A 72,089-nucleotide genomic window follows, 5' to 3' on the forward strand; every position below is an offset into this window, starting at 1 on the left:
AATTTTTCTAGCTTTTTGTGATCTCACCCACAGACTTTGCAACAGGAATGAATGGCAGATGGTAGAAAAAGACTCTCTGATTTTAAACAGCGTCACAATGGACAAGCCGTGAAACATAAAAAAAACAAATGTGAAATGTGATTTCTCAAACAATTAAAGTTTCTTGAACAGTAAAAGTCCCTCCAAATATCTTAAATCTTGCCAACATAACATTCAAACATTCAAAAGGGACATATTGGAAGCGCTGGATGAAGTCCTGTCTGCCTTTGACAGCTTTCTGATAAAGTATCACATTATCTGGGGACATATCAGCAAACTAAACCAGACTGTCCAGCACGTTATTGTGCAGAACTACAGAGGCCAAAATGACGAATGTTAAACACGTTCTCAGACTGCTACAGTGCATTCCTTTAGCTGAACCAGGGCAGACTAATGTCCCTTTTAATCAGTCTTAATTAACGCCCCACAGTCTGTCCCAACTTGTACACCATTGGTCTTTGGCCAGAAAGTCTAATTTCTTAATGATATACCTTAGTAGAGGAAGTCCTTTTAACAGAAAATTATCACGCTATTAAAAAAAATAGCAGATAAGTCTGTTCAATCCAGTGTTCAATTTCACAACTGTATCTCCTGACATGCCGGATGTTCTAAACCTCTGGTATTTAATGTTCTACCTTAGCTGCCAGTAATTAAAACGTCAAACAGTAACACAGTAATCAAATCAAATCTTCAAAGTAAACGGATGGAGAAAAATCAATGACATAGTGTATAACTTCAGATAAATCCACCTACTGAATTCTTGCTCTGCTAAACATTATTTGCATTAGTTTGAATTTATAGCTCTTTAACGTAGCTTCATTTCTCTCGTTTTAATTGCATGTCCTCAGTGACAGACTTATATACACAATCTGAGGTCTGGGCTGAACTCCTAACGTGCTGATAACACACGTTAACTCTCTAATTTTATCCCAGTAATGAATAAGTTAAAATAAAGATGTACACAGATACTGAGCTACTGTGGAAAAAGGGCAGATTTTAACTGCTGATGCTTTTACAGTTTACTCTTGAAGTCTCTAGTTTAAAGAGACAGCAATGCATGACAATCTGCATTGCTTAGAAAACACTGAGGAAAGCTTATTTTCTCCCATAGTGGGTTTGATTTTGTTTCTCTCTCTTTCGAGGGGGGACATTTGCAGATCATACACCAGGATCAGGATCCATTCTTTCAGTGATCCCAGAACAGTTATCTGAGTATTTCCATCCATACTTGCTGATGTACATAGCTATTTTAACAGAAAAAGAGAGGATTACATCGGATACAAGGATGAGATACAAGTGGAAAATAAAAGATAAGAAAAGGAAAATGGGATTCAGGGGAGCGATTAGATTGGCAAAGGGGCATCTATTGTGATGTGAGAGGGAAGCAGACAGCAACGTGAAGGGATCAGAGCGTAGGACCCTAGGGAGGTATCATTGAGGTCATTGATCTGTTCATCTAACACACATCTGCCTTCCTGTCACTCTTATTAGCATCATCAAAGCAGAGGGGATTACTCTTATGCCCTGTACCCAATTTGCATTACCTGGATGAATGAATTAAAGACCAACCAGTTGCATTTTGGTTTATCATTGGTGAAAAAGGGGTATTGCTTAGATTTCGTTGAAAATACAGCATAGCGTCTTGTAAAATAATTTATACTACTTAAACTATTTATAATGTTGCTACAACTGCAAACCTTAATGTCCATCTATCCGTCATCTATATCGTATCCATGGAGAGCTGTAGTGGGGCTGGTGCCTGTCTCCAGTGCTCATTGGGTGAGAGGTCCATCAATGGACAGCACAGAGACAGAAAAGAAAAACAACCATGCATAGACACTCTCATACCTAATGAGAGAACAATAAACCTAACAGTCATGCTTTTGAACTGTGGGGAGAAGCCAGAATATGTGTGGAACATCCAAACTCGATGAAGAAAAACCAGGCCGGGATCTGAACCCAAATCCTTGTTAATGCAAGACAACCATGCTGCCAAGCTGCCGTGCAACCCAAACTTTAATGGACATTTTTAGGCTAGGAAAGACATTATTTACATTGGAAATAACAATTATTTTCTACCTAGAAAACATAATGGTGATGTAAATGTGTATTAAACTGTATTTGTGTTTTTTTTTTTTTTTGTTAATACTGAAATTCTTTTAAAGAAATAGAAATCCAATGTGGAACTGACTACTAAATAGCTTGAGCTCCCAGGGAATGCTCATTTCTGTGTATCTAAATACAAAGTATTCAGAGAGCTTATAACTACAAAACAGATTCACGCTTAAAATCAAAATCTAAAGTTATCATAAACAGGTTTGGTCATGTTTAACGTTTCACTGGGGCCCAGCCAGAGGCCCGGCTTGAATCTGATAGAAAATCTGTGAAGGAAGAAAATAAAAATCTCTGCAGTGACAACGGTTGTTAGGACCGCTTGAGTCTGTTTCTTTATCCGTCCAGTAACCGTTCAGTCGCAGCACGAATAAATAAAAAAAAAAAAATCATCTGAAATTCCACTTTAACACCATTTCCTGCCTCTTTGTTGGCAAAATAGTGAGAAAATATGAAAGAAAACGAAAAGAAAGCTGCATTGTGATGCTGACATCCAAAGCTGAGAATAACAGACAAAAAAAAATGCCAGAGTGGGGGACAAAAGGAGAGAAAAAAATAATGAGCAGCAGGGGAACAAAAAACAGAGATGTCTGTGTACTGCCAATTTCATTTTTGTCAAATTCATTAGTTGACGCCCACTCAGCCGATTCCATTAGCCTGCTGTCATTAAGCTTACTCTGCAGGATCAAGCGCCCATAAAGATAAATACCTTGATATCAAAAGAAGGCCACTTCCGGTAATAAACCTGCTCTGTTTCCTATCGCAGGGAATGAGCGCATCATTTGAGCAAAACGTCGATTAGACGAGTCAATTCCTCATCCAAACAAACAACTAAAGGAATAATATTCAGCTCTGATATATATTTTTTTTCTTTTTTTTTTTGAAACCACGCAAGCAGTGCAGCTTGACATAAAATCTGGTGTTTTATGTAAAAATAGAAGCTCTCTCCTCTGTGGTGCGTTGTAACCAAGAGCAGTGAGGCGATGCCTGCTGAAAATCAAACGAAGAAAGTGGTGTTGTCTTGCAGCACGCTTTGGGACTGCGAAGGTCCCAGCCTTTAAAAAGAAGGTTAGCTGGTTGGAGTCTGACGACAGGGTGAAAAACCTGCTGACTGCACTGCAAGGCTAGCTGCTGACTCCAGACCTCTTTTACTGTGTTTGGTCCCATCTGTTTAGTTCAACCACATAAACACAGACATGTAGAAAAGAAAATTATATTCACAAATTGCATTTTTTTTTGTAGGTGTTATAAATCTGTGTCATAATTATGGGTACATTACATTTATAATGGCTAATATGAGCCTTTTGGAAACCTTTACAGTCTTTAGTGATGAATAATTGCGTTGGTGGTAACTGTTATGATAATAAAGGATTCTTAACTTTTCAAAAGATTTCATATCCCTTTAACCTTTTTTCACATTTTGGCAGCCACAAGCTTCATTGTCTTTTACTTGGATATGTAAAAGACAATGATGTCATATGTCAGACCAAGGCAATGTACTTACTGTATAATTGTGAAGTGGATTGAAAATGAGACATGGTTTTTGAAAGGAACATCTAAAAATAAATGTAGTGTGCACATGTTTTCAGCCGCACTGAGTCAATATTTAAACAGTTTTTTGTGGTATGTGCAGCTTTGTAAAACTGTAGATCAAAATTTGTCCTGATTCCTGCTCACAACAAAAAGCTCACACTCAGGTAGAAGAAACGAAAACAGTCCGTGATCATCAACTTTCAAGACTTGTCACGTTAAGTTTTGGCGGTATGTTTAGGGTCGTTGTCCTGTTGGAAAGTGAGCCTTAACTCCAATCTGAAGTCTTTTGCAGCATTATTCTATCAGGATTGTCCAATATTTAGCTCAGGGGTGTCAAACTCATTTTGGTTGAGGGGCCGCATACAGCTTAATCTGATCTCAAGAGGGCCACACTAGTAAACTCATTGCAAGATTAAATAGAACTAATAAATGTGGACTTGTTGATTTTTATATTAAATTAATTTCACTTTTACACAATATATTATGAATAACCTCAGCGTTTTTAAGAAAAGTATGTGCAATTTCAACAATACTTTTACTCAGTTAAACATTTACTTAAGTGCATTATGCATAAGAACTGATCACAGTGATTATACAATGTTAAAAAACATTTATTCACATTTTTTGGAACTTAAAAACACTGTTCTGCATGACAAAATACATCAAACAGATAAAAATTAAGAAATTATTAAAATTTTTCCACACCTGAAGCTTAATCTGCTAATTAAAACACAGAACTGCATATTTTCAATTAAACAAAATACATGTTTTTTTTTCAATAATTGTTTTATCAGTCCCTTCCTTTTATCTTGTCCACTTGTGAAAGTCAAATCGGATGAGCTCTTTGTGGCATCTTATTGCCACATTGCCAGACACTGGCATCACAAAATGCATTATCATTTTTTATAATGATAATGCATTTAGCCACAGGGCTGGACTAAATTGTTCGGCGGGCCGAATTCGGCCCGCGGGCCGTATGTTTGACACCCCTGATTTAGCTTAATCCATCCCGCCTTGCCCCAACTGCAAAACATAATAAAAATAATCCCCTCAGCATGATGCTGCCACCCCCATGCTTTATCATCAGCATTGTCTGTTGACTGTCGATGTGCAGTGTCTGTCATTTTTAAATGCTCATAGCATATTTCCTGCTGTTGCAAGACACTAAAATAGCAGTCATAAACAGACAGTATCGGAATCCTTAAGGCTGTTGTCATCCTTGTGTTTTTTTAAATTTTATTCAATTGACAACCCTAACAACCCTAACGACTCCTTGTTACAGAGGAGTGGACCAGTTTTGGTTCAATCTGCTGGCTTAATGGCTTTAACGACCGCCCATTACTAAGGGGTGGACCTGGTTTGGTTGAACTTGCATGTTATCTAAGCCATTACAAGGCCTTTGTTTGGCAGTAGTATAAAGCTTGTTACTCCACATTACTCCAGACCTTTTGAATTGAGAAAGCTTCCTGGAGAGGAGGCGAAACGTCTTCAACTACTAAAAACAAGTCCAGTTGTTTTGTTTTTTTTACTTTTTTTTGGTATGACCATGACCTGGATGACTGAGAATCTTCCCCAGTTTATTCAATTGACTTGGTAATGTTAGCAAACAACATCCTGCAATAGTTGGGGTCACATGTTTCTAAGCGCTTTTGGATGAAAACAGGCATTTCTGATATACCTCAGCATCCAGGGCACCATTTCATCAGGGGGCAGCACAAATGATTGAATCCAGACTGAAACATTCTCTGGTGATTAAAGATCATTAGGCACGGGTTTGATCTTTGCAGCCTTGATTCTGTTTGTGAATAATGTGCATTCTTAGTTCTCAAAAAACATATTGTTAAAATTAGTTCTGTAAATACATTCTGTAATGTCTCTAATGTCAAATATCAAACATTTCCCTCCATTAGACTTTACTGAGATATCCAACAGAAACCCTAGCCCACTATATGTATTTTTATATTTGCAATTAATTGCATTTTCATTATTGTTTTCCACTCGGACTTTCAACACTGGCACAGTTGTAGTTTGACATTCACCATATTTTTTATCGAGTACAGACGCTAATATGGATCTGATTACGGCGGTTCCTTCCTGTCTGAGTACTGGCAATAATTTAATATTTAATCATGCAAACTGAGTTGGGGTGTGATTTTACAAATGGAAAGCAACGCATCAGTCTTAAAAAAGTATGAAATGTTTTAGTCAGCGAGCGAGAGCAAAACATACACAGGAACACGAACAGAAGAACAGGATTTTTTTTTTTTTTTTTTTACCTTGGCAGGTGAAGCAGTGAACGTGGAAGTGAGTGTTCTTGACGCGCACCACCTCCCCACGACAAGCCTCCCTACAGCGCTCACACATGATTGGTGAACTTCCTCTGCTGGAGACAGGAGAGCTGCTGCTGTTGTGGTTTCCTCCATAGAGGCCCGACTGGTACTTAACTGAGGGAGATAAGAAGAGAGGGAAGGACTGAAAACATGCAGCTCGCTGTCATTGTCAGGCTGTTCCTTTCCTCTGTTTTCCGCTCTAACTGATCTCAAAGACTTCAAAGCGTGACAAAATAATGCAGAGCTTAAAAACACAGGTTGTCTAGCACTTTTTTTTTCTTTTTTTTTAAATTTAAGGCAGATGTTTGATGACAGAAACATGTGGGTGCTAAAAAAAAAAGTGTTGCACTGAACCAGGAGCTTGTTCATCTGTTTCGTCTCCAAAGTCAAACTGCGAGGAACGGGATCTAAAAGTTGCTTATAAACGAAATCATTAAAACTGATCTTCTTTTCAACAATATCTGTTTAAAGTGACAAGATGGGAGAACTGCCGGGAGATCGGTAGGCTTAGCAAACCTGCCACCAAAATGACAAGAGAAAACAAGCTCCACAGAGCAACATGCAGCCATGCAATAATCCACTGCACTGCTGGCTGGATGGTTTGCAGAGAAAGGGTGAGCGGCTTTTCACTAACAGTGTCAGCTCACGAGTCTGTTACTGTAAACAGGAGATCCGCAGGACTCACAAGCTTGAATCACCGTGCAGCAAGCCTGACAGCTCAATTCTTTGTGGTGTCGGAGTGAACAATAAAAAGGCAATTGTGTTCAGCCCCCTCTGAATCAATCCTTTGGAGCACCGTGTTTCAATACAATTAAAGCCACAAGTCTTTTGGGGTACCATCACATCCAGAGACATGACTTCTTACAAATTCCTCTCAACAAAATAGCCTGAGCTCAATCTGAATTAATGCCATAGATTTCAATTAGTTCTGCAGGGAAGTCTTTTGCAGACTCTCACTGTCTTCCTTTTCAGTATTGCTCTACATTTAGTCCCTTCAGCATGTCCCAGCTGAAGAGGCGCAGCCCCACAGCATGATGACGCCACCTCCATGTTTCACAAAGATTGTTTATTTAGGGGGATGTGCAGTGAATTTTTTTTTCCCCCGCCACACACTTTGCTTTCGCATGTATCTCATCTGATCAGAGCACCGCCTTCCACCTTTTATTTTTAGTCCCCTTCAATGATATGGCAAACTGCGAATGGGACGTCTTGTAGCTTTCAGTCAACAACACCTCTCTTTCTGTCAAGCTTCCACAGAGGCCAGATTTGTGAAATGCACAATTAAGAGCTGTCCTGACAACAAATGTTCCCACCGGACATGTGGTTCCCGTCTGATTTTAGGTGGAAGAACACATCTTGGTAGGTTTGCAACTTTGCCATACTCTCTTCATTTTCTAATACTGGATTTGAACAGCGCTCCCCGTGACGTCTCAAGTTTGGGACATTGTTCTATACCCTGAACTATAAACTTCCTCTCAGCTTTATCCCTGATCTGCCTAATCATTAGGCCCTAATGTGTTTCTTGATCCCCATAATGCTGTTTGTTCACGGATGTTCTGGCCTAACACTCTGAGGCCTTCGCAGACCACTAATAGGGGATTTTGAGTGATTGCATTTGATTTTATTCAGGGGTATCAGAGTAAAAGGTGGCTGCAGAGCAGTGCAGTTGGTAGAACTGTGGTCTTGCAGCAAGAAGGTTCTGGATATGAGGACAAATCTCTGCAAAAAAGATGGATGTCTGCGGTTGCAAAGTGACAAAAAGTTAGAGTTGTAGCACACCCGCACACTTGAAGTTGTGTGCAATGCACCGTGCAAAAAAAAAAGTCTGAGCTAAAAATTAAGCTCCATTCAATTTCATTACAGTGAACGCTGCTGCATTACGCAATCGCAGTAAACACAACATGCTGGCAGGTTAAGCTGATGACAGCAGGAAAAGGGGTGCACAGAGCACAAGCTGTGGGTGTGTACATGTTTATGAGAAGGGAGAGAAAAAAAAAGAGGTAAAAGTAGGACAAAAATGTTTCCTCCAGAATGTCTGGGGCTGTGAGAGTGTATCACAGACGCTGGCTTTGGTTCTGTAGCCAGATGGTAGCACGAGGGTTGGAACAACAGACAGAGAAAGATCTGAGCCACCTGTGAATGGCTGAAAAAGGAAGGTGGTATTTTTATGTGTGTATTATTAGTAGCTTTAAATGTAGTTCTAGTATCAGGCACGGATAAATGTGAACACGTATGCACAGTAGAAGTGGCTCCACTGTTCTTTGATTTGTCTGGATTCTGGTTCCCATTCAATCCCCTCCGCTCTCTGTTAAATGGCTTCAATGTCACGCAAGGTTGTTGGTTGTCCATCTTGTGATAGCATCACTCTGACATTTGACCTTGTGAAAACCTGAAAAGAAACCAATGAGCTCCGTCGTGGTGTTAAAGCCCGTCAGCCAAAAAAAACAAAACAATCAGTGTTTTCTGTAGGAGATTTAATGGGTTCCAGTTTTGGATCAAGAACCTATTTGCTATCCTGGCAAGGCTGCAGCTGAAGCAATAGATCCCTCTAATGTGGAAGATGTTAAGTTAAAAGATAGCTGCTTCTCTGTGATCCCTGACAGCTGTAGCTTCCATTACAGCTAGACTTGTTGAAGGTGCAACTAATAGCTGCTCAGTCAACAGATTGTTCCACCAGAGCCGTGGGTCACTGCAGCTCCCCCAGAGCCACCACGAGCTTCTTACTTGCTTCTCGGCTCGGTGCTCTCTTTGTCCTGCCTGTCAGTTAATAGGATGTCTATTTCTACGTTGGTTAGCTGTATTTACTGTTAAATTACACATAAGCAGATTGTATTTAGTGATTCGGTGACTATATTGTTGCATAAGACGGTGAAAAGGGCCGAATAGTTACTTTTTATTCCACTTCACTAACGTGGTACTTTGTATTGCTCTATCACATAAAATTCTCATAGGCCTATAACACATTTACGTTTTGTCAAAGGGTTTTCTACCAGAGCCTTATGATGCACAATCTTCTCGTGTCGAGTGAATTTAAAATTTTCAGTAAACATATTTTGGGATTTTTAAATATTGGTGAGAGTAGAGACCTGCATTTGGACACTAAGCAATTTCAACATGCTCTGACCACAGATTTTGTCTTTGGACTATTTCAGACTCTTTCTCTGGAAATGATCTGATGAGCAGTCAGGCAATTCTGATTCTGCTCCAGATTTTCGTACACAGCCATTCCCCGACCAAACACAGAGGATCAGCTAATAAAATTAAATTGTAATCAGTTAATTGAGCCAAAAAATATTTCCGCTCTCCAGCCTATCTGTCAATCAATAGTTCAAGCAATATTTATGGTCTGCCACTAAGCCACACACATCACGAAGCAGTTTCTAACCATTGAACATCGCTGCCAATCTTTGCCATAAATCACACAGAGAATATTTCTGCTATGAGATTAACAGATTTCTGCTATGAGATTATTACCCATTGCTCACCTTTCGTTGGCCCGCTCATCGTGCCAAGAGGAATCCCAGCAGCCTGCCTGCCAACTACAGTAGGTCCATATGACCACACGCTCTTGGTCCGCGTCCGACTTAACCTGCGGTTCCTCCCCTCTCACTCCGCTTCAGCCAGGAGAGAGATCTCCCCCCCTCTGCTCCTCCCCGGCAAGCGGATTAGCGTCAGGCGGCAGAGCGCACCTCTCCCGCCTGCGTAAAGACAGCAAATGAAATGGAAACTGACGGTTCGCTCCTCATCGCGCCCTCAGCCCCAGCACCTCCCAACCAGACAAACTCCAGCAGCTTTCGGCTGAGCCGAGGCGTCCATCCCGCTCTGTCCGGTCAACGCGCCTCTGCCGCCGCTCTGCGTGCGTGCCAGAGCGTGCGCTCCTGCAGCCAGACTCAGCTGGATGCTGGTGACTCGCAGCGAGGCTTGGGAGCTTCCAAAGAGTCCGGCCGGGTGAGGAGCCTCCATCTCTGTGGTGCCGGAGCGCCGCGCAGCGTCGGAAAAACAAACTGCGAAGCCTGTCGTTACTGTGTGAGATTTTATTTCACTTAGTCGCATTTTATTTCATGCTCAGTCGTGTTTGGTTGCGCAAAGATTAGAACCAAATGTTAGAAATAATTCACAAATAGGTCAACAAACGAAGGAATCAACGTCAATGAATGAAAGGTTTGATTGAAAGAATGAAGACATGACATTAATTAAATTACTGATTGAACACACGTTTTAACAGACGACAAAATATCAAAAAATAAATAAGCAAATGGATGAAGAAATATTGGAAGGAATAAACTGGATGTAAATAAATAGATAAATAAATGTGCGAATAAATAGATCAAAGAAAAAGTAATGATTACTGTACATAAATGAATGAGTGAGGGTTGCATCGTGGATCAGTGGTCAGCACTGTTACCTTGCAGCAACAAGGTTCTGGGTTTGAATCTTCATGGTGTTTCATGTTCTCCCTCTGCATGCGGGGGGTTCTCTCTGGTTACTCCGGCTTCCTCACACAGTCCAAAAATCTGCATTTAAGGTTCAGTGATCTCCGAAATAGCTCTTAGGAGAAATACCGTGCATACAAGTAGTGTTTTTTTTTAAACCCTTCCCTCCTAAATAGACTTACATGGGTACATTAACACATACTCAATCCAATTTTGCCAGGAATATGTTAGTAAACTGTTAAATTCAAATGTATCACTGAAAATGTATTGTTTAATAGAATCAAAATAAGCAGGAGCTAAATTAAAATTTCACAGATGGTACATACTGTTCAGTCTGACAAATCCTGTGCCCGCACAGCATTTTGCTTTGTTTATCAAAAGCAGTGCCATGCAGTTTCTGTCACAAAATGAATAAATAAGATTTCGACAGACCAATGGCAGTTTTACTATATATATATAACATTTCATAACAATTTCTGATGCAAAAAGAGCCTTATATTTAGAGGGGTTTCTCATTAAAAAGGTCGAACATCTTTAACTCCTACAGGCTAAAAGTTTGGATCATATCTTATTACTGCAATGTTTCTTCAAGGAAAATCGACCCAGCATGTGACTATTATAATTGAAATGTAGAAATTATTGTAACATTCAGAGTTATATACTAACACCTGCTTCCCAGAGGGGAAAGGACATCAATTACAAAACCTATCAGTTATTTGATTATGCTAGTCCCATCTGGGGTTTTATGAAATAAATAATAAAATAAATAAAAGACTTTAGCAGATTTGTGGTTGAAACCTGTGAGTCAATCATCAAAATAGATGCTTTTGAACATGAGAGCTATAGATAAGTATCAAGACATTTTGTTAGGGACGGAGCCAGACAAGCATGAGGACACAGTGGGGATTTTGAAGAAAAATGGGTTTTATTTCCCAAAAGTAACAAAATTCCAAACAATAATTACAGGGCCCTTAAAAGAGGTCAAATGAAGAAACTAACTTAAGGCAAAAAAAAAATATCAAGGTTGAACAAAACCTCAAACTAACTGCTCAAACAAACAAAACTGACCTTACACACAACAAACAAATACTGGCTGATCAGACCAGACTGACACAGTGAGGAGGAGGGAAAGGGAACATCTACACAACTTCAACCAAATTAACTAAACAGTTATCTTAAGGATTAAACTTAAATGACTAATAACTAAACGAAATTAACAAAATATGCAAATCGCAAAAGCAAAAGAAAGATTATGCAAAAAAGTTAGAAAGAAGACTCTGTGGTCTTCCCCCCCTAGTGGAACTCCAGATGGTACCACCCAATCAATCAGTCAATCTGGGATTGGAGAGTGCCAGCCAGAGTCCTCTGCTTCAGCCCAGTTGAAGGTACTCCCCTCAACACCAGAAAAGGAAGCACAAAAAATATTAAGTATTTGACAAAATGAAACAAAATACAAAAGTTTACCAAATGTGGGGGCTACAATTGGAACTAATGTCTTTCAATATTGTCACAATAAAAATAAACAAACCAAGCACCCCTCGCGATCCCAACAGGCATAAAGCGTGTAGGGAAATGGATGGATGTATTTATGCTGCAGTATATGTGTGTGAAAACTTAAAGTGGAAAAGTAGTTGTTTGTGGGGTTACCAACTGTGTGGTAAGGTGTAGCCATCACACATTTTTACAAAGGAAATTACACGTGCCCGGGTGGATTTTAAAGTTCCTTAAAAACTCAACCAATTGACTATAAGATGATGAGCCATTTTCGGTTTACTAATATGATGATGGCTAAACCGAATTGCCACGATACCCAAAGTACAGGCACCTTCAGTTAGTATTGGTATATGTACAATGACACACTTTACATTGGAATATGATTGAAATGTATTTATTTTACTTTCAGAGCACACATTTATCATGTATGTATTTTTCCATCTCAGTTATTCCCTTTGTTTGGTGATCATGACAAATGATTGTTTCTTTTACCAGGTTTTTTTTATTTTCCATGATCCCAGACAAAAGATGATGGCTCAGAGCATCTAAATACAGGGGATGTTTGGAGTGTACCACCAGCTCCTGCTGAAGAGTGAGGATTTGTATTTTCTTTCATTCAAATAGCTTTTTGTATTTTGCCAAATATTTGTATTTAAAGTTTAATATTTTTGATTTCCTTCCTTGGTGTTCAGTCTATCAAACTTGTGTAGATTCTTGTAGTAGTGGTTGTATTGAGTTCTGTATTGTGTTTATTTTATTTTTTTATTTTTATTTTTAAATTTAGCTTTTTTGACCTCTATTGTCAGCTCAGTATTACAAGTTTGTAAAAATGTGTTTTTTGGCTTAAAAATAAAAACCCTCTTTTTTTAATCCTCCTACTGCTCCTACTGCTTTTCAACTCGGTTTATCTCAAGTCCAAACGACTAAATTTCATACTTGTGTGCATAGGTCTCTGTTGCTGCATGCACCACTGTGTAGATAAGGTCAGGGACGATAAATGTGAAACATTTGGTGCAGAGATGAGTGGACAATAGGACAGGGATGGTAAATGCGAAGCATTTGAGTTGAAGTTTAAGTGCCTGAAACTGACAATTAGGAGGACTTATCTCTTTGTGAAAGTCATAAATATTGACATCTCTATAAAAACAAATTTCCAAAATGGAGTTATATTTAATTAGATAAATTGAAACGAAATGGATTAAAGTTCAGGAATATCAGACCAGGTGGCAGCACTACCTAGACCCACCAACAGAGGGTAGTATATGTTTAAAAACAGTCCAACACTTTCAGTCCAAAGCGTGACCATGGGTGTCTTGGTATTACAGTAAAAGTTCCCTCTATTGTACTTTTTCTTTCTTTTTTCTATGAATAGGTCTGACTGTGTTTTATTCAAAATAATAATTTACTGGATTTTTTTTTTTATATCTGACAACTGAAAATTCACATGCTCTTTCAGTTATCTATTTATTTATTTATTTATTTTTATTTGTATTTCAAAGGCAGAACCTTCGGTATGATTGTTCTTTCTTCGCATGCAACAGCCTCCAGCAACAAAACATGTTTATAGAGTCAACTTCTAGTCCATGCTGGCCCACTTCCCTGTAATTGAGAAACAATGTGCAGGACGCTTCCTGCAAACACTGGCACACTGACAGGTGATACTTTCCAACACCTCCTGCTGATGCCTATGTGGGACAAAATTAAACGTATGAATTCCTCCTCCGCAGGGGAAGAAAAACAAATCTCCCAATTTAAGGCTGCGTGAAAGCAGCAGCGTTTTGAACTCTGCCCTGAGCGTTGTGTGTCATAGATCTGACCTGCTTTTTCTGCAAACATCAGCTGCAGGAGGGTTGAATCCCTCTCAAAGATCCCTGTCATATCTCCGTGGCCTCTTTTTTCCCTCTGATAGAAACACAGAAGTGCAGAGTCGAAATTGTGAGTCCCGACTGAGGCATGCAATCCAAGGTCCATCGGTGTCAGAAAAACAATGTAACACAAGGCAAGTTTATTTGTATGGCACATTTCAGTGACAACACAATTCAAACAGAGTGAATCGAGAGTGTGCCATTTCATTTGTGATTAATTGTTTATTGTCAAGTCTGTCTACCTCTTTAAAAAAACTGACAAAAAAATAGCTAATTTTAGAAGGATTGTCTGCTAGCCAAACTGGACAACATTATGAGCTTTATACACAAAGCCTTGCTAAAGTACTTAAAATCATTGAAACAAAGTCACATTTAAAACCACAAACTTTAATGTTTTTATTTTGGATTTGTGGTTATGGAAGTCCATTGCATTCACCAAAGAAAAAAAATAGCCACCTTTTCTCATTATTATAGAGATTATGATCTTCTAATTAACGGAAAAGATGTCATAATTACGAGAAAGGATGTCATAATTATGAGATCGGTATCTTGTAATTAGGAGTTAACTGGAAAAAAGTGCCATTTACTGGCCACTGCTGAAAGATACCTGCACAATGTTGACATACTCATGTTGTGATGAGCAGGAAGTTCTGTGGCTCCTGCTGTGAACTTGATGAGTGATTGCACACATATGTGGAGAGGGAGATAAAAGGGAAACAGGAGCAGGGGCAAGGATAGCTCTTTTACTGCTGTTGTACGGCTGTGCACCAGAAAGGAGGGTGCCGTTTGCAGCGCCTGGAGCTGCCACTGTGATCGTCACAACACCGGTGGTGACGGTTCCTGTGAAAGGAGAAGAGACCCCCAGACAGAGTTGTAGAGCCAAGCACGCCACTTATCCAATGCTAATAATTACGAGATATGTGCTTATAATTATGAGATCTGGTCTCATAAATCTGAGATATGGTGTTGATTTTTCTTTTCTTTGGTGAATGCAATGTGCTTCCATGGTATTCAGTCCCAGTCTCAAGTCTTTCGCAGCCTCCAAAAGGTTTTCTTCCAGGATTTTCTCACCTGAGCTGTGGATCCCTGCAGATCTTCCAGAGTTACCATAGCCCTCTTGGCTTCTTCTCTAATTATTGCTGTCTTACCCTTGCCCACTGTATATATGTTTTTGATGTGTGACTTTTCTCCCAACTGAACTTCAGTCAACATTTTTAAACAGTTTTCATGTGGACTGTACTTTTACAGAGCAAAATGGTAGAAGGTTAATTTGAGAAAGATTAAGTAATGTTGTGGGTCAGGTATTCCAAACAAGGGGTAAATTAAACAGCCAGTGTTGGCAATAGTTTCTAGATTTGACACATAACTTTGGTTTTCAAAAAAAAAAAAAGAAAAGAAAACAGCTTGAAAAAAGAGAAAAAGACTACTGTTATGAAGCACATAAACCATTTGTCCAGCATGAAGTGAAACATTTTGTATACTTAGAACTAATAAAAGATGTGCAGATTAATACAATAGATCACACAAACATAGGAGGTGTTTTGCCTGAGCAGCGAGAAGCCACATCCTCTTGGAAAGGACATGGTAAAGGAAATCTGGCACAGCCCCAGGTTGTAAACACAACAGCAATGTGTCTGCCAAACACAAGGATCTATGGGATTTCTCCCTGCGGCTATCGCAAGATAACAGCATAATTCATCATGGTTGTATGAACAAACATAACCTTTTATTTAAAACAGGAAACGAGCTGTAAAATGGCAATTAACAGATGAAACAAACTGATAGTATTTGTCCAGCAAAGTTTGATAAACAGTCTCCAGGCATTTTATTTCAGGAATGTCATGATTAGTGCCTCCTGCCACGGTCACCTGCTCCTCTGTAATCAGCGTCATGCTTTGCACCTGTTACCTGCTCTATTTAAATGCTTAAAGTTTGTGTATGAACCTTACCTTTCCCTTAGATTCTGGACTGCTCTTTGCTTCTCTGTCAAGCCGCCACTGCAGTGTGTTAAACCCGCTGTCTCCCCTGCTACCTGTAGACATGGCATGTGTTGTGAGTTGGCGCTATAGAAAAATTTTTTTATTTAATTGCAGACGTTCCTTAAATTTCACTTGCTTTTCTTGTGTGAATAAACTTTTATAAATGCACTCAGTGTCTGGCTGGAATTTTGGGTACACAATATGTTTCCTGACAGGTAGATTGTAATAAAATTTCTGAGCAGAATTGATGCAAGTGTAAGAGCTAAAAGACCTTGAGGCAAATTATCTAAATTCTAATTAATTTTAGAATTTCATTTTACAGCAAAAGTAGTTCAGTTATGAATAATTATTAGGATTCATTTTCTTGGCTGGTTTGTCTTCCATGTTAAAAGTAAACAAAAGTAAGAATGTGTTGGTTGATGGCCTATAAAAATATGGTGGTGCTTAACATAATGCTATACTGGGTCACAGGATCTAAAATGACTAAAGTTAAGGGGCAGTTATTGGGAGAAATGTATTGCCCAAATGATGATGTCATGACTTTTCAAGCTTCTGAAACATATATGAATTAAATGGAAGTGTTGGGGATCCATCCCAGCCCCTTGAAGAACCAGAAATGAACTACACACAGAACAAAGAACTGCTAAAGAACTTATATACCTGAACCTGGCTGTCTGAGCTCTTTCAGAGAGATTCTGAGAGTGGATTCCAACAGATGTCATCTCAACAGATTTTTGAGAAGACAGTACCACATAAAATCAGTCAGTAAGTACAACGGTAATCACATATAAGGCGCACCATCAATTTTTGAGTGCGCTTTATAGTCAGAAAAATACGGTAATGTCTTCTTCCTTGCTGAGTGGCCTTTCAGTCCATGTCAGAGCAGGGCTAATTTCACTGTTAACAATGACATGCTCTTACCAGAGCCTTCATTTTCACATGTGGAGATTCACAGTTCTCTTACTGTTACATCTCTTGTTTCTTTTAAACTTTACCATGATGTCGCACAACAAAGTATACTGTTCAGAGTATTACACTCTCAAACTGCAAGCAATGTACACAGTGTCCGAAATTAACTTCCTCATTCACCGGCCAAGTTGGCCGGTATATGTAAAAATCATCCGGCCAAGCATATTTTTTTACCGTCCAACATAAGTCTAATTGACTCCTGCTAAATATCTCCACATAATCCCACTACGTAATTAGCCTGAGCTAAATGCTAGTTGTTAGCAAACAGAAATGACGTAGTTGCTGTCCTTATCACGACACATGTGGGAGTGTTTGTGCGCATTTGTTGTCATACGAGCAGCAGAGGAACATAAAGAAGCCTCCACCCAAATGATGGCCGAAAAACACAATTTCTTTGGTACAAACATTTACTTGCCATGTGGCAGCTAGCCCTATGAAATTGACTTGCCAAACGGTAAATTTACTCGCATTTGGCGTCTGGTAAATGTGTTAATTTCAGACCCTGTGTACACATACACAGACTAGATACAAGAAACACTCTAAAATACTAGAAGTTATTAACAAAAATGTTCAAATTCCAGCTAATATACTTCATTTAACCAAACAACTAAATAAAATGGGAAAAATAATAAGAAAACATATAAACAAAAGACTAATAATGATGAAAAACATTAAACATAAATAACCAATTAAACAATGCAGTGATATCACATTTCAGTGTGATCATGTATGTTTAAGGACCAAGGTTTGTTATGACAAATTGATAATGAGTCCAAATTAACTTTGAAGGGGCCTAGTCACGTACTGTGACTATAAAAAATGCAAAAACATATATTCATCTTCAAATAAAACATTTTACATCAATTGCTCCTCCCGATAGTGTTTACTGTCAAGTTTCGCTTAGTGGTAGGTGGAACTTTTTCAGACATGCACTCAGGAATAGCATGGTAACGTGGAACAGGGTTTATTAAATAACTAGAACAACAAAATTCACAGGCAGGCGAAAACAGGAATCAGGAACATGATAAGGAGAAGATCAGAGTGGGGGTAGCACAATGGAGGACCTGACAATGAGTGTGACTAAGCTGACTGAATAAACAGGGGAAGAGACAGCAGGGAAGACAGGTGAAGCAATTAGTAATAGTAGCAATAGTAGTAATAAGTAATTAGCACAGGTGAAAAGCGTAGAGGTAATCAAGCGGAGGGAGAGAGAGCAACGATCTGACAGAGACAGGAGGAGAGCAGACTCTAACAGGAATACATGATAAATTACCAAATAAGATCAAATAAACGAACTAACTAAACTGAGGACAAGCAGACAGGAAAATAGGGATTAAACAGAAATATGAAAAAAACTGTTAACATAATGATGATAAAACTAGCAACAGGAACCAAATCTACAAATAAACAATATTAAAAATGTGTAAGTACGACTTTGGTTAGCACTGAAGCCGCTCCACTCAATGGATATTCGGAGAATTACGGTACACTGTGTCACCACAGGATGGGACCCCTGAGCTGTCTACAAGACTGCCTGACTCTAATAAACAATAAACCAAGTAAGTTAATTCAGTATAAAAGTTATGTTTATTTTGGCTTAATGTTAGAAACAGGGCAGTGTAGTCCAACTACTCTGTCCTCCAAACAGAGACGGATAACTCTTCCTTCCAGGAGAGGGCTGTGGACAGGGAGGTGCTGAGTGATATTACACACTTGGGAAGAATGTTTAATGCGCCTTACAATCCTGTGCGTTTTATGTGTGGACAAAGACACATACACACGCTAATTCACAGTGCGCCTTATAATGCGGTGCACCTTAGGGTCCTAAAAATACAGTACTCCAAAAGCAATGTGAAAATGCAGATTACAGTTTGTTAAAGCATAACTGTAAAATCTTAATTTATGAAGAAATGGTTTGATAAAAACAAAACTCAACTATTTAGCTTTTGTGACAATAGCTGCAGTGAAAAAGGTGGAAGCTTGCAAACATGAAAACACAATTCCAACCGTAAAGTATGACGGTGGCCGCGTCATGCTGTGTTGGTGGACTGGTGCACTTTCCCAGAAAATATTCACATTTTGGAGAGACAATAACCAGAATAATAATGTTAGGGTGAAAATGAGCTTAGGCAAAACTATGGAGCAACTCATTTATTTCAGTAACTTGGTTCACTTAGTGAAGCAAATCATACAGGTTAATTACACACAGACTGATGTTTGCAAGCCTTTATTTCTGTTAGGAGATGAAGTTCTGCTTACAGCTAATAAAAACACACTTAAAATTATTAATATTACATAAAGCCAACAAAAGGTTTTTAGTACAGAAATAAGGGCTTATTGAAAGGTGTGTTTATGTATCAACCTGACCTTTCTCAGCTGGTCATCTCACACAAGCAGAAAAATGTCCTGCTAAAAAGTTTAATCAAAACGGTCGGGTAGGTTTGGTGCCATAAAAGAAATAGCTAATGTTAGAATTTTGCTATTGCATTTCACATTTGCAAACCAATACGCTTGATTCGAATTTGAAAAATATTTGTAGGCCAATATTTAGTACATCCACAATAACTTTTTACAATGAGGCATTCCATTATATTTTTAAATCTTAAGCCAGCCGAACTTCATGGCTCCTAATTTACTTCTTGATCCACTTGGTTCCACGGTGAGTCACTGACTGATGGCGTGTGTTCCTGAACTGACAGCTTCCAGAGGGAGCTCAAAGGTTTCCTGGTTAAAAAATGTTTGGAAACAGCCCCCATGACAGCAGCGAGGGCGAACCACAAACATTTAATGCTAACCAAAACAGACAGAGTGTACTTTGAGCAACCACGTTCTCGCCCCGTTATAATGCATTAATAATTACATAAACTGGAGCAACATAAATAAACTGAGCTTATAAATGAATTGAATTTACAAGTCTCTCTGATCTGATCCAACAGAAGAGGGGCATGAATAGGAAAAGGGTCCAGCAAGCTTTACTTTTAAAGTTTTATTGAGAAATTACCAGGAGTAACACGCTGTACCAGAGTGTCCTGTTGGAAGTTCTCGAGTTGCATTTGGGCTCAGGGGAGGTCAGAAAGTCATCTATATATTCTCGAGCTAGCCCTCTGCAAGACTTGACCTCATTCACCCCGCAGCCCCCTGTGCCAGGTCAGGAAGGGTGATGCTGTTTTTCAAAGGTTTCCCAACACATTCAGAGAGAACAAAGTCTCATTTAACTGCGGAGCATTTGTTCGTCCTGCCGTTGAAGTGTTGGGTAACGAAATCGCCGTTTACTGTATAATGCGGTGAATCTTTTTATCGGGGAGTTTTAAAAATGTCCTGGAGTTATTTAAGTTGTATTCTTCCTGTCAGGGAAAGATAAGGAGTCAAACTGTATATTCAACCTCTCATGTGTGCCTCTTATCTCTAGGCTGGCCTCACAGTTATGAATTTGTTATTCAAATGACTTCAGGAATGTTTTTCAGAGGAATTTTAGAAAACATAGGGCGATTTTTAGTTTTTAAGCAAAGTCTTCTGTTAATAGGAAATTTTGTGTCATCATTTAGGTTTTTGTTTGCTTTGTTTTGGACCTTTTTCGGACTTTTCTTGAATCAGCCACTATCCAATCAGCTCCGCCTCTGGTCAAGTCTGGTCCTGCTTGCTTGCCTCATCATCCACTACTCACCATTTCAATAAACCGTTTAAAAACGTAACTCTGTGTTGGTTGAATATCGGGTTCTTACTAACATTACATATTGCATACATAGGGTCCTACATTTACCCTTTTGAAGTTTAGATTCATCATTGTCATCATAATCTTCATCATCATCGCCATCATCAATATAACAATTAAAAAGTATTTACCCTATTTGCCCAATTGCATGTGACAAACTAATAGTGTTTTCAGAAAAAGAGCATCACACCTACAGTCAAACATGGTGGTAGCGATTTGGTGATCTAGGGTTAGATGAAATACCATATATGATGGTGAAGGAGAATCTCCTTCACCATTTTGTGGCCTTCAAATGAAGAGACCTTGGTAATGCCACAGAACAATCAAAGCCAACTCTGAATGGCAAAAAAAAATGAAGGTTCAGAAATGGCATTGCCAATGGTTATGTAAATATAATTGAGACATTGCAGCATGACCTTAAACAGGCTGTTCATGTTTGTAATCCCTCCAATGTTGCTGAATTACAACAATTCTGCAGAGAAGAGAGGCCCAAAATTTCAATTCCGTTGTGTAAAAGACTTATTGCTAGTAGTTTAAATGCATGACAGCAACCACTGTCAGCATAGTTGGTACAACCAGTAATTGGGTTTAAGAAGATTTTTTTTTTTTTAAATAGGAACAGGTTGCTTTGTGAAATTTTCCTCGTCTGGATGTTTTCCCACTCTTCTTGGCCAAAAATTGCATAACTGGTTTAAATTGGTGGGTGTCTTGGAACAGATGTGTCTTTTGAGCATAGACCACACATTTTTAATTCTGTTGAACTTTTGGCTTTGGGAAGGGCATTCCAAAAACTCATTGAGAGGCTACTTTATCTACTTCAAAACCACTGCTAATGTGTTTAAGAGACTATTGTCCTGTTGAAACACCCAATTACATCCAAGTTTCCACCATCAGCTACCGGTTTGAGATTAAGTTTTAAGATTTTGAGGTTGTCATCTGTTCTTTACTATTCTTTGCCATCCACCTTGTGCAATGCATCAGTAACACCAGGCGTAAAACAGCTCCACAGCATTCCACCACCTCGATTGCCTGCAAGCGTAATGTGTTTAGATTTGAATAAGTAATCCAAACAGACTTCTTGCCAGTGTGGTTTAATAGCTCAATCTTTGTCTAATCTGATGATAAACGCTTCTCTGGCTTCTAAACTTTGGTTGCCATGAATATACTGTATGCTCAGACCCAAAGTGTAAAGCGTGAATTAGAGCGAAATATTGGCTTCAGATCTTCTCAGTATAAGGTGATTCGATCTGAACATTGAAACTGGGGTACCAGCAGTTTCTTGTTCACGGCAGGCTTGAGCCTTGGGGGATTCCTGTCTTGTTCCTTGGACATTTTGACCTACCTGTTACCCTTCATCTGGCAGAGCCAGTTTGTTTTTCGAGGCAAAGGAGTGACTCATCCAAAAAACTTTTATTTATTTAAATTCTTTTGACTTTCTCAGATTCTGACGTGTTCATATATCCAAGGAATGCTGTCAAACAAAACTGTAGCCTGGCAAAAGGAAGGTACAATCAATCATGATCACTAACAAGAAGCTGTGGCTTTGTCCAGTCAAAGGACATCCCTATTCTTTAGCAATAAAATGTAGGTGAATGTAGCATGTGTCTATTGGATCCTGATGTATAATTTTGACTTTGTTGTGATAAGACAAAAACTACAACACTTTATTTGCTACAATTCTTTTTTTTTTTTAAACCACTGCAGTTGTATGTTTTGCAATCTTTCCGCCCTGACAAAAGAAAGGTACCGTTAGATCAAGAAAAGACCAATTTAATATGACATGACGGGCCTGTGGTAAGTGCATGTAAAGGTCTGAAAGTAAATGTGACTCTGATTATATTTTTAGCCCCAAGTCTTTGCCCGGTTGACAGACAAACTTTGGTCTTTCCAAAAGCCAAAAGGTCTTTAATACACATTGTGTGTGTTTGCATGTTTGTCAGTCAGGAAATGGGACAGGTTGAAGGTGAGGTCAGAGCTATTGTGTGCATGTCTGCGTGTGTCTGTGTTTGTGTAAATGTAATACCTGATCTGCCTCCACTTCCTATGATTTAAGGGTCATACGGGGGGGCCTTGGTGTCAGGGCCTCGTTGCTTTTCAGATAAAATTGTTGTTGATTAAAACAAATCCAGAGGTCAGAGGTGGTGGTGTACGCCCAGAAATCTTCAGATTTATGGATGTAGAAGATTCAAGTAGGACTGATAAATCAAAGCATAATCATCCTCTTTCTTTATATAGAAGACGGACCACACCTTACGTACGGTACATCCACAAAGAGTATCAGATAACCAAATCACCCCGTATTTGACCCGCACCTTGTTCCAGAATATCACAAAAATCCTGACATAACAGGTTTTTCCAGTAGTTTGTTGATCACCAAATCACAGCTAGATCTATTTCTAGTGCACACTGTCTTCCAGTAAGGCTATCTTTTTTTTTCTTTTCTTTTTTTTTTTACAGCAACAGCAATGTGAAGATTACAAAGCAACAGCCCTCTGCAAAGTCACAGGATACATGTAACCCAGTCCAGAGTTGCTCTAAGCTGTAGTTCTTACCACCCTTTGTGTTTTCTTAAGTCTGCACAGGCTTTGAGGCTTAAACATCTCCCCTGGCAGACCAGAGCCTCCCTCACATTGTTTGAACATTAGTATGGAGTCAGCCTTCCACAGCTTTGGTTCTTGTCCAAAGTAGCTGGAGCAGATATGTTTGGACAGTCAGGAATTCTCTGAGGCCTTTTGGTGAGCAGAGAACTTGCAGGAAAGCACTAAATGACGTCTATGAGTCGGTGCGCATCACCGAGAAACATTCAAACGCGTGGAGAGAAAAATGCCGGTACAGAATGAGATCATTCATATGGTTTGATGTACTCTCCGCGGTGTCATGTTTTGTGGAGGTTTGTACAGGACCAAAACCCAAATTAGAAGACAGAAGAAGCATAATTCATTTTAATCAAAGCTAAGAACAAAAACTTCGCTGCCCGGTTCTTGTACAAGAACAAGGCAGAATGCAGTGGAAGAAACAAGGAGTAAACAATAAAAAACCAGGGAGAAGTGCAGAGACGTGATGAATGACACAGAGACCAGGTGAGTCGAATCAGAGAATTATTGAACATTTTTGATATAGGACTGACTAGAGAGACTGAAGTGCGGAGGTCAAAAACACAGGGAGTCTAGCAAAATGATCAAGAAGGGAAAAAAGGCTGAAACCAACATGCTGAGACAAAAATGCACAGAGGAAAGAAACAAGAAATGAACAAGAAACTAAAACTAAGGTATTAATTATACAGAAAAACAACACTAACAAGCAACAAGGCATGCACAATGGCGCATTTATTAGCACTGTTGCCTTGCAGCAAGTAGGTCCTGGGTTCACATCCCTGCCTGGGGTCTTTTCTCATGGGAGTTAGCATTTTCTCTCTATGCATGTGTGAGTTCGCTGCAGGTCTGGGCTTTCCCTCACAGCCCAAAACCTTGACTGTTAGCTAGATCGGTTTCTTTCAGGTTGGAGAGTCTGTCAGCAGACTGTCAGTCAAGAACTTCAAAAGAAAGTGGCCCATATGGATGAGTGGAGAGCTAATGTTGACACAAAGTCATAAAAATTCCCATGTTTGCCACAAGGTCACCTAGGAAAGAAGGTACTCTGGTCAGATGAGAGCAGGATTGAAAATTAGCACTGCGCACCCATCTGTCACGTAACACACGGGGTTGGAACTGGTATGGTAATGCTTTCCTTCAGCAGAGATTAAGAAGTTTTTTTGATGGAAACAAATACGTCTTTTGGAGAAGAGACGAAACGTTTCAACTAAAAACCCATCAGGAGGACCTACTCAGTTTTCTTCTTGACTCCAGAAGTATGAATACTTTGAAAAAGCACTGTATGGACAGGTCTCTGCTGTATACTGGTATGACATACACTTTGCAAATGAAGAAGCATGATGTTCACCTTAAGGGTTTATGGATGAACGTATATGGATGTTTTTGTAACAGGAAATTATAATTTTTTGGGGATGAGAGGCGTCCATCGTATCTGTTGGAAAGAATTCTAAAACGAATAATGAACTCATAAGGTTACCCACAAGCGCTGAGAACAATATACCACTGTTTCCTTTTGGTGTGTTTCCAGGAATGACAGCTGGCACAAGAGGGACACTGGCGAAAAATCAGGACAGATGAAAGCTGAACGGCGTAGCATAAAATTTATGTCAGACAAAGCATTTAGTTAGTGCCAGTGATGAGAGAAAAGGCAGACTGGGATTTGTGAACAGGAAGGAAGAGGAGGTGAGAGTAATGAGGAAAAAGAACGAAAGCAGTTTGAGAGAGACGGAGGGGGAGAAAGAAAAGAGCACAGACTGCTAAGCTCCCTCGTCATACACATTTTCTGTTTTGGAGAATATTATGTAAACACAAAGCATGAAAATACAGAGCCCTGGATTCTGCGCCTGACTCAAGCTTGGGTGACCAAAGCCTGGTGGGGTTGGTAGCTTGTTGCCTCTGGTTCCTGCAGGGCCTCCACCCCATGGCCCTTTACACATTTTGAAAAGCTTAAAAAAATAATAAACTGCAATTTTAATGTGCTCAACAATAAAGTAAACATGCGGTGTAATAATAATAATAATTAATAGAATATAAAAAATCTCATATTTGTAGGAAACAGATGTATAAATGATCAAAGATCAAAACGCAAATTGGGGTTTGCACATTTATCTGGTCAAAAGTGTCCATGAAGAAATATTTTGGCGGTCGAATTTTATCCAAATAAGGATATGGGCCGACCTCTTTGGAAACGCTTTCTATATTTAGAAAAGTAAAATAAGTTAATTAAAAATATTGTGGGGGCACCAAAGCAACAGTCTCTGGTTATGTTGTCCTTTTTACTGTCATATTAAAATCAAAGAACACTTGGCGTTTTTTAAATGGCAGATACCTTTTGCTGTGTTTTTAGAATTTACCATTGCAAGAGGAAATCTCCACCTGCATCAACCTTCTGTACTGATTGGTCCGATTTGTACTCAAGTTGTAGTTTGGGGCCACACAAAATAAATATAGAGGCATAGAAATGGCCACACTAGAGATTCCTGATCTAAAGCAGTCAGTAAAAGTCAAATTTAAGGATCGTCTTTGTTTTTTTAAACTGGGAATGATTGCAGTTAAACTGGGAATGATTGCAGTTCCAATCTATTCATGCTCTTCTCCATAGGTCGTGTTGTGTCGCTGTAGTGGACCCAGATGCAGACACAAAGCAGGCAGGGTCATAATCAAGTGGATACTTAAAAACAACCTTAAAAAACAGACCTTCAAGCTGAAAATGAAGGAAATAAAAAACCAAAGGGCAGCAAATAAGGGAGAACTTACAGAATGAAATTTCAATGATTCATAAAAAAAAGGCATGGATGCAGTTAAAACACATATTTAGATGTGTGTTTTAACTGGGGGGGGGGGGGTTCCTAGAGTGTATGTAAATATCTGATTTCAATTGTAAATATGTTTTTTTTATTATTCATTTCAGTTTTCAAGTAAAGTGCATCTTAGGGGATTTTAGAAACAATTTTCCAATGATTGTCTCTGCTGCTCCCTCATTCAAAACCTTCAAGTATACATCTTGTATGATTTCATTTAAAACTGTTCTAAGAATTCTGATTGTTCTTTTCGCTCTTAGGAGGGTAAAGATCATAATAATAAAAACTACATCACCAGGCACAGCAGAAATTGCAGAAAAAAATATATCTACTGTCGTTTGCGACAATCTCTATAACAGTCATTACTGTAGCAGCAGCAGCAGCAGCTCCTGCAATCATGCACGGCAGCGTCTGCAGCTAAATAAATTCGCACTTAAACTAGGGACCTATAGACCAGAACCGTCTTCTGCAACTAAAGGACCGAGTTGTCAAAACAAAACTAACGCGCAGCCACAGTAACCTACTGCATATCTGCCAGCATTTATATGGCAGCTGTGTACAGACTGCTGCTTCAGCTGCTCCTGCAAACGGAGAAGTGAGGCAAGAACCGCCAAATGACCGTGGCTGATAAAAACGTTGAAAGGCTCCGGAGAAGCCCTGCAGCCGCTGTCAGCTCTTGGCATGGGAAAAAAAAGAAGATAGCGACACAGACTCGTTGCTGCATGGGACGTAGCAGCAGGAAACTGTTTAGCGTGGTCTCAGCGGCCCCTGTGTACGCTATATGCACAGGATGTATCTCACAGAACCGGCTTGTCTGAGAAGAACAAACAGACTGCACCTGAATCCCTTGTGGGGTTAAGAATGTGTTTGCTTTTGAACTTCCACTGGTCATCGTGACAGCGTGATATTCCTCCAGACGATTTCTTTGGACATTATGCATGTATTGTTTTCAGCTAAAGATGAATGGAATAATGTTGACGTGGTTTCGCCGATGACCTCATCTCCCCTGCCGCATGTTGCAGAGTCAGTGGCCTGTTTTTCTTTTTTTATTCTGAATGAATTATCTCACGGCGGCTGATAGACCAGTTGAAGGCACAATCTGAAACCACATACGTTAGTCAAGATAAATATTTTCGTTATGACAAAGTAGCCCGTATCTGATTAAAACGAACAAATATTCAACATTTTCATCCTTTGTGACATTAACCACAAACCTTGATGTATTTTGTTGGGATTTTATGTGATGGGCTACCACAAAGTGTTGCATAATTATAAGGGGGGCAAGTAATTGAAACATGGATTTCAAAATGTAGCCACTCCTCTACAATGATATGCCTAAACAAAATCCAGTGCAACCAATTGATTTCAGAATTCACCTAATTCAAGCCATCCTCCAAAAAAGGTGTGCATGGCCCAATTATAACCCTAACATGACATGGCCGTCCACTCAGACTGAGAAGTCGGGCAAACAGAGCATTAATCAGAGAAGCAACTAAGATGGCCCATAGCTCTTGATAGAACTAGAATCAGGTATGCAATGAAAAATGGCCTTTTTGGTTTATTGGCTGAAAGAAACCCTTAAAAAGTCACATTTTCTGTTTGCCTCAAGCCATGTGGTCGACATGTAAAACAAGGTGTTCCGGTCAGAAGATCAAAGCCTTTTCATGTGTTGCAATGACTTAGTCTATCTATCTATCTATCTATCTATCTATCTATCTATCTATCTATCTATCTATCTATCTATCTATCTATCTATCTATCTATCTATCTATCTATCTATCTATCTCAGTGGCCTGTTTTTCTTTTTTTATTCTGAATGATAGATAGATAGATAGATAGATAGATAGATAGATAGATAGATAGATAGATAGATAGATAGATAGATAGATAGATAGATAGATAGATAGATAGATAGATAGATAGATAGATAGATAGATAGATAGATAGATAGATAGATAGATAGATAGATAGATAGATAGATAGATAGATAGATAGATATCATGTATGACTGACCTTCCATTCGACTGAAGTATACTACCTTGTGTTGGTTTAAAGCATAAAATTCTAAAATGTTTGTAGTTTTAACATGACAGGAGATCAAAAAGTTTAAAAGGTGTGAATACTTTTGCAAACCATTGTAAACTTAAAGTCTTTGCTAACTTTAAGAGTGTCGGGGTTATAGAGTGGGGAGGTGAGGGTTAATGCAGCAGGGCTTTATTAGCACAGGGTACCTCCGGATTAGGTGTAGGTGCAGAGGGTGGAGTGAAGTATATGGAGGGATAAAGGAAGGGAAAACTCACGGACAGGAAGAGGCGCTGCGAGGAATGTGTTGGCCAGGAGGATATGGCCATACGTAATAACATATTTATTTATTTTCTTTCTCTCTCTAAAGAACACACAGTCGTGTGAACAGACAAACACAACAATAGAGATAGACAGAATTGGTGGTACTAAATTCATGATGATACAATCTGTGGGTTCCTCTGAAGGCGAAAGAAAAAAAAAAACCTTCAGATGAACTCTTTGTGGGCTTTTCAGCTGGTTGGCTGCAGAGTGTAGGCTCCCCTGCACAGAAAATGCAGAGTGGAGATCAGCTGGCAGAGCTGACCCACGCTCCAACAAATGAATCTTAGACTTCCTATGATCGAACACGTCCATGATCCGGTCTTTTTGCTCTATAGCTCTGGCCTGCTTGCCAAATATGCCAAAAAGAAGAAATAGCTGGTTACTGTAAAGACGTGAAAGAAAAAAGACCCGGTGTGAAGCTCGTTCTGCAAAATTTAAAGCGCTTCCTGTTTCCCTTGAGCAGCTCAGAGCACAAAACATGACAGAACGCTTAACCCACAAATCATCAGGCAGATGCTCGCCCTTATCCTGAGAAAATATAGTTTCCTCTCACCAACAAGCATCACCCTTTGTTTGCAAAATTAGACAACTTACATAAAAAAAAAAAAAAGAAAAACATAAAGGGGCTGGGAACGTTCATGAATGCTCCGTTTGTGTCGGCTTGTTTCTTTGCGGCTGCACTGCTGGCATCCTGCTCTGATGTCGGAGCGGCAGTCGGCCCACATGTGGTGTGTGTGTGGGAGGTAATTATTGAGGTTACTGTCACATTAGAACAGCCAGAACACAGTGTTTACTGATCAGACGGTCAGGTGGCTCAACCTGGGGATTTCGGTTAGTATGCTTTGTGACTCGTGGGTTCCGCTTTTTTCAAAGGTTCCCAGACCTCTTTCGTCTCAAGCCAATATTGCACATTTATAATGGGGTGTGTGTGTGTGTGTGTGTGTGTGTGTGTGTATGTGTGTGTGTGTGCATATATCTGTATTAAAACACATTAAAAATAATATATGATAGGTCACTAGTAAAGAGAGAAAGACCATAAATAGTAACAGGTAGCTAACAAATCATTTGCCCACACACAGCAACAGGAATGCAGCAACAGCCGTGACATCTTCTTGGTAAGTGCATACCAGTGAAAGTCCTGCAGCCACCACCGCAATTGCCATTCCTGCTGCCACAAGAAGAGCCAGTAGTTGGTGGAGGTGTCACAAGAAGTGCCAGGACTTGGTGGAGGTTCAGCTTTTATTGGAAATAATGCAATAAAAATATGATTATTTACAAGTAGCTATAGTGTAACAGACGTCTGTAACAAATAGTTTGCCTAAAAACAGAAACAGCAGTTCACAAAGAGCCGTGGTACCGCATGCCACAGCATGCCACACAGTATGCCACACAGCATGCCACACAGCATGCCACAGCATGCCACACCGCATGCTACAGCATGCCACAGGAAGTGCCACAGCATGCCACAAAGCATGCCACAAAGCATGCCACAGCATGCCACACAGCATGCCACACCGCATGCCACAGCATGCCACACCGCATGCCACGGTGTCAGATGCCGCTGCCACAAATTGAGCTCGGCCCTGCTGGAAAAATTACCTGTCAGTTAAAGCGGCTTGCAGAAATGATTTATTCACTTTGAACTTTTTCACATTTTGTGAGATTTTAAGCATGAAACTTTAATGTATTTTATTGTTGTGGATCCAAACAAAGCCATGCCTGACTTGGTACATAAACATGGTGTTAATGCTTTAGAAGTAAAAACCTTACAGGTGGGGCGTCCATTTATCCTTTCACCTGCAATAACATCTTTCACCTGTGTGTAAGTTGATCCGTGAAAAAATGCACCTGTCTGTCAAAGCTCTCATCGCTTTGTTAGAAAGTATTAGTTTCATTCTGGTTTCTCGTTGTTCACAGCTGGGTTCTTCCATGACACTGTCCGTCCACTCTGCCTCTGCTAGTTGACCTGCTCCTACTTCCCATTCTGGCTTCTCTTTCTTACTTTATTATTCAAAAACTCTCTTTTTGCCACAGCCCAGATTCCTGTACAAACCTCAACCTGACACAAAACATTTTACATTTGAGAATATATGGAAGAAGTTACTCCAGTCAGATTACACCAAAGTTGACCTTTTAGTTTTATGTTTACGTGAGTTTCACAGCATTAAGTACTTTCATTGTTTTGACTCTATTTACCTTTGCTGAGTTCCCCTACTGTTCTTCAGTTTGCATTCTTTGTTGTTAATTAAACTTTTAACCTTATGTTCTGTCTTTTTTCTCTTCATAGAAGGCACACCTGGCCTGGCGTAGCTGTGACACCATCCAGTGGGGCAGATCATCTGACATTACCATGTATATTCAATTGAATTTACCACGAGTCCACCAAATGTGCGAAATATATTGTGTTACTGTACTTAAATAGCATTCAGGGGTTCTCTGCAGTTGTTTATTGATAAAGGTTGTGCAATATGTTAACTAGTTTATATACTTTTATGTATCCAGCAGAAGATCTAAACTAGCTGGACCATTACAGCAATTACTAATATAAATTTAGCCTCATGATGGGCCATGACTCTTTTGGATCATTTAGCAGCTTAGAGTTTGGTTCTGTAAGCACTTTCCCCCTGATACGCCTACTTAGTGTTTTCTTTTTTACGTTTTTACCAGAAATTCCCTTTTCAAAACTATTCACATTTTTTTCCCCATATTCAGAAGTCAGTATCAACAAACGATCTTGCTTCCTCTGGGATTTTGAAAGAATCCTGTTTTTAACACTATCCTTATGGCTCTGCCTTATCTCTGTTTCTTCCAAACATTTCAGATGTGATTATGATTTGTACTCAGGCTAGCCCACATCAGGAAACAAACATTTTCTTTCTGTTACGCACTTCTGAAGAACATTTCAGAAACGCCTTTTTTTTTTTTTTTTACATCGTTGCCCTGTTGGAAGTATCAGTAATGCCAAGGATGTCGTTTTTCTGAAGACTGCTTGATGTTTTTCCCATGCCTTTCATTGTAACATTTGACCCAGGAGTATGTGATGATACCTCAGGGAAGGCAATGCATGCAATCACCACTGTCATGCAATGAATGTGACTATTGCTGCCACTCAAGGCAGAAACTAAGACATTGTACTATAATACTTTAGTGACGGCTACCAAGAACTGCTCCTCAGCTCTGTGACGGTCCATCGGTTCCTAAATCGCAAATGAAGTCAGCGCAACAGTGGATCAGAACCTACATAATCACAACCACTAATCGAGTGGCTAAAATAAGATAAGATAAGATAAGATAAGATAAGATAAGATAAGATAAGATAAGATAAGATAGGCTTTATTAATCTCACGTTGGAGAAATTCACTTGTCCCATCGGTTCAGTAGTCAATCAATAGTCAGAAGAAGGTGCCAAAAGTAGGAAAAGGTGCATCAGTTATTTTCAGTGTATCTTCATATATACAGTGGATCAAAAAGAAAATGAGAAAAAATAAGAATAAAAATACAAAAGAAATCGGACTAGGCAGATGATGTCATATGTACATTCTCGGTTATATACGTACATATATATATATATATATATATATATATATATATATATATATATATATATATATATATATATATATATGTGTGTGTATTGACATATATTCACCTGGTGATAGCAGCAGAAGTCACTTATTTCAGGATTATTGCACGGGTTATAGCACAGTGTATTAAATAGATTGTTGCACATTATTTATTGCACAATAACTAATGTGCAATAATTAGGTGCATTTGAGGCACTCAGCTATTTTAGAAAGCCTAGGACAAGGCAATCATCAATGAAAAGATTTAGGCCTCTCTTAAGCTTACTTTTCAGACACTAAAATAAGGAGCTGTTTTGTGCGATTGGAAGGATGGATGGATGGATGGATGGATATGATAACTTTAATAATTCAGATGGGGTTGCCCTGTTCTCTTTTATTTAAAATTCTATTAATATTTTAGATCTTATAATTATTGCAACTACATTCTAGAGTGTGGCCCAATTATTAATTCAACATTTTGTTTTACCATATTTGTTTGTATGTTAAACATATTTTATGTGTTTGTTCATATTTGACAGTGTTGTTCATGAACATGTTGAATGGTGAACGTTTTGTGTTCATCATTTAATGCAGTCAGTGATTTAAGTTTTTAAAAACATTATTTGTATTGAATCCATGTGTCCTAAATAATTTAAAGCAAGTTGTTTCCTTGAATACAACTAAGCTTTAGGCTCGCTCGATGTAAATGTAGAAATTAGAGCAATCACAAATGGGATATTTGTGTTAACAAAGATCATTTAACATTTCTTTGCAAATTCTCCATTATCCATGTCATGGCAACACCAGACAGGGTTAAATTGGAGTCAACAGGACTTTTGCTCAGTTTTCTGATCATTTCAGTCATTTAAGAGCATTTAAGTTGGAATAGATAATTCTCAGAAATTAAATGACTCCATGAAGTTGGATTCTCCTAATTGTATTCATATTAAAGTTAAACAATTTATATCCTTTTAACTCTGTTTAAAAGCTCATACAGCTGAAATGGGATATTTGTTTTCTTTTCAAATCAGGAGTTACATAGACTAAGACTATTATGGCTTAAAATAATGGAAAAGCACCGATAATGATGATATTTAGTCAGATACATTATTTTGTTAATCCTCAGAGTTGTTGTGGATGCTGTTGGTTGTGGCCAGCAAGGATCATCTCTAGAGGTCTGTCTTACCACGGTCCTGAAGATGCCTCTGATTGGAGACGCTCTGTTGACAGTCTGATTAAGGAGATGCTCAGGGCTGTCAGTAATATTCTTCATTTTCATATCCTGCTTTGCTAAGTGATCTCTAGAGGTTCCATCAGTCCGCAGAACAGACCTAGCTTTGTTTGTCAGCTTGTTTAGTTTTTTGAGTCACTAGTTCCTATGCTGCTGCCCCAACAGATGGTGGCGGAAGTCGTACTCCCCACAACAAACTTATAGCATCTTGCTGCAAACACTGAAAGGCCAGCAATTTCTCAAGAAATACAATCTGATCATCTTGTACAGGGTTTCACTCTCATCTGTTGTCCAGGTGAACACCAAGGTAGTTACACTCCTCCATCTCCTCTTCTCCCATAATGGAAATAGTGTTTATTTTCAGAAACCAACAGTAATCTCCTTTGTTTTGTTCACCTAATGATTAGATGATTGTGTCCACACCATGCCACAAACAGTCCAGAAGCTCTCTGTACTCAGCTTCTTGTCCATCTCTGATGCCTCCAATGACTGCTTACACGTCTGAGAATTTCTGCAGACAATAATAATAATTATAATAATAATAATAACTAGAAAAATTTGCATTTCCTGCGAAAATGCACTGTGAATGCAGATAGCTGAATGATTAAGCAAAAGATGCAGAAGATCTTTGAAGAAGAGAAAAAATAGCTGAAAAGCATTGAAGAAGTTGAAAAAGTTGAAGAAGTTGAAAAAGTTGAAGAATTTGAAAGAGTTGAAGAATTTGAACATGAAAGAACAATAGCTGAATGATTAGAAGAAGAAAAAACCGAGGGAAAGGCACCAAACATTTCCTAACTCATTCTAAACACTGAATCGTTTAACAAAGCAGAAGTAGAATTTCAAACTTGAATATACTGTAGCCATATGTGGGCCTGCATTTCTAGGGAGTATAAGGGGTTTCGCCCCCATTGAAAAGCATTGGATGTTTGACACCTCCTAACTTGGAGATGCTTTACGTGACGAGGCCCAAACTTATTGTGGAGCATTCTGTATAAAGGAGGTACAGACTCTGTAAAGCAGAAGTTTGTCTGAGCTTCCTAGAGCTACTTCCAATTAGCAACATGCTAACCATTAGCCGCTAACATGGTTGTGCTCAGGATCACCGGGTGATTGTACTCTGTCAGTTTGGTCCAAATCCTGTACTGGGAAGTGCCTCAAATAGGGGTGCCAATACTTAATGTCGCCAAACGTCACCAAAGATCATGGGTCAGATTGGCCTCCTTTAGTAACTCAGCCTCACCACATCTGGGCCCAGAACTCAATATTTGACCAAAATGGTCAGTAGCGCCATTTCCCACAGGTGGGTGGTGCTGTATTGGCCAATTGGGTCGTGTCTGGGCATCATGCCAGGTCCTGTTGGAAGCAAAGGCCCAATAGGAAAGCATGTGAATTCCAAAATGGGATAGAAAAATGACACATAGCTGAAAGTCACCTGAAAATTTTTAAATGTCAAGAGGAAGTGACTGTGCGAATTTCAGATTCCTACATTAATCACAGCAACTGCGGTGAGCGTCGAAAGTTGCCATTCTATCTCAATTGATCCTCTCCCTCTGGCCCTCAGAGTTCCGTCGTCATGGAAACTCACTGACACACCTGCAGCGGGCGAGTCAACCCAAGTGCAGAGACTTTGCTCACAATAAGTCCCATTGGATTATAATGGAGAACTTTGCCCCGAACAGCGCTTCATATCTCCTGATCCCTAAATGGTAGAGACGTAATTTTTTCTGCGTTTAGTTCGTAACGGATAGGGGAAGAAGAAAAGCTATCGTTTTTTGCTGGAAAAAGTTTAATAAAGGCGTAAAAAATTATGATCTAAAGGGGGTTTTTAAGGAATTTGCAAAATCCTCTAAAAACAGTCCCGAACAAATCGCTCTAGCTGAAAAAGTATAAGAGATATCAAAACAATTATTTCACTGTGAGTATCAGCAGGCTTTTGAGGACTATGTTGCTCATTTTTATGTTTGTACAAAAATCGGTGTAGGCACAGCGACGATGTAAAAAAGTGGATCATTTGGGGTGATGGAGGTCAAAAGCGTCTTCAGGATTTTGCACATTCACTACTCCCAAACAAATTGTTCCTGCGGAAAAACCGTAACAGTTATCCACAAAATTCCTTTTTTGTGAGTGCCAGAAGGCTTGGGACATTCATATGTGAAAGTCTCATGCCTGTACATCAAACGGTTTAGGAGTAGCGACGATGCGAAAACGTGTGATGTTTTGGATTTTCAGACGTCATTTTTCAAAACCGCTCCATAGGAAATGAATGGGGGAGGTTTTGGGTTTGTGTCGCTCTGAGGTGATTTGCGAAAAATCTATAAATGCTACACCAATGAGGGTTACATTTCCTGAATCCAGACAAAAATCCCTACGTTTTGATGTATAATTTATGTGGATAGGTTGAAAATTGAGCGAGTGAGGAGAAGTTGTTCGGAGAAGAAGATTTTGTTGAATTTCTAGAGTGCGCACTCTATAACTGCCTCCTTGACGACCATAGCAACGCATGTTATTTGCTGAATTTCTTGAAAAGCCAAAATGATTTTAAGGAGGTACTATATGAAAATGGTAAAAGATATGAAAAAGCTGAAATAGACCATAATAGCTGAAAGATATCACTACATTTTAAAAGTTGAATGGCGTTTCTAGCTGAAAGTAGGCTGAAGCAGTAAGCTGTCAAAAAGCAGCTGAAATGAGCGGAATTTTAGTGAATTACATTCATTTCCTATGGGAGAAAAAAAGCTGAAAATTTGCAGAAAAAGCTGAATATTTTAAAAAGTTGAAGAGTTAAAAGTACAAAAAGACATAGCCATCCATTTCAGAAGAAGCTGAATAGTTTAAAAGTTGAATGGTTGAAATCGGAGAAAAATTGTAGGAGGAGAAGCGAAGCAAAGTTTAAACAGTAAAAACGCATTTGGAAGAATAAACAGGAATAATAATAATAATAATAATAAAGAATAAAGAGAAACAGGATCTCAAGAACTGTGAATGCCTACTGCATTCACAGTAATAATAATAATAATAATACTTATTATTATTATTATTATTATTATTATTATTATTATTATTATTATTATTATTATTATTATTATTATTATTATTATTATTATTATTATTTATTAAATCTAGTGGTGTGCCAATAATGATACCAGTATCAAGTACTCTGAACCAATACACATTTTCCTCCTGGGCTGGGCTACGCTGCAACTCAAAGGTTCGATGCCACTCTATACCAGGTAGTGGTGCTATACAGCAGGATGTTGTTTGCTGACCCTCCAAAAGGAAAAGAAGGAGTCAAGATATCTGAATCTGTAGCCGAATTCATCGCCCTTGATGTATCGGTACTGAGAATCGGCAAGGATCTAAACCAGGGGTCTGCAACCTGTGGCTCTGGAGCCGCAAGTGACTCTTTGGACCTTCCACAGTGGCTCTTAATAACTTACAAATACAAATGATATTTTATTATGGTATTTAAATGTATTTAAATGATAATAAATGTAGGTTTTAGCAGTTTTTTTCTTGGAATAATTGCTTTTAATTTTCACAACAGAATGATGGTAAAAGTGCCAGTAATATTTGATTTTAAATCCATATTTTTTTGTTATGTTGGAAACTATGATTCTTTTATCCACAAATATCCACATCCCATCTATCCTCTTTTTTTAAACCTCAAAACAAACATAAAAGGGTGTTTCTTTAACAATGACAACATATTTCCTACAGTAGATCTTTATCAAAAATTAGAACTTGTCTTTTTTCAAAAGGCCAGGCAACATTTGCGGCTCTGAACGAGTTTAATTCAAGTGGACTGTAGGTAAAATGGAAAGGTAGAGGTTTCCACAGACGACAGAGCCACAGAGCAGAATGCCCTGTTGCCCACGGTGCAGAGTTTATTCTGGGGGGATGGAGATGGTATGTTTGTGGAACAGAGGGATCATGTTGGTGACTGAAAGAGTTCTTTCAAATAGGATGGAGTGTTGCTGTGTAAGCATTGGTGGGTAAGCAAAGACACATTGTATTCTATGCAAAGCTTCATTTTTGGAGTTTTTTCATGCTCTTACCTCCTCAAGGCAGGTGGTGAGAATGGACACGGACAATGGCGAGGCCGCAGAGAGCTGCGAGTCTGTTTTAAAGTACAGCTGGGGAGCTGAGTGAGACAAAAACGATAGGACTCAGGTCTGAGTCCTGAGTCTGTGTCACACTCTCAGGTCTAGGTGCAGGTTTGGGTTTCTCTCTCTCCTCCTCTGCAGGGCGTGACAGGTAGGTGCTCCTCATCACCACTAATTGGAGCCCTTCATAAGGAAGTGAATCCAGCAGGAGGGTGTCAGTTCTTTCTCCCTTCCAGCGAAGTACTTGACCAACCTAGATATCTTGACCTTGTTAAATTCCTAGCCTGGACCTAACTCCGTGTACCTGTAGCTGCGTCTGGATGACGGTCTCTTCCAGTGATACTTCCGTCTTCCCAGGACCCAGCATGAGGAGCTGGTGTCGGGATACGGACCACCCTCCGAAACACAAACTACAGGCGTCATTTTTGTGCTTAAATAAACGGATGAGCAACACCCTTAACGCGACCCTAACTGACTTAAAGGTCCGATTGTTGAACTCGAGGAAACTTTTGCTTTGCTCTATTTGCCCAATTCGTGCCGTTCGCATCGCTCGAAATGTGTCCTTTACATCGCGGACCGTTAATCCGCTCCTGAAAGCACCTTTCCATTGGGAATACATGTAAATCGCTCACTCCAAATGTCTTGTTTGCGTCCGGTGTGAACTCACCATGTCATGTTTTTGGACTGTGGGAGGAAGCCAGAGCATCCGGTAAGGGATCCATGCATGCAGACAGCATCTAAATCCTGTGGATAAAGACCCCAGGCCAGGATTCAGACCCAGGAAAGATAACAATGTCTACATCTGTCCCACTATGTGCGCACCGCTCAGATAAAACCTTTCTGTGACAAACAAATTGTAAAGATTTTAATGTTGTATTTTCTTCTTCTCTGACTTTAAAACATGGTTGCAATTTAATACACAGCTTGTTTAGCAGTAGAAAATCCGTAAAAGCAGGCCGCAAAATGTTGACATTCTGCTTTCTGTCTGTGTCTATTGCAAAACTAAAAGATTTGACAAGAAAAACACATATCGCATTCAGACATACTATTTTTACATAACCTCGGAGCCAAGACACACACGAAATAGCAATGTGAAAGAGCATGTTTGGCTAAATGTTCAAAATCGCTCAGATGCTGAAGCAAAACTTTCCATCAGTCAAAGGTGGAGGTTTGTGGTTTTGCTTTGCTGCTGCCGCCACACGTGACCAAAAGATCTTGGTCTGAAGAAGAAAAAAAAAAAGAAGTTACCTTGCAGGAAGATGGTTAACACTAAAACCTTAAGGGTTTTTGGCTACTGTTGAGCTGTCAGAACACCTCAGGCATGCCATATACACTAACAGACGTTCCCTGCACTCTGATAGGCTGCCCTCTGGCTGTGATGTCATGAGAGCATGCTTAAAATAAGGGCAACAGGCTCAGCTGCTTCAAAGTGTAGTTGAGGGCTGAAAAGACTGAGGACACACATGAGGGAGAGCAAAGAGGAAATAGCAAGACAGAGTGCCTGTGTAACAGTCTCAGTACCCCGTCCAAAAGTGGAGTCCAAGCTGCCGAGGAGCACAGCGCGAACATGTTGTGGATCTAAAAGAAACGCAAGAATGAAATACTTGGACTGAAGAGAGCAAAGCCTGGAGGTAAGAAAACAAGCGCTGCAAGTCTGCTTGACATGCATGAGCTTCTCACACACTGTGTTCCCATGGGTGCATTTCAAAAACGGACCTTATTGCTAAATAAATTAGAAATTTATGGATTTACATATTTTTTTTCTGAAGGATTTAATTTGAAGTTCTTACATTTGCTCAGTGGAATGAAATAGAATGACGGAAAACAATATTGCAGACAAGTCGGATTTGTCCAGATAATTGAAACTTGCATTCGTCATACGTGGTTTGTGTTATGTCACAAGCAAAATAGGTCCTGTCATTTCAGCGTTTGTTCTGCAGACATGTTTATTCTGCTGAGTAAACCAAAAGCTGGTGCTTCTGAACGTTGTCCAGATTTGTGATTGTGAGTCTGTTTTTATTTTTTTATTTAGGGTTGGGCGGTTCAGCTTTTGCTGAAATATTTTGATATGCATCACATCAGCCAATCTGTTGCATTTGACCATAAGTCTAGTGGTCAAGTTTCTTTTTTAGAGACATATTGAAAGGGGATGGTCAGAGTCTGAGTTGCAAGCTGTGTTATTGCAGGTAACTTCCAAGACTATTATTGATCAGCTGCTACGGCCAGCAAACAGTTCGAGAGTCATCAGTTTGAACGGGAGGAGCTGATTAATGCTACTCATTGCAGATTTTTTTTAAAATAACTTTATAATGATGTAAGGCTCATAATGTTTAAGTAATGCCTGAAACTGTGAGCACTAAATGATCATTCCTCATGGCCAGTCTCTGCACATGCATTATGACTGAAAGGGCCATGTGAGCACAGGTAATGAAAGATTGATTTTCACAATGAGTCTGGAGATATGTTTCCTGCCAATCCATCATTCCACTGACATGGAATAATTTCTAAATGTAAATGTGCAAAGTTTGGAACGTTGTTTTTCTTTTCCCTCCCATAATGACAAAACCTCAAATTAACTCAAAGGAAGATTCACAATACTGACTTTCGACAAAAAAAGCTATGTGTTCAGCATTGTTTAAACAGGAGAGCGATTTATTCTATCTGCAAAATGATTTCATAAAACAGCAAAGCTGTTGTGGTCCACGCTGGCGTTTTTAATGTGTCCTAAATATGCAGTGCGTCTGCTCGCTGGCATGCTGCAGAGCTGAGTAAACACGTGCGAATCAATGGCACTCCTTACAGATGCCATCGAATTGCGCTCAAATTGTTTAGATTATGTTGGAATAAAGCCAGTTAACATTTTAAGCCAAGTGGGCAACACACAGAGAAACCTGTTAACCAGGCAGAGTTTACGTGTGTGTTAACGTACATACTGTACATGTGAAAGTTAAATAAACAGCGATGCTTTGCAACCTGTTAAAGGGATAGTTTGGATTCTTTGAACTGGTGAAATTGTGTAGTTTTTTGGGTATAATCCCTTGACCTGTCATAGAAAGATGTCATATCACAGTCAAGGGAACCCTAAGTTTTCGCTGATTTTAACCATTTGAAACTAAAAATAAAAAAAATACTTATCTCCGGAGAATATTGTACTAGATTATTTCAGTGTTCTGCAATTTCACCCTAATAAAGTGCAGCATTTTAAACATATTATATAACTTCACCGTCTTCAATAATATGCAGATCATGACATTATGCATGCCTTACCCGGCTCTCATTCTTATGCTTTCCTGCTTTTAGTTGTCAGAAAGCATAACCAGAGTTGACTTGTAAGAGAACATTTTTATAATTGCGGCCGCTCATATGACAAGTACTAGATAGGTTGGTGTTCCGCCTTGAAAAAGTCAAGATTCTATTTCAACCCGTGCACAAAATCCTCACTCATAATTCAAATAGAAAATACATAGGGTTATTTCTGCTAGTTTTAACTCTCAGAGAGCAAAGTGTGAAGTGACTGAATGAATCAAACGGCAACTTCATTCCTTTAGTTGCCCTGGTGGTACCTGCAAACTTTCACTCTTAGCCTCTTTTTACTCACGTGCTGCAAAAAGGAGCAACAGGGTCAGTTTAAATGGCTTCGTCATATTGTAGGTTTGAAGAGAATGGGAGGGGATGGGCATGAATGATCAGTAACAGGTCCCCTCAAAGATGAAGGTGCAAAAACAAAGTTGTCGGCAAACACCTAGCTTTAGATTCCAGTAATTTACATTTAAAGGTAGATGATCTGTAAAAAAGAAAAAAGAAGGTAAACGTTGGGAAAGCTGTGCTCAAATCAAGTTTGCTGTTTAAAAAACAGTTACGTTACGTTTAAAGTGTTCTCTTTTGCAAGACATTATTGTTATTAGATCCTTCACCTGATCATCTGATGGTGCCTGAGACCATTTCCAAACGAACCACAAGACCTGGAAATGAACAGAATTTTTTTTTTACAAAATCTGATCGTTTATTCTATCTTTTGTCTCAAAGAACGAAACTTTATTCAAAACCCAGGATTTTCACCTGTGTCTTGAGAGACTTTAACCCTTTAATAAGAATAAATAAATATTTAGAATTCCATCATATAGATATGAACATTTTCCATAATGGTAGCTAAAATCTTCTAAAATGCCGAGTTTTGTCCAACCACTGTCAGGCTCACTTTTCTACAAACTCACAGTTATATGACACCTGTCTGCCCGTCTTTAAGCCTCAATTAGAGCCAACTGAGAAAATGACTGACTTATTCTGACTTAACAGGGCCAACCATCCCCCAATGTTTAAAATTGACTTGAATCAGCATGTGTTTGCTGTCAGTTACGACGCCTGAGCAAAAGAGGGGTTATGCTCAGCCAGTCGGCCCTTTGTAAATAAAAGCGATTTGTTCATGCATGACAGTTAATAAATAAATGCTCATCAAATCAAAAGTTTATAGTCATGGCCCGATGCATAAAAGGTCACCTTGTTCTAGTACTCCCACATGTCTGTGGCCAGTATTCTGCCTACCGCAGCTGCAAAGTGCATCCAGCACGACTGCAGCAATAAGGGTGCATTTTATTTCTATTTTTTTTAGCTCCTTGGTCCTACTCTACCACTGCAGCCGCGTTGACATTTTGCGACCTGCGTTACGTAATGCACATGCTCCTGTAGCTGTAGTTTGTCACAAGTCTAGCCTGTCCCCAGCTTCAGCCTGTTTGCTTGGTGTACACTTAAGTGGACCGATTAGTTCAGAGTGCAAGAGCAAAGTGTACAAACTGTACGCTCTGATCTATGGTACATGTCAGACTCCTGATGGCATGAGGGTTTGACCAGATACCTGTGTGTCTTTGATATCATTGTATGTAATTTGCACAACTCTTTAACCTAATAATGATAAAGTCAATATAAATAAAATGAGATTAGGTCAAGAAATGGCAAGATGTTATAAACACTCTGACTTGCTGCCAGTGGATTTACATTATCTGAGGGAGATAAAAATGCAAAGACATGCAAAAAAAAAAAAAAAGCTGAACCTTATGAACACATGACACCAAGGAAAATTCTGGCTTCCTCTGTGAAAAACCACATATGTTTAGCTCATAAGACAGCAACAGGGCAACTCCCTCTAATCTATTAAACCAGTGATAGGTTTAGAAGAAAAAAACCTAAACATAACGTGTCTCGAACATTCCTGAGTCCTTGCCAAATCAAATTGTTTACAAGTATTCAGATAGAATAAAAAAGTAAAAAAAAAAAAAAAAAAAACACATATGTAAAAGGATGACATTAATTTGATAAAAGGGATGAGAACAAATCCAGCCTGTTGGGGAGTGTTGCATTCAGTCCGACGTGTTAGAGGAGCCACCCTTCCTCACTTAACACTAGCTATAATTTCGTATATACAGCTGTTATGTCTATAAATAAATCACTAATTGTAGGAAGCGTGGGAAAACCCGTCAATACTAGTTTTACCTATCTCAACTCATTGTTTATATATATATATATATATATATATATATATATATATATATATATATATATATATATATATATATATATATAAAGAATACAACTTTATATATATATATATATATATATAAAGAATACAACTTTATATATATATATATATATATATATATATATATATATATATATATATATATATATAAAGAATACAACTTTATATATATATATATATATATATATATATATATATATATATATAAGAATACAACTTTATATATATATATATATAATATATATATATATATATATATATATATATATATATATATATATATAGATAGATAGATAGATAGATAGAAACCAAGAATAGCAAAAACAACCTAGTTTTTCCTATTCAGGAACAACGATATGCTCAAAAACAATGCTTTAAATTAAGACAAATTACACCCAAAATATGCAGTTCTTTTATGCAGCTTTTAAACATATGCGTCTGATGAAACATTAATTTGATGGTGCTATGTTTTAAACTCCTTTTGTTTTCGCAACAGCAACTAAAGTACCAGGGAGAAGTCTAACCTACAAAATGGTCCTGGTAGAGAAACAGCCCCTTCTAGATGTACTGTAGAGTTTCTTATGGGATAGTGCTAAACATATTTTACTGTTTCCTAGTATTTAATTGTAGTCATTGCCCAGTTTAAACTCTAATACAGCTAAAATATCTTTAAAATTTCAGTATATATACAACAGGAGCGAGTTGTATTTCTTTTTGCGAACACAACAATCAAGTCGTGCCGCTCATACTTATTATCACAGTGTCTACATTTAACTACATTACTGAAATCATCTGACCTTAGAGGAAATATTAATCAGTCTCACTGAATGGATTTAGGATTCCAGTGTTTAGTGTCTTCACAGGCGACACTGTTGTTAAAGCGTGTATAGTCTAAGCTTGAAAGAAGCAGCCATACTCCAGCAGCTGTTCCCTTGTGACGATAATTGTCTCATAGACTTTATGTATTAAAAGTCTATGGCTTATTGCAAACTTCCCGTGACTGAAGTGATTTTAATTCAACTTTAATGGCATAACTGCTGTGAAAACAATTGCAAGTTATCGCTAGAGGACTCCAGTCCTGACTGGAGATTACTTTTCTCTAATTGTTTAAATGGTGAGAGAGCACGGAAGTCTGCATATTCATGTAAAAAAATTTAACAAACCTTTCCATGAGGTTTAAAGTGACTTTAAATCATTTATAACATAACAATATAATTGATCATGGCTTTAAAATCACTCTTTTCCTCTTTCGTTTTTGCACAGATTCAGGACTCAGATTGGGCACTGTTTCTATTTTCAGCCTCCTTTTGAGTTTTGGGAGACTTTCATTTTGTTTTGGAGTGTATCCGCAGTAAAAAAAAAATAAAAGTGTGACATGTTAGCAATGAGACATCAGGTTGTTGTCCTGGTCAGAGCTTTCATTCCCCTGTCCTCAGCAAAAAATGCATCGAAGACTCACATGTGCCTGTAAAATACAAACCTTTTCATAAATACACCTTTGCACAGAGTTAGTACAGACCTTAATCCAGTTACAGAGTTCAGCCATTGTGAAAGAATCTGTGATTAAAGTTTTTATTTATTTTTTTTTAAATGTCTCTGCTATACACATTTAGCAGCACTTCTGCCATCTATAGGCCACCGTAATGGATGATTGAGTCGCTGCAGGCGATTTGCATTAACAGCCCAGACAGCTAAAATGAACGCGACTAAAAGCTGAGCGGATATTAAAGGTTGAGGGTAGAGTAATGGAAATATGCTTTATGTATACTAGTGCATGACCCTATATGACATTATGATCTGACATTAAATAAAATCCAGCTTCATCTCATGCGAAGATTTTTTTTAACAGACAAGGCGAGGGGGATTGTTTGCAACCTGCAATGTCCTCCATCTTGAATAAAAGAGAGCAGATAAAGATTCAGGGATTTTTGTCATTACTTAATTTTACCATGTATAGTAAGCTGTAATTATCATATGTATTTTCTTACACCGTGATATAACAAAACATTTAAGGTGCACTCAGGTCCTAATGTCCTAAGCTGTATTGTTAGTCTCTGTTTGTTTTAACCACCATTACTAACTATGTTTTCTACTGTTTGTTTTGACAGTAGATCATGGCCGGTGTGACCTCTGTGCCACCACCCATGAACCAGTCACAGCTCCTCAATATCACCTCAGATACAGAGTATAGTGATGTGGAACTTGTGCTGTGTGGCGTTGCTATGGCTATTCTTGTTCTAGCAATAGTTTTTGGTAAGTATTTGTTTTGTTTGTTTTTTTAAAACATGCTAGTTACAGTGCCTTGGAAAACGATTCACACACCTAGAACAGTTTTTCCCATTTTCCATTTAAAACCACAAACCTCGTTGTGTTCTTTTGGATTTTTATGAGACCGACTAACACAAAGTAGGCCAGAGTTGAGAAGTAGAAGGAAAGGGATGCACGTTTATTTTGTTTATCGTTCACAACTCGGGATAAAAATGTGTGCCAGGTGTTTGTGTTCAGTCCTACTGGGTCAGGGTCAGGAAAGCACCCGCTGCTGCTGTTAAAGCTGGAAGTGTCATGAGCCGCACCTGTTTGTGTTTTGGTTTATTGCACTCCCTTTGGTTTCTGTTGTATCTAAGTCAGTGTCTGCTGTTCTGTCTTTGTGGGTCCCTGAGTTTCCTCCGTGTCGTGAGCTTTATTATTAAATTATGCCCATCAAACATGTGCCGCTTCAGTCCTTCGCCAACACAAACCATTACAGGAGAGTGTGGGGTTATGTCTCTTGTCCACATACATATAGAGCAGGGGTGTCAAACTCATTTCTATGTAGGGCCACTTTGGTGTCATGAAGTCATTAAAAGGGCCGGTTGCACGTGTATATACGATACTTTTCAATTTCTAATTTCATTCCAGTTCACATAGAAGTATAAAAAATGCACAGTAACATAAAAGTAGCAATCTTAGGCCCAGGTTATACAGTTTATCTGCAACAAAAGTTGATATTGGGGTGAGTTAAACTTACAGGAGGCACAGATTTAGGCAATTTATACACTTTAAAAGGATATATGCCTCTACTTTATGACACGATGTGCCTTTTTTTTTTGGCTCTTGAGGGCCGGATTATTTACTTTGACTGGCCGGATTCGGCCCACGGGCCTTGAGTTTGACACCTGTGATATACAGACTTACATTTGAGTGTTTTTCTTTGCAAAATAGCTGGATGTAGACCTGGACTTTGACTGGGCCATTCTAAAGCATCAACAGGCTTTGATATAAGACATTTCATTGCAGCTCCAGCTGCGTGTTTAAGATAATTGTCCTGCTGTAAGTTAAACTTCCATCCAACTCCTGAGTCTTGGAGGTTTTCCTCCAGAATTGTCCTGTACTGAAAACTGTGCAAATATTCATGAGCAAAAATGTAAATGTTCAAGTTGTTCGACTTGAGCATCAACTAACTTGAAGATGTTAGAGTTTGCTAATGACTATTTGCACACTTTTTAAACTCATTAATGCGATTGCACAGTAACTTACATAGTCTGTAACGTGACTGCTAACGCTCTTTATTAACTTGAACATTTAAACCTTATCAGATGCTGAGGACTGTTTGTGCGCTTTCAGCTTCTCGGAAAGCATTGTCGCTGCACTGAACGATTTGGACATTGTGTCTTGTTTTTGTCTGTGTGTTATTTGTGAGTCTGTGTGAATTCTGAGCCGGTGTTTCACAAAAATGTCATCATGGTTACATAATGACAATGAAGATTCTTGATTCTGTTTTGCTCCATCCATCTATTCATCAGCTGCTGCCAGCTTCTCCATCCCTGCTGAAGAAAACCATCCCCACAGCGTTTTATACATACAGTGATGTTCAAACATTAGAATATTATTTAAAAAACTGATTGCTTTCAGTAACTCATTTCACTAAGTGAAAGACAATATATAGATTGGTCACACATAGACTGATTTGGTAAACCTTTATTTCTGTTATTATTATTGTGATTTTCTGCTTACGGCTAATGAAAACATGACATTTAGGATTAAAATACTATGCCAGACCTAAAAACACATTGAAAAAAAACTTTTTAGTACAGTGCTTTTAATGACAGACATGTTAAATACGGACTTAAAGGTTGTAATGTTCTATAGGTTATTTTAGTCTGACAAGCAGGCCTGATCAGAACCTATAGTCTAATTTATTGAATATGACTGGAAACTAAACACTTTCATTTTGTGTCCCGTTTTCTGTGTTGACATGTCCAGCCCATAAAATGCTTTGTGGTTGCAGCATGATCGAATTTGAAAACGTTCAAGGGGTGTAAATACTTTTGCAAGGAACTGTATTTTCAAAGCATATATTGTTGGGGAATCAAACCTGATTTCTTTTATACCTTTAGTTCAACAGTCATTGTTTTCTGTGCAGGTAATGTGATGGTGATTACGGCCATCCTGCGCTTCCAGAGGCTCCAGACCATCACCAACCTCTTTATTGCCTCGCTGGCTGTTGCTGACCTCATTATGGGTCTGATCGTGGTCCCCTTTAGCTCCAGCAACATACTGCTGCGAAGCTGGATGTTTGGAAACTTCATGTGTGACTTCTGGACGGCGACTGATGTGTTGTGTGTGACCGCCAGCATAGAAACACTGTGCGTGATTGCTCTGGACCGCTACCTCGCCATTACGAGGCCGCTCCGCTACCCGACACTGTTAACCAGGTAAGGCAGCTTTTAAGGATACATAAAGAAGAAGAATAGCGAGTTATTTTAATGTTTGGGAGCAATTCATGTTTAATGCATGTCAGCCAGTTAAATATTGCAAGTTGTGGTATTTGACAAACTTTAACAAAAGATATGTTTCTTTGGGTGCGGCCAGAGGAGCAAGTTGATGGAAAATGTTAACCCACTAATAGCCCATTAAGACCCGAGGCAGTCTTTGCAAACGCTTGCAGATGACCTTAGCTATCCCTTCTCTAATAGGTTAAGCTCTGCCATGGTAATTATTAACCCTTTTAACTTTGCATGATTGTGTACTTCCGTCAACACAGGTAGTCGTTTAATGCTTCTGAAAAAACATGAGTTGTTTTTTTGTCTTAGTGTTAAAAGACGCGCACGAACCAGCATGTTGCCATGTTGCCCAGACATGAAGGGCAAACTGCACAGCTGGTTCAGAACACCAGATTGACGGCGTTTTACAAAGCATGCTAATTTTATGAGCATACTTGAGGCTTCGCGATGTGATCTGTGCAGATCATTTAAGTCATTTCGTGGTGAATGCTGGTTCAGAAATGAAAAGAATCTGGATTTGCGAGTTCCAAAAAGTTGAGGTCGTTAGACTTTTTCAGTTATCACTTTTGTTTTGGCCAAAGGCTTAGAGTAGGTCAAGCTGCATGCCAAAAACCTTAGCTCAGTCAGGCTAAAAATTTTGAGCTGTGGCTAAGTAGGATGCTGATTTTGAGTATAAAAAAAAATGCTTTCTCGTAGAATCAAAAGACACATTGTACATGAGGTTTCAGTCCAAGCCCAGTGCCTGTTTTGCGACAAACTGATGACATGAAGTTAATACAGTGGTAATGTTGACAATATTCACATTATTGCCAGAGCTTAGACCTTATGCAGTAGCTTGGCCCAAACACCTGGGTTTCTTTAGATAAAAAAAAAAATCCTTTACTAATTGAAATACAATACAATACAAGTTCAACGACTTTAAAAGAATGGTGGGATGGAAAATTTTATGTTTTTTTAAAACCTTGCAGGTTGATACCTGTAGCCGCCCCATGCCTGGTTCACACAGTAGGATTATTTGCCCGATTTTTGCCCAGATCTTCCCCTTTCGACATGCCCCGATTATCCTGTTGGCTCTTAAGATCATCTTAAGAGATATTCCTGCCGCTTGTGGTGTGTTAAGAGAGATATGGACCGCTCTGACCTCAAATCAGATGAGGGAAACCCTGAGGGAAAAAAAAAAACACAAAACTCACCTCTATATCATACAGTAGCAAACGTTCAGCCCGTGTTCGCGCTGTCTCCGCTCCTTTAACCAGGAGCTTTTTAATGTATTTTCTCTGTTAAAATTAATCCATTAACTATCTCCATTATTTTTCCTCGTCGTCCATGTATATTTGCTTTGAACTCACGTTTAATTTTGTGAGGTTTGGCAAGATTTCCCATCTGATATCTGAATGACAGTGAGTGAATTCTGTTTGTTGTGCTTGCCGTCTAACCGAACACCACACACTGTACGAGGAACCCTTTAATATTGATCATTTATTTTACCATTATGCGTGGTGTCTCTCTGGCTTTGGAAGTCAGCTGACAATTTTAAAATCTTGCCATGTGAACCGGCCTTTACTCTACCCTATTTTGACATTTCAAGCTGCATATGCATATCTGCGCATCTCTAATCCAAACTAAGCTGGTCAGTCTCCAAACGTCCAGCGTTTCAAACTGTTTTCATTCTGAGCCTCATAAAACGGCCTGTTTAGAAAGGAACATATTTAATACGCTGGTTTCCTGAAAAGTTAAATTTACGAGTCCATTTTTGGCATCTGGTTTATAACAATAACTGTCACTGATCTGCATGCTCTTTATCATCTTTCACATGTTTAAACTCTCTTGTCTTTTGATGCTCACCAGGGCTCGGGCCTTCACGGTGGTGTTTGTGGTTTGGGCAGTTGCCTGCCTCATCTCCTTTCTGCCCATCTATCTCAAGGTCTGGGTGTCGGACAAAGAATCCGCCACGAAATGCTTACTCAGTGAGACCTGCTGTGAATTCAACACCAACGCCATCTACGCGGTATCTTCCTCGATTGTGTCGTTCTATATGCCGCTGGTGGTGATGATTTTCGTCTACACCCGAGTCTTCCAAGAGGCTCAGAAGCAGCTGGAAAAAATCCGAGGAAGGGAGCGGCACTTCTTCCACCTGCATAAATCTGCACAGCGGACTTACCCAGATGACAGCCCCTCACTGAATAAACTCAGGACAGGAGCAGACGGAGAGGACAGACTAAACATGCAGCAAACTGAGGATACGGACGCTGGGCAAGACGAAAAGGGAGAGGAAAACAGAGTGAGGACGGAAAAAGAAGGAAAGCAGTCCGCTGCGAAGCGTCTTAAGTTCTGCCTTAGAGAGCACAAGGCTGTGAAAACTCTGGGGATCATCATGGGAACTTTCACGCTGTGTTGGCTACCTTTCTTCATCCTCAATATCATCATAGCCTTTGTAGATCTCGATGGCATTAAGAACCTGTTTCGATTCCTTAACTGGATAGGTTATTCCAACTCAGCCTTCAACCCCCTCATCTACTGCCGCAGCCCTGAGTTCCGACACGCCTTCCAGGAGATACTTCATTTAAGGGTCGGCAGCTCAGGATGGAAGGGGGCATGCGGCTGGTGCAGCGAGAGACACGGTTACTCCAAGACTCCACGGAGGCAGAATGGGAACTCAGAACCGGGCCGTGTCCGGGGGCTGGACAGCGAAGAGAAATCCGGGTGGAAAGGGAGTCTGGAGAGCTCAATTCGAGACAGCTCGCTGACCCTTGCTCCGCCGGCGTCATGTTCTGAGCAGGTTCTAGATGTAGCTCCAGGTTCCTTGACCAGTTGGCAGGAAAACAGCTCTGGGAGCAGGGGTTGCAGGGAAAATGTTGGTTCTGTCGTTTGACCAAAAATAAGTAGGATATTAAATTAAAACTGCATTTCTATACAGCATCAGCTCATTTTGTTCACGTTTGACAGACTGACTGAACGTCCTGCTCTACAATGTATGTAGCTGTGCACGGTTATATTTGATCAGTGTTACTGTGGTTTTACTTGAGATCCCTCGCCTACTCTGCTGCAGTTCTTTTTATTTAATAGGCTGAAATACAAAGGCCAGCCATCTGACATGAATTTTGCATCGATACATTCACCCAAAGCGAAAACTATAAAATATCTTTTAACATAAGACATACAATTGTAATAGACCAACAATGTACTTTTAGTTCCCTTTAGGCAGTGACTTGGTTAACCATTTGATTAATGTTGTGATGCTCTACAGAAATCTGCAACTGAGAGTTAAAATTAATCAAGACAAAAAAAAAAACAAGGTGTGAGTTTACAAGATAATCTACATAAACTAAAATATGTGATCATTCTGTATTTAGGTATTCTTTCATCCCTAAATAATTATGGATGGTACTAAACTGGATTTGCATTCATCTATTTGGTAGTAATACTTTGTGAGATATTTAAGTACAAAACTATTTGATCCGCAAGAGTTGACAGGTTCATTGTACAGTGCCTTGCAAAAATATTTAAGTCCTTTGAAACGTTTGAAAAATTCTTCAAAACAAACATCAGCGTGTTCTATAAATTGAGACAAAGTAGCGGATAAATGTAAAATAGAAAACTCTGAAAAGAGTGGTGTGGATCAGTATTCAGCGCCCTTTATTCTGATATCCCAAAATAAGATTTAAATGTGTTACAAAGTGAAATCTTAAAATATGAGACGGGACCCGTTCTGTCCTCAGTCGCAGTCAGACAAACATGTTTTCATTTTTTGAGTCGAAACTGGACAAGATCAGGTAGTGGGAACTGATCACCAACCCAACAGCATGTGCCTGTTGCTGACAGCCAGGACTATAAAAGACACTGGGATAAGACAAAAGCTGTGAGAAGGCTTGTTAAAAACTTTATTGAACATAAACGCACAACAGCAATGGGCATATTACAAACAATCACCTAAAACACAGTAAATAATGAAGGGCTTTGTTGAAATAAACCAAACAACTGAACATAAAGAATTGTACTGAACTCAGTTTATTTACATAGCGTCAATTTACAACACATGCCATCTCAGCGACTTTTACAGAGTCAAATTAATCAAATCATACAGATATTGGTCAAAATGTTTTCTCTCTAAGGAAATCCAGCAGATTGCATGGAGTCATTGACTGGCAGCATTCACTCCTGAAAGAGCGTAGAGCCACAGTGGACAGTTGCTTGATTTCTAAAGGACTAATTAACATTTCTCAATGAAATATTTTTCAAGCAGAGCCGAGGTCTGGAACATTTACAATCCACAAAGTCCATTTTTGTCTTCAGTCCAGCTAAATGGGGCTTATTTACAGCTGCAAATGTTACACAACATTTTTATCCATTACAGGAATTTTGTGATTTTTAAAGTGTTCCAAAATGATTTCTATCTCGGGTTTTGAAACAAAAGAAGCATGAAATGTTTGCTGAACGGCGATGGATACATATTCTCTTTTTTTTGGGATGTTGATATTTCTGGGAAACTTAATGATTTAACTGAAAAAAAAATTATTTCTGGTAATGTTGGTATCAATCGGTTGTTAAAATTTGTTCCAGTAATTCCTTGAAACAAACTAAAAAAAAAAACTGCAAAAGCTTGAATTCTGAGAATGTCTTATTACCAGCACCTGCTAGTAAGCTCGCTCTTTTAAACTATAAATTAAAGGGGTATTGATATTTTTCCAAGGCACTCTGGTGCACAGAGAAAGAAATTGGCTAGTTACCCAAAACATTTCAATGAAAACAGTCTAAAATTGGACGTGGCACAATTTTGAACATAATATGTTTTGTGTTGGAATCATTTGGCTAGTTTGGTGTGAGAATGGGTCGCACAGGCAGCTAAAAATGAGACTATCCAACGATATTTTCTTTCCTAACATATAGCTTTACATATATATGCTGATGGTACTGGTATGTGCATATTGTTCAGCTGCAAGAAAAACAACAACAGGTGCTTGTATCGCTGGTCCATTTTATGGCGATCATAGCAAAACTATCCAAAAAAGTGTCCAAGTAGACGATTGCAGAGTGATGTTTCTACAGAGAGGCTATTTTACATGAACAGTTTTAAGCACTATTGAGAAAGTACTTTTATCCATCCTTCTACAGTCTTTGGCTTATCCAAGATCGGGTCGCAGGGTTGCTACAGGTCTATGAAGGAAACCCAGACCTCTCTCTCCTCAGCGACATCCTCCAGCTTATTCTGGGGAATCCCAAGGTGTTCCCTCAGAATGACCCGTAGGATAAGAAGGAATATCGAGTCCCTCCAGCAGTTTCTGGTTCTTCCCCGCTTCTCCTACCAATGAAACGGAGGCATCAGGGGCCTCCTGATCATATTTCCAAACCACCTCAACCATCTCCTTGCAACATGTAAAAGCAGTGGCTCTACTTTGGCTGAAAGAGCTCCTCCCCCCCTGTCTCTCTAAGGCTGAGCCAGGCCACCCACCGAAGGAAGCTGTTTTTGGCTGCTTGTATCCGGGATCTTGTTCTTTCGTTAATTATCCATACCTCAGACAGAACCTAGACAAGCTTGTACATTGAGAACTCAGCTTTTTCTTTTTCACAACAGACCAGAGTCCCCTTTAGTGCTTTGTAGTGAGAGTCAGATGCCGTGCAGGCAACGTCATTCCAAACTGCTGGTTAAAAACTGTAAAAGATAACTGTTCTTAATAAAAATGTTGTATTTGCTACCAGTTTCTTAGGGTAAAGCTGAGACAAAAATGCACCATATTTGTTGTAGAATCCATGAAATGACTCAATATATTCCATTGTGTTTCTGGATATGCTACAACAGAAGTGAATGTTTAAATTGGTTAAAAGGTTTTTGTTATAGCAACAAGTAAAGATTTTAACTTCTCTTTGAGTTAACCACAGTGTTGGCAGTTTACATCAGCAAAAGTTTTCCTTAAAAATCTCTGTAACTGCCCATAAAACCCGGTTGTGCTGATCATTTATTTACAAGAATTTAATGTCACCACAGGGGATGAGGTGTGAGCGGATTCGATTTCCAAAATCAGGAACCTGACTCTAATTTATGCAAATATATTCCTGTGAGTTGACCATAAAGGCATACATTTTCTTTATTTCAAGTTGCAAAATTTAATACATGGGCTTCTGTGTCACGTCATACTGTTACAAAACTTTGCAGCATAACATTGTTTGCTGCAGCAAAAAAAGGTGAATTGATTGTAAGGCTTTCCCTGTATCTTAACCTGGAGCGTGGCTCGTATTTCACATCTCGAAGAGTGATTAAGAGAAATAGTCTTAGTGCTCCATAATGTTTATACTTCAGAGGAACAGAACTAAGGAACTACAAAGTTAAATTCAAAGGCACTCTGATCAACTTCTAAAAGTAAAGTAGGAATTATAAAATAATTCTTTGGCATTTGTGTTGTAAAATTTGTTGGGAGTGGCAATAAATGTGGTTTTGCTCATTTTGTAAAATATATACATATACATAGTGTGTTATAAATATATAACAAATAACAAATATGGAGGGCGCTATGTGGTCAGTGCTCAACTTTAAACTGAAGACACACAAGTTGTAGACCACAAAGCAGGGGAAAAAAAATCAATTTTCATTGTTATTATCTTTTACCCTGCTGCAATAACTGTCCCACATCCGGAAGAAAAACGTCCATTAAGCAGGAAAAAAAAAAGCCTGAGCTCTGACCACCCTCAGGCTAAAGGTCTTAAATGATACGGGGGAGTCTACTTATGATAAGATTATGAAGAACAGCTCCTCTATTCTTAATTTATTCCCGATAAACCTCTGCAGCATTTATGGTGGAATATTTGTGTATGAGATAAACATCTGAGGTTCTTAACTTGTGACTATCAGATGGTTGCTTTCTCCTCCCTTCATTCACTTTCTATCACCACATAGGCACTGGATCTATTTTTTGCCTCTCCAAACATCCCTGTGAAGCGACGCTTTCCTTTTGTTCTGCCCTCTTTAGCTGCACAAACACTGCAGTGTTTCACAGAGCCGAGGAGATCATTATCGTTCAGTTGGGTCCTTCTGTTTAGATAACATTGTCTGTTACGCTCACTTTACAAACACAGTGGTCGGTTTACACGCGTTTAAGTGCTTAGAATAAAAAGGTTCTGAGTTTAAACTCAGTTTATATGGAAATGTGAAGACCGTGTTTTGCTGTTCTTGTATATTTTTTTTTTGTACTATTTAAATGTAACTTGCCGTGTGTTCTGCATCTGCAAAGATTTCCTGGTGCAAGGTCAACAATTTTAACATTTTGAATAAACTTGCAAGGCTGGTTTTAAAATTATGTTTGGGAAAACTTGCATTTACCTGTAAATATAAAAATATCTGTGTTTAAAGATTTGAATAATTGTGGTTGTTAACTGTACAAGTTTGAAACACGCCACTGCATCCATGCATGTCTGGATCAGACTGAAGCTATGGTTTTATTTCCCTGGTTTTGACTTTATCTAAATTTTAATTGATCCAAATATATCACTGCTGTTCCCCATACCCAAAAAAGAAAAACTTGTAATTTGTAAAAATGTCTAAGCCTAAAGCTCTTTTTATTTATGTTGGATGCAAAGCAAAAAAAAAAAAAAAAAAAACTCAACACATCTAAAAGAACTTTAAACTATGCTTGTGCCGCAAGTTTCAGAAGCTTTTTTAGACGAAAACGTTTTTTGTTTTCTACCTCTTCAAGATCTAAATGAATGTAATTTTGCTGCTGTAAATATATATTCATCAGCTGTTGTATATCTTTGTAAGTAAATGTACAAAGTTTAAAACTGTGTCATTTAAATACGTCCCTTTGCTTGTCCTCGGTTGGTGAGTGTGTGTTTATTTCTGTCATTCTGGCGGTGCTGCTGTAGAAGGAGGGGCAGCAGAGCCGGTCAGATCCAGACTTCTTTTTTTTTTTCTCTATCTCAGAGATATCCAGCCCTTGCTTTCCAAAAACACAAAAGATCAAAAAACACAAATGATTTGGGGAGTTTTTGTAAATTCACACTACTTTCACAGTTGCAGGTGCTGCTGTTAAAGTTGAATATGAAAGTCTTAAAGAGACAGTTGGAGCTTTTTTGAAGTGAGGTATTAAATCACCGTAAGCAGTCATTTCCCAGTAAGTCTTGGTGTTTTCATTTATTATGAATACAGACTCACTGGTTACAAAGGCTGAACCCTAACAGCTAGCATGATAAGTTATCAGCTGGTCCAATAAGCCAATGGTTGGTCTGAGAAACAAACCCTTATTTCAAAAAGCTAATTGCTAGTCCAAGAAGCTAATGACTACTTCGTGGAGCTTAGAGCTTGTACAAGAAAATAATGGCTACTTTGAGAAACAAACAGCTAACACCAAAAAATACAGCTAAGCTGACATTTACCAGCCACTCAAAGAAGCTAACCGCTAGTCTGGACTTGTCCAAGAGGGTCTCAATAAGGTAAATAATCCCAGTGTTAGGTACACAGAAACCCTTCTTGGGACAAAGAAATACTTTGTAAGTCAGATTTCTGTTTTGCAGTGGCTACTACTGCGGTGCTTTCTTTTCATCCCAGACCTGGCACACAATTTCCACAACAGAGACAGCATTTGTCAAATAGCCAAACAGATTCCAAAATAAACTGGGAAACACACTAATGTGTTGTTGACCTAGCAGAGCAACACAGTTCTCCATTAAGGTGTTCAGGAAATCTCCATAAAATCTGGGGACAACCTGACATCGGGAAATGCGACTCTCGTTCCGCTGCGTCTTCGACCTTTTTCAACTAAGCTCCAGAGACAGAGGCTTTTTGTGCTCATCCAGTCATCCACGTCATTAAATAAGACTCAGCTTGCACGTCGGCCTCGGACGGGATTTGTGGTGCGGGATAGTGTTGTGCGAGCCATGAGGAGGGGCGACAGGTGCAGGCGCTCACAGCGGCTACAGTATCAGCTGCCACAGAGGAAATACTATCAGATGTACTGCTACAGAGGAAACACACTTCAGCTGTAAGATCGTCTTTGAGTGTTAACGTTTGGTTGTTTCCATACCAATCCCGGAGTGTCCGTGTATTTAACATTGCTCCTTTTAGCTGCGTTGACCGTGTAAAAGCTCTACCTAATTCTGCCTCCTGGAAAACGGCTATTTTTGGCATAAGAACATGAAAGGTTACTGGGGTCTGACGTCTCAACATACAGGTAGAAAAGGATGTGTAATTACCTTGGCCTTAATGGTCAATTTAGTCAAATTGTGGTTTTGGTGGAAATGAACTTCGCTGTAACAGAAGAAAAACTATTGTATTTGATATGAAATAGGTATTTACCATTTATCTGGAAATGAAAGAAGAAGCCACTCTGACCAGACGTGACTAGAGACTGAAACATGAAGGAAAGTTGTTTACCGTCAACAGTGAAGTCTTTCAGCTTCACACACAAAACATGGCGTATCTGAATATAATGTTTTACATATATTGCCACAGTTTTTGGGATTATGTGGGGTTATTCATCTTTACAAAATATCTCAATCAATCAATCAGTCTTTGTTTATATATCACTATTACACATAGTAGAATGACCAAAGTGCTTCACATGAGATGGTAAAATAGTAAAAGCCATTGGCAATAAAAAACAATGTTACAGATAGGATATTTAAAACAGTAAAAGAAAAAAAAGAAAAGAAAATAATACCATAGAAACCCGGCCCTAGTGTTCATGCTGCCCAGAATTAAAAGCCAACGAAAACAGATGAGTTTTTAATCGGCCAAGGATTTGGCGGACCTTATGGACAGTGGGAGACTGTTCCACAGTTTAGGAGCTGCAGCTGGAAAAAGTTTGGTCTCCTTTAGTTCTCGGAACGACTAAAAGCGATTGGCTTTCAAAACCAAAAGTAAAATCTTAAAAGCAATTCTAAAAGAAACAGGCAGCCGGTGTAGAGGACATAAAAAGGGGCAATGTGCTCTTGTTGTATTTTCCCAGTTAGTAAGAGCACAGCAGCATTTAGGACAAGCTGTAATTGACAGAGAAATCCAGTCTATGTAATGTTAATCAAACTTGACTCATCAACCTTTTGTTACATGATCTCGAACTTGAAAAAATGTATTACAGAGTGTATGATAATTATTTTTAAAGTCATGTGTTGTATGTTGGAACTAGTTCTGTACTTTGACTAAAATATGAATATGCTATGCTCTAAACCATCCCATTGTAGCTCTGGTCATATGTTAGAGTTTTTGTCCAGCTACAAAGTGAAGCTCTGACTCAGTCTTAAGTCTTTTGCAGCCTCTAACAGGTTTTCTTCCAGAATTAGCCCTACGTCCTTTAATCTTTCCAACATCTTTCCATCATGTCGCTGGTCATCATCTCTGTCCCTGGTGAACAAGGGTGCCACCACCATGTTTCACTTTGGTGATAGCCCTGGGTGACTCTGGTGAATCTTTTTGGCCACACATAGCAAATTTATGCAAACCAACAGGTTTGCTTGTCTGCTCTGTCTCTTACATGGTTGTAGCCACTTTAAAGACAAATCTGGACTTGGGAAGGTTGAAAGTTACAAGCCATTGTTGAAAGAGAGCCGCAAGAAGTACAATTTGGAGTGCATAACTAATAATTGTCCCATCAACAAATTCTCTCACCTCAGCTGTGGATATCTGCTGCTCCTCCAGAGTTTCTGATAAATGGTCTGACCTGTCAGTTTAGGTTGGATTGCTCTCTCATAGAAGGCTTGCAGTAAATGCAGTTAATGGACTGAACAGCAATATGTGAGATATCCAAAGCTTGGGTCAACATTTTATAACTAGGGCTGAAACAATTAATTATTGATTAATCGTGATTGAATTGATTTTTGAAATAATAGCCAAACTGATTTTGTAATCGAATAATTGTTAACTGGTATATACAGACTCTAAAACATGACGTTTGCTGAAATAACAACCCAATCACAGTAGTCATTGAGGCAAAACTGTTAAAAGAAATCTATACATTTTGCATTTAAAGCAGCACCATGCAAGTCTTGACCCAAGTATTAGCTTAATTTGAAATCTATTAAATGGCTTTTCAGGTCAATACACTCCACTTTGTACGTATCGATGCTCCGTGTGGGCTGCCCTTCTCAAAAACTTGCCTATGCAACTTGAGAGGGTCACTGCTGAATGGGTCATGTGACCTAGAGCGCCGTTCTAGGTCACATGACCCATTCTAAATGTCAGTCTGAGCTAACAACAGAGCAAAACAGATATGACACTTACCTGATCAGGCATATTCTTGATTCTCTGATGTAGGATTTAATGTAGAGGGGTGAATGTGGCCTTGTCTTTACAAGTAACTCCATGACTTCTCAATCTCCTGGTCCAAAGTGGTGGGTTATCCAGTGCTGTCTATGGCATGGTAAGTTAAGTGGGGCACAAGAACTCAACACCCATTAGCAACAACAAATAATTATGTGATGCATACAACCTGACATTGATACGTTTTAAATTAAACAGATAAATTAGCAAACACCAACACACTAGAAATGCCATTTTATATAGGCTAAATGTAATTCAATGTGTATACATACAATTACAAATAAAGGCTCCCTCATAATGTTAATTTATGGAACAGAAAAGATTCACATTAGTCCTTCAATGAGACAGCAAGGGCAACTAACACTAGATACTGCAAACTATCCAGCAGAACATGTGCAATGTGATGATTCGAGCTTGGGGCTGTAGTATTTGTACCCCACAGCGGTCTATTGGGAGCATGTTGGGCATGTGCACACCGATTTCAGTACGTTATTTAAACAAACATCAATGGGCCACCCCAATTTCAGTGCGCATTAAGAGGATTAACCTACAAAACTTGTAGTTTTGTGAGAGTGCAGTGTTGCCAATGGCCTTCAGGGGCGCTAAATCTGGAAGTTATAGATCTAGCACCCCTAGTGGCTAAAGGTTAAACAACGCTGCTTTTACATGAAAAACCTTTGTCTCTACAGTGTCTTCCTGAAGTGGCATAGTTTTAGCTTCACCGGGTTTTGTAAAAAAAAAAATCATCTCCTATTTAAGCACCTTTTGCCATCTGATTATCAAACCGTTAATCAAAAAAAAAATAGTCAACAGATTAACCAGTTAGCAAAATAGTTGTTAGTCCCATAATTGCCGTATTATGATAATTGAATTTAGTTGTTTTTTTTTAACATGGTTACATGGAGGTATGTCAATTTACTGAGTATCTATTTTTAGATTACTTAAGTTTATTTTTGCTTTTGACTTTTTTATGTGTCCCCAAAGAGCGTTTAAATTTTGTGGTTGCAGGGGACAACCTGAGCAATTCCCTTTGGATACATGCTTAAAATGTACATTCCCACTGTTTTTTTCATAACTAATGAGTTTGAACCAGTTATGCTCTCATGCTCCATAAAGTGCTGACAAATATGCACACATGTACCCATGCATTCAACCATGCATGCATGCTGTGTCATTCAAGATGCACGAACATACTTGCAACACATCAGCACGGGCAAGCTATGTAGGATATGCAGATCATACGTTTCACAGATACACAATGTCCTGAGGGAGTGTGTGTTACAGAGAGACTAGGTTGTGCCAAGTGTATCTTATGATCGGACAGTTTATAGTTGGTGAGCCTGTGCTGCTGCCGGGATGCCGACCCAACATCTTTTGCCAAAAAGGAAGAAACACTTGCAAGAACTTTTCAAATAGGATGTGTGCATGCAAGTGTGTTGGTGTCACAAACCTACATACCTCACATTTCTTTAAATGTGAGGTATGTAGGTTCGCTGTACATCCAGTGTGGGTTTGCAGCTGCTAAACCCCGCAGGCTCAGCGTATCATTCTCCTCAAATGTCAACAACCAGAACAGTATCTGCAGTTACAACATACATGTCAATTTTTTTCCCAGTGGGGAGGTTCGTTTTGCACGTCTCAGTCATACACACAACGTGCAGACAGACGTGCACACAGTATTTAAATATAGGGCATTTAAAAAGGGTGTTTTCCTCAGTATTTCCCTGTTTTTCAAATACATTACAAGTATGGGAGTGCAGGGCATGGCTACATAGGTGTTGACAGGGTGATATGCCTTTGTACAGAGACATTTAGTAATGCTTGCGAGATCAGATTTAAAGCGACAAAAGGTTTATAATACACAAGTGTCTTCTCTGAACCTAGGTAAAAATAGGAAAGTAAGTGAATAAGAAATCTTATGAGGTATAAAAAAAAAAATCTTACAGGATGGGAAAAAAAAAACGTAATTATGCTACAATCTGCCATAAGGTGTGCCTAAAAAATCACAGTCAGTACCATAGTATAAAGGGGTAACTCCAACCAAAGCATCTTCAGGACAGAGGCATTTATCACATGTGCATGGTGTTAATGTCAGAAAACACACTGGGTCACAAGTAAAACAACTATTTTGGGCTTTAGCCACAAAACATCTGAGTCACTTTTCTGAAGCCAATGAGGAGTGACAAATAGAGCAGCTAATAATAGAAGTGACAATTAAAATAATATGTTTAATTTAAGCATAACACTGAAGTTTCTATTTTTTTTATATGGCACATTTAACAGCAACTGCGAAGTTGACCAAAGTGCTGTACAGCGGAGCTTTAAAAAAAATAGAAAGAAACCACAGCAAACACAATAACCCCATTGGGAGACCCCATCCCCCAATTCTCTCACACTGTATTAAAAGCCAGCGAGTAGAAATGTGTTTTTAAAGTATACTTTAAAACATCAACTGGTGGAGCCTGTCTGGGCAGTTTATTCCACAGTTTAGGAGCTATATAGATATAAGGGATCTAGAGGGTGTGTATGGCTACAGGATGTCTGACAGATAAACTGGAGCCAGTCTATTCAGTGCCTTATAAGTCAACAACAAAACTTTAAATTCCATTCTAAATTGAACATTGAGCCAGTGAAGAGAAGCAAGTACTGGAGAAACATGTTCCCACCTCTTAGCTCTACTGCAGTCTCGTGAGGCCTGTCAGGCCTGGTGAACATTTGAAATATAAGGAGTTACAATAATCCAGTTGTGAAATAATAAAAGTATGAAGAGAAATGTTTACATGTTGAATGTAAACAGAAGGATTTTGAATTTGGTTCTCAATTGGACTGCGAGCCAGTGAGCAGCTGTAGAACTGGACTAGGTGAAATAAAGAAGTTCTGGTAATAAGTTCTGGACCATTTTGATCTTATATAAGGACATTTGAGGGAGACAAAAACTAAGAGAGTTACAATAAACAATACAGGAGGTGGCAAAGCTGTGAACAAGATTAAATTCAGTTTTTTCAATTCAATTCAGTTTTATTTATATAGCGCCAAATCATGAAACATGTCATCTCAAGGCACTTTACAAAGTCAAGTTCAATCATATTATACAGATTGGGTCAGATTATACAGATTGGTCAAAAATTTCCTATATAAGGAAACCAGTTGATTGCATCAAAGTCCCGACAAGCAGCATTCACTCCTGGGGAACCGTAGAGCCACAGGAAGAGTCATCTGCATTGTACATGGCTTTGCTGCAATCCCTCATACTGAGCAAGCATGAAGCGACAGTGGGAAGAAAAACCACCCATTAACGGGAAAAAAAAAACCTCCGGCAGAACCGGGCTCAGTATGAACGGTCATCTGCCTCGACCGACTGGGGTTACAGAAGACAGAACAGAGACACAACAAGAGAAACAAAAAAGCAAAGAAGCACACATTGATCTAGTAATCTGTTCTACATTAGATGGTAATAGCGGGTGAGCCGTCTTCTCTGGATGATGTCACAGTTAACAGAACGCCAGACCAGGTGTACCTACTATGAAGAGAAAAGAGAGAGAACAGAAAGTTAAAGCAGAAATGACAACACATAATGCATAATTGAAGAACAGTAGAACTCAATATAGTGAGAAAATTAGATCCTGATATACTCCAGTAACCTAAGCCTATAGCAGTAAAACTATAAAGGTAGCTGAGAGTAACATGAGTCACTAGTTATAATTTTTGTCAAAAAGAAAAGTTTTAAGCCTAGTCTTAAAAGTAGACAGGGTGTCTGCCTCACGGACCAAAACTGGGAGTTGGTTCCACAGGAGAGGAGCCTGATAGCTAAAGGATCTGCCTCCCATTCTACTTCTAGAGACTCTAGGAACCACCAGCAGACCTGCAGTCTGAGAGCGAAGTGCTCTACCAGGAACATACGGGGTAATCAGAGCTCTGATATATGATGGAGCTTGATTATTAAGGGCTTTATACGTTAGAAGAAGAATTTTAAATTCTATTCTTGATTTAACAGGAAGCCAATGAAGGGAAGCTAAAATTGGAGAAATATGATCCCTCTTGTTGATTTTCATCAGAACTCTTGCTGCAGCATTTTGGATCAGCTGAAGGCTTTGAACTGCATTTTGTGGACTTCCTGATAGTAAAGAATTACAATAGTCCAGCCTTGAAGTAACAAATGCATGGACCAGTTTTTCAGCATCACTCCTGGACAGAATGTTTCTAATTTTGGCGATATTCCGGAGGTGAAAAAAGGAAACTCTGGAAACCTGTTTAATATGGGATTTAAATGACATTAAAATTTAAATGACATGTCTTGGTCAAAAATAACACCAAGATTTTTTACTTAAATGTGGAGTGAAGGGGAGATGGAGGGATGGAGATAATTAATATTGGGTATGATAAAATGCAAAACAGAGGGGGGGGGGGTGATAAAATGAGAGGTGGAAGACAGGGATGTCCAGAATCTCAGTTCACAGCTAACTCATCTATTGCTCGTCCACAGAGGATACTGACAGGATGATCAAGAAGGTAATTTAGGACACAGTCAAACAACAGCCATATTGGTTGTAATGTGAGAGGCAGTCCCTTCAGTCCCTCGCTCCACATCTCACACAAGCTGCACTTGCAACAGCAGGTTGGTTCAGACCAGGCTGTGAAGCAAAACTCATATAAGTAAACAACACACATAGGTCTTCAGATCCCAAAAGCAGCTGCTTGCAATACAGCAAAACCCTAACCTCAAACAATAAGCCAAGAGGAGCCCTGATGGTATTCTTGGAGCGATGAGTCAAGCAGCTGTCTGCTGAGGGTGTCCCTATGTCATCCGTATAGCTTTACATGCAAACTGAGGATGGCAAATTACTTAATATAGCTCAGTGAGGAAAATTTTAAGGAAAGTATTGTGATGATTTTAGGATAATCATGTCATGTTATGGTTTATTTGGCTTTATATATATATATATATATATATATATATATATATATATATATATATATATATATATATATATATATATATATATGCACGTTATACATGCAGAAAGGCTTGTTAAGGGGACAGCATTTATTATGCATGGCAACAGCTTTCATACCCATTTCAATGTCACAACCATAAACTTTAAAGCTGCAGTAGGTAACTGTTTTTTTTTTGTTTTGTTTTTTTGTTAAAACTGTCACTGTATCCTGACAGTAAAATATGAGACAGATCAACTGTAAAAAAAAAATAAATCATGCTTCTCTGGCTCCTTGCGGTGGTCCTACCGCCAAATACACTGCTCCCAGTCGGAAACAACCAATCAGAGCAGGAGGAGGCTCTTAAAACAGCTTCTATAGTGTTGACAACCCTGCTCCGCACTGTGTGTACCGTCGTTCAAGCTCAAGATTTGCAGATGTGCTGTAGCTGTGCAGGGAAAAGGGCATAGAAACTACCTAACATTACTGGAAACTGCCAATTTATCGATTGGCACCTACTCAGAAAACAAAGACAGGTAAACAGATGAAGACCACGAATTAGAATCAAAATAAAATGAGGGTAAACATCGGAGCAGCATGGCAGGCTCCTCTGTGGAAGAGGAGCTGTGGAGGGAGGGCTGCAGCAAAGCAGAGAGCAAGGGGGAGGAGCCTGTAAGGTGTTCTTGTTCAGATAGTCAGGCTTAATCCACGGTTATTTCAGAACTGCATTTGTTCTCCTTTAATCTGATGCCCATCAACAAAATCCAGTTTGAGTTGTGTTGTGCAAGGTTAATAGCTGCTGCTTCAACAGATTTTCCCACCTGAGCCATGAATCTTGGCAGCTCCTCCAGAGCTACCATGGGTCTTCCTGCTGCTTCCCCAGTTAACACTTGCGCAACCTGTCAGAATATATCAGCAACCTTTTTTTGTCCAAAGGGACATTTCGTTTTCCCCTCACTCCTGTTACTTTAGATGTGTCTAGAATTACAAAACCTACTTGAACCCTTGTAAAGAAGATCACTTATTAAGGTTTCAAAATATTCATTTCAAGTTTTAGGTTTCTGAACAGAAGAAAAGATTTACTACAAGGAATATAATGCACATGCTTGAATAAAATGAGACTTTCTGAATTCTTCTACACTAATGGTATTCTAAAATAAAAACGTACATGTAGTGTGATCCTGTTGGGACATTCATATGTAGATATTTTCGGAACTGCTGCACAAACCTCTTCTGTGTCTTTTTGTTTAAAATCATGATCAGTTCTGCATTGTTACTGGTCAAAGTAATTAATAGCCAGTGTGTAGAAGCTAAAGAGCAAGCCGCAAGGCAAGTTTATTTATAAAGCACTTTTCAGTAACAAGACCATTCAAAGTGCTGTACATGAAAGAAAGAAAAACATTACAGAGACAGAGGGAAAACATTACAGAGGAGAGCACATTGCAGTGGAATAGTAGCAGCAGATCCAGATATGAGACAAGTTGGACTGAAAACTTCAACATTAACATTGAAAGGCAACTCGGAATAATTAGGTTTTCAACCGTCATTTAAAGGGACTCAGGGTTTCAGCACTTTTACAGTTTTCTGGAAGTTTGTTCCAGATAATTGGAGCATAGGAACTAAATGCTGCTTCTCCTTGTTTAGTTCTGGTTCTAGGTATGCAGAGCAGGCTGGAGCCAGAAGACCTTAGTGGTCTGGAGGGTTGATACACTGATAACAAATCTGTGATGTATTTAGGTGCTGAGCCATTCAGGGATTTATAGTATTTTAAAGTCTATTCTCTGAGATACAGGGAGCCAGTGTAAGGACTTTAGAACTGGGGTGATGTGCTCTACTTTCTACAGCGTTCTGGATTAGCTGCAGCTGTTTGATCCACGTTTTTTCACGACCTGTGAAAACACCGTTGTAGTAATCCATTCGACTAAAGATGAACGCATGGATTAGTTACAGGTTGAAGATCCTTCGTTAAGGTGGATGGCAACGTCTTGGTACAGTTGCATTTCTGCCATACTCTTTCCGTTTTCAGATGGATTGAGCACTGGTCAGTGGATATTGTTTCATAACCGAACCATGCTTCATTCATCTCCGCACCTTAATCCCTTGGCTTTCATGATATCATACCTCTGAGACCTTCACAGCACAGTTGCATGTTGAATAAACCACAAACAAGGGGACTAATTGGGGATTTAGAAAGAAAGTTGCTTGACCAACAATTTTTCTTAACTTTGTATTATTTTCTTTCCACTTGACATTTTGGTACCACTTTCTTTTGGTCTATCACACAAAATCCTAATGATGTAGGATGAAGTTTGTGGTTGTAATGTGACAAAATGTGAATAAGTTCCAGAGAAATTAATACTGCAGCAAGGCCTTGTAGGTGGCCAGACAAAACTTATTATTTTTCCGTCACCATTCCCTGTTTAATAGACACTAAGAGTTTGCTCAGTGTTAAACTGTCTGCTGAAATCCTGATCCGTTACTCACGACCATAATTTTCCCATCACTGGCTTCAGCTGTCAAGCTTGCAGATTACAGTGATTTCCTTGTCTTTAAAACCCATCTCATTTAAGAGTAAAAAAAAAAAAGCCAGACACATCAGACTGGGGGGAAAAACAGTTCACAGGGTGTGTGTCTGCAGTCCACCAACAGAACATGTTGGGTGTTGCCAACACTGCAACATATGGCGTCACACCATCTGAAAGGCCTGCCTTGGCAACAGGCTTTATTTGTGCATGTGTCGGTGCGTAGATTTCCATATTCATGAGCTGCTCTTTCCATGTGCATATTTGTACCTGTTGACCATCGTTGTAGGTTTGTGTGTTTGTGCGCCTATGGTACAGTTCCAGCAAAACAAAGGAGGCTAAATACTCCTGTTTGCTTTGCTGATGGTCAGCATGACATTTGGCAAGCACTGGCTCACAACGTGTGTGTTATTTCCAAATACAAGGTTTATACTGCAGAAACGTCACATTAAACACTCCTTTATGCTCAAAAAGAGAGCTGCTAACTCATAAACGCAATCAATTGTGCCGTGATACTGATGGGTGCCACTCAGAAATCACTTGACAAATCCAATCAGAGTGTGATAATGGATCCGATTACATCAGGCCTGATTAGATCTAAGCAGATTAGGATCAGATCGTCACTCAGACACCTTCTTAGCCAGGCGCAGAGAGAAGCACGCTGACAAATAGAGAGGAAGATGGACATCCTCTTTAATTCGCGCTGACTCTCTGAAGCTGTCGTTGCTCCCCTTGCTTCATTGTAAATGTCATTATCCAGTCTTGCCAGGGCACATTAGAGGACACCCCAACAGCGGAAAACCTAATTTGACTTGCGCTGCAACAGGATAATCCAAACGAGACATACAAGGTGTCTGCCGTTCACTTTATGGCCGCATTTTTCAGTTGCCTGGAGGCGATCCAGCAACAGCAGCACACAGTGGCAAAACACATAAAGACAACTCGCATAATGAAGAGGGTTCTTGTTGCATGTGTTAAATCCATTGCAGACATTTAACCAGAAGAACATTTTCAAACATTTTGTATAGAACCCATTTAATTGGTCTCCTGTCAAACAGGCCATTGCTGGTTTATTTCATGATGCTGCTAATTGCCCTTCCAGCTCTGCCAAAGCCTTCTGGATTTTTCCACAGCCAAGCTGCATATTACAGAGGAAAACAGAGAGCAATGTAGCAGAAACGTTCCACGTACCTGCGGGGGAAACAGGGACACGCGTTGTTTACATTTCACTCAAAAAAAACAACAAAATATGTCAAATGTTTGCTGAGTCATTTCTCTTCCTCTTTGAATTTTTGCATTCAATTTCACTTGGAATGAATGAGTGACATGTTTGAAAGTGCACCACAGATTACTAATAATGACCAACAGCTGTGTTTCTTCAATAAATTACCAGAAATATGAACTGTGTTAGATTTATAGGTTTATGCAAGTGAGATTATTTATTTTTTTATTTGGTTTATATGAGATTTTATTTGTCTCAAAAAAATTCCTTGCAGATTTTTACATCCACTCATACCAAGAGTGCCTCTTAAATCACTTTTATTGGTGCTTTTATTGATGATTTATTATACTTTTAATTTTTTCAGAGTGGAATGATTGGAAGCATGTAACTTCTAAGCTAAATTATTACACAGAGACTCAAACATTTGCATACAACCCCACTTATATTTTATAAAAAAGTCACTTAGTAAGTAGCAGGTAAAACCACATGGTTAAGGTTCTGGCTGGACATTTGATCCCATTTCTTATCAAAAACGGTAGAGTTAATTTTAACAGGTTAACATCTTTGCATGTAATACAGTGTTACCACCAACTGAACTTCACTATGATGCTACCATCATGCTTGAAAGGGCAGTGTTTTTTTTTTTTTTCGGCTTAAAAGCCTCACGTTTGGCTTTTCCAAGTATATTCCCTATATGTACCCTTCTCCATCATGTATGATACTAAAATTATATATGTATAATAGATGGAAACCAAATTTTTGTTCCACATCATATGAAAGTCGATTGTTGTATCACGGTACCACCCTGGAAGAAGAATTGTTGAGATAAATCAATAAAAGCCCATAATTACAATGACTTTCATTCCTATGATGAGTGAATAAATACCTATAAACAGATCTGTGAGAAGGATATGATGTCTTACATTGTTTTTGTTTTCCAAAACCTTTGTAATTAAAGCCATATTTCAGTTGGATGGGCTTAAACGTACTTATTGTATTTGAAAAAGGCATTGCCATAACCACCAATGTCTTTTGAATCACTTCTAACTCACAAGCACCCATGAACCCCAACATTGAAATTAAACCACTGCAAAAGAGGGATTAAAACTGTTGGAAGCATGGTAGTTTTTAACGGTGACACTGTGGAGAAAGTGACAGTAACGTCTGAAAATATTACATCATGGCATGACTGAGCAACACTATCAGACGCATAATGATCACGCTGCAACAAGATCATATAGGCCGAAACGGGGGCCTCCAGATGTGCAGAGCAAGTTCTGCAAGAGAGAAGCACAGCAACGGTTAAAGGCTACAAAGGGTCAGAAAGAGGACTGCAATAGATGAGGAAAAAAAAGAAGCTAAAGAGCGTCAAGCTGACCTTGTTTTATAATTGGGAAATATCCCGCCGCACCCACATCTCAGATCCTAAGCCAGGAACCCGTGGTATCATGGAAAGTTTACAGTTCCCCGTATGAAAACAGCGATTTTTACGAGACCCAAAAAGCCCATGATGTGGAATTCCTGCCAAATGATTCAGAAATGCATGACAGTATGAACATGGAAGGGGAAAGCAGATGCTCAGAAATAAAGAGGACAACCATTAAAATTCACAAGCAGAATGATGGTTTGTTAGCAACCCTTTCATCTAACGATGTATTCAAAAACTAAGATGATAAAATCAATATATGAGCTATGAGAAGAATAACAAACTTGTCTAAGAGCATTGCAAAGTTAGTGCTGTTTTATTGTTTGTTTGTTTTTAAAAGTAGTGGAACCAACTATTACGCTGTATAAACTAGTTTAAGCTTGGTCTTGATCCTTTACTGCACTTTGGACAAAAAATCAAGATTTAAACTGTATTATCATCCCACATAAATAGTATACTGTAAACAGGGGTATAGATACTCTACAATTTTCAATTCTTCTCTGAAAAAAACAGTGTAGAATGTTTACCCTTTTTCTAAATTAATATTAATATTCTAAGATCAAAGATATCCTTTTTGATATCAGTATTTATTAGACTGCCCTGCTCAAATGTATTCTCAAAAATTGTTTTTCAATACTGTCATTCAACAAATAATAACTAAAAAATCATTGAGTAGTTTATATAAAAACATTGGTGTGTATGTAATACTTTAGGTGTATGTTGTGGATCCCATAACTGATTTTTGTGGAATTCTTGACTTATTTACTACTTAAAATAATAATAATAATAATAATAATAATAATAATAAAATAAAAACCTTCTTTTAACCTAAATATATTGGAATAGATACAATTTACAGTTCAAACTAAACTGTTCTCCTCACTCGTGGTTCAAATGTGTGTAGGACCAGGTATAGTTCCTTTAATGAATTAGCAGAAATTGCCGCAAGGCGTCTGATCAAAACCAAAATGCTTAAAATAATAAATGTTAGTGTCAGTGCAGTACTAACCCTAACCAAAGAAATAGCAAGACATGGAAGCATGTTTGAGGCTGTGCAAACCGCACATCGCAGCAAATAGTTTCTGTTAAGCAATCTCACAGCCGGTGGGGGAAGAAATATTCAGGACCTCTTTGCTTTTATGGAGTGAAATGTCTTGTCAGATGGCAGGGGAGCAAACGGTCCATGAGCTGGATGATGGCCATCTCAAATAGAGTGCTTTTCTCTATAGACAATAAAATCTATGCCACTGATTTTACAGGTAGTCTCATTTAACCGGTATTTCCTTGAATCGTTTAATGTTAATACAATTGATTTTTTTTAATGCTGCAAACGAATGACGCGAGAGAGTGAAAGAACAAAAACACTATAAGAGGTGATCATGGTTTCTGTGTGGCGGCTCCAAGGCTCTGGAACTCTCTCCCTCCAGCTTTGAGAGCCTTGATTCTGTGGAATCATTTAGAAAACACCTTAAGACACATCTTTTTAGACAAGCTTTTAACTAGCCAACATAGTTTTATATGTTAAATGTTGGTTCTATTTTTTCCAATGTTTTTGTTTCCACTGTGAAGCACTTTGTGGCCACTGTTGTCTGTGAAAGGTGCTGTATAAATAAATAAAGTTCTCTTACTTACTTACTTACTTACTTACTTACTTACTATAAGAATTAAAATTGATTTTACAAGAGGGTAGGCTGTGGTTGTGGAAGCAGAGGGGGCCACCCTGTGGATAGAAGCTGTGGTCAGCTTGAAAAAGATACAAAAACAATGTGTTTTTACTTAATATTTATTTTACAGGCCGCTCTTTTTTTCTCATGAGTTATGCTCAGTTAAGCTTCTGTTATCAATGATAAAGTCTCGATTTGATGTACTTTAAAATCAATAAACAGTTGCCTTTTTCCATTAATATTCATATCACTGTTTTTATTTGATCATTGTTGCAGATTTAGTAAATTCTCCTAATCAATGCACAAAACCCCTGCATGACATCAGCGAGCTCGACCTTAAATCTCCTCAGATCAAAGCTTAAATGTCACCTAAAAAAGACTGTTGTCCTTGCATTGCGCCCCTCCCTCGGGGGAGTTGCTCTTTGACACAGCTATGCTTTGAACTAAATGACAACATATTCATTGTGACACTGGCCAACATACCGGTGTTTGGGCTGCACTGTGTGCATCTCGGTGCAGCGTGTCACTGTGCCACCGTGAGCTTTTGATAGTGCTGAAAATAAAGTGCAGCCGAGGCTGATTTTTGAGTATCTTGTGAGGCGGAAACGCTCTACTTAATCAGTCCCTTTTCACGACTGTCATAGCAACAACCATAACGGCTAAATCGACTGTAACGCGGTAACCAGAAATACCTGTGCAATAGTTGTGGTCTCAATTTACTATTAAAGCAACTGACTTTCATGAGCCAGTGGGAGAAATAAAATGTGTTTGGGCTGCTTTGTTGAAAGGGCATCGAATTTCAGCAACATGAAACCAGTTGTTTACATACACTGGTCATGAGTGTGAAGGTTAGGAAATTATCGTTCAACTTCAAAGGTGTTCAAAAACAGGAATTGTTGCACAAGTTTGAAGTGATTGTGGAATTTCACTAACCCGCGCATACCACAAATTGTACATACCAGGTAACATATATATATATAGACCGGTAGGCTAAATACTACACTGAAAGGTGATGTAATGTTCCTCAGCAAGTTTTGGAGAGACAACATACTTTTCTTAGTGACTTGGATTCAGATGTAGTTGTCAGGATGCTTCCCGAATCTTTTTATCACTGATGTTGGAGTTTATTTGAGTCAGTTTGTTTTCTCACATATACAGTGCTTTTAAGCCAAGCCACATATTTCTCTCTGGGATAAGGTTGGCGACCATTCAACAAGCATAAAGTCTGCCTTCTTTCTCCGTTCCAAAACCCATTTTGGTGTCTGTTTGAGTTCAGTCTCCTATCAGAACACTAAGTCATTTCATAATTTCAGCTATGTAGTAAATAATTTGGGCTGACAAAATCCTACTTCATCTTTATTCCACTCACACTGTGCAACTTACCTTTACCGCTGACAGGTAAACAGACTCCAAGTATGCTGCTGCCACCATTTGGTACAGTGTTCATACCCTTTCAGAACCTCACCTTTCATTCTTTAAGTCATTGTGGCCAAACGGCTTGTTTACTACCTTATAGTCTTAAAAAAATCCTATAAGGTTAAAATAAAATGTTGAATGTAGCTCTCTGTTTAGATTGTGTAGTTTATGTTGTTTGTCCTGTGTACGAAGCTTCAACTCTAATTGCATGCAAAATATTACTCACACTGACAGCCTAAAGCAGAAAATACGCTGTTTACTAAGCATG

General features: G+C 38.9%; 2 protein-coding genes across 3 annotated transcripts in view; one reads left to right on the forward strand and one right to left on the reverse strand.

Annotated features, from left to right (window-relative positions):
* LOC105916221 (actin-binding LIM protein 3) overlaps positions 1-9,964 on the reverse strand; it is a gene marked incomplete in the record, with an annotated part of 76,947 nt that extends 66,983 nt beyond the window's left edge. Inside the window, 2 exon segments of the mRNA XM_036142936.1 lie at positions 5,961-6,128; positions 9,500-9,964. Of these exon segments, the coding sequence (XP_035998829.1) occupies positions 5,961-6,128; positions 9,500-9,518 (187 nt within the window).
* A 28,572-nt stretch (positions 9,965-38,536) lies between these two features.
* Positions 38,537-53,848, forward strand: LOC105916220 (beta-2 adrenergic receptor-like). Of its 2 annotated transcripts, none has more exons than XM_036142937.1 (4): positions 38,537-38,732; positions 44,743-44,887; positions 47,037-47,328; positions 49,246-53,848. In XM_036142937.1, exons 2-4 carry the CDS (start codon positions 44,749-44,751, stop codon positions 50,267-50,269), a joined length of 1,455 nt encoding a protein of 484 aa, XP_035998830.1. In that variant the 5' UTR covers positions 38,537-38,732; positions 44,743-44,748; the 3' UTR covers positions 50,270-53,848. The 2 variants fall into 2 exon arrangements, with proteins under 2 accessions (XP_035998830.1, XP_035998831.1); XM_036142938.1 differs by having other exon boundaries at positions 44,746-44,887.
* Positions 53,849-72,089: the final 18,241 nt, after the last annotated feature.

The sequence above is a fragment of the Fundulus heteroclitus genome, chromosome 11, assembly GCF_011125445.2.
Source record: "Fundulus heteroclitus isolate FHET01 chromosome 11, MU-UCD_Fhet_4.1, whole genome shotgun sequence".
NCBI classification, from domain to species: domain Eukaryota; kingdom Metazoa; phylum Chordata; class Actinopteri; order Cyprinodontiformes; family Fundulidae; genus Fundulus; species Fundulus heteroclitus.

Excerpts from the sequence above, each read along its gene's own strand:
- LOC105916220 (XM_036142937.1), top strand. The coding sequence starts at position 44,749 with ATGGCCGGTGTGACCTCTGTGCCACCACCCATGAACCAGTCACAGCTC. Across the intron at positions 44,888-47,036 it reads TGTTCTAGCAATAGTTTTTG|GTAATGTGATGGTGATTACG; the intron begins GTAAGTATTTGT and ends TTTTCTGTGCAG. Across the intron at positions 47,329-49,245 it reads TACCCGACACTGTTAACCAG|GGCTCGGGCCTTCACGGTGG; the intron begins GTAAGGCAGCTT and ends GATGCTCACCAG.